Raw genomic sequence first — 72089 nt, forward strand, 5'->3', positions numbered from 1 at the left:
GAAGCAGTGTTGTCAGGCAGTGAGGGTCAGATTAAAGACTTGCTGCTACTATTAGTTCCACAAAGGTTCTTTTCAGGACTGGTATCAGTGGTACGGTAATAGGCTTGTACACGTATAACATTCTTTCTTCCAAATATAGAAAGGATATTATACTTGACTGCTGCCCTTCTGCTGCAGTCTGCTAAACATTCACAACTCACTTGTTCCACAAAAGTTCTTATAAGGACTGGTAACTTGGTCTAGGGTGCTACAGTACATAGGGTTCAGTGCGCCAGTGCGGTACAGTCTGCTGTTCTGTAAGGACCTCTATCGGTCCACAATACATAGGTTTGAGGTGCACCACTGCTGACTGCTGCCCTATACTGCAGCAGTCCTTCATTGGTATAGGGACTGACGTACAGTCTCCTAATCACTAACACACAACCTGCTTGGTCCACAAAAGTTCTTATAAGGACTGGTAACTTGGTCTAGGGTGCTACAGTACATAGGGTTCAGTGCGCCAGTGCGGTACAGTCTGCTGTTCTGTAAGGACCTCTATCGGTCCACAATACATAGGTTTGAGGTGCACCACTGCTGACTGCTGCCCTATACTGCAGCAGTCCTTCATTGGTATAGGGACTGACGTACAGTCTGCTAATCACTAACACACAACCTGCTTGGTCCACAAAAGTTCTTATAAGGACTGGTAACTTGGTCTAGGGTGCTACAGTACATAGGGTTCAGTGCGCCAGTGCGGTACAGTCTGCTGTTCTGTAAGGACCTCTATCGGTCCACAATACATAGGTTTGAGGTGCACCACTGCTGACTGCTGCCCTATACTGCAGCAGTCCTTCATTGGTATAGGGACTGACGTACAGTCTGCTAATCACTAACACACAACCTGCTTGGTCCACAAAAGTTCTTATAAGGACTGGTAACTTGGTCTAGGGTGCTACAGTACATAGGGTTCAGTGCGCCAGTGCGGTACAGTCTGCTGTTCTGTAAGGACCACTATCGGTCCACAATACATAGGTTTGAGGTGCACCACTGCTGACTGCTGCCCTATACTGTAGCAGTCCTTCATTGGTATAGGGACTGACGTACAGTCTGCTAATCACTAACACACAACCTGCTTGGTCCACAAAAGTTCTTATAAGGACTGGTAACTTGGTCTAGGGTGCTACAGTACATAGGGTTCAGTGCGCCAGTGCGGTACAGTCTGCTGTTCTGTAAGGACCGCTATCGGTCCACAATACATAGGTTTGAGGTGCACCACTGCTGACTGCTGCCCTATACTGCAGCAGTCCTTCATTGGTATAGGGACTGACGTACAGTCTGCTAATCACTAACACACAACCTGCTTGGTCCACAAAAGTTCTTATAAGGACTGGTAACTTGGTCTAGGGTGCTACAGTACATAGGGTTCAGTGTGCCAGTGCGGTACAGTCTGCTGTTCTGTAAGGACCGCTATCGGTCCACAATACATAGGTTTGAGGTGCACCACTGCTGACTGCTGCCCTATACTGCAGCAGTCCTTCATTGGTATAGGGACTGACGTACAGTCTGCTAATCACTAACACACAACCTGCTTGGTCCACAAAAGTTCTTATAAGGACTGGTAACTTGGTCTAGGGTGCTACAGTACATAGGGTTCAGTGCACCAGTGCGGTACAGTCTGCTATTCTATAAGGACTGTTATCGGTCCACAATACATAGGGTTGAGGTGCACCACTGCTGACCGCTGCCCTATACTGCAGCAGTCCTTCAGCGGTATAGGGACTGACGTACAGTCTGCTAATCAGTCACACACAACCTACTTGGTCCACAAAGGTCCTTATAAGGACTGGTAACTTGGTGAAGGGTGCTACAGTACATAGGGTTGAGTGAGGCACAGTCTGCTGTTCTGTAAGGACTGGTAACGGTCCACAATAGATAGGGTTGAGGTGCACCACTGCTGACCGCTGCCCTATACTGCAGCAGTCCTTCATCGGTATAGGGAATAAGAGTTTTGTCACAGGGTCATTTAAATGACAGGCAGAGGAAGAGGCAGGCCCTTCCGCAGGGGTGGTAGGGGTAGGGCAGGAGCAACAGGCTTGAGCCAAAGTGGGAAGTTGCAGAAGGTGCGTTCAATTACTTTAAAGGATGCACCAGACTTGGTTGAGTGGCTCGCTCAGCCTTACTCTTCTGCACCCTCCTCATCCTCTCGATCTGCACCCTCTTCTTCACTCTCTGCTATGTGCACCCCCAAAGACACTACCACCAACAACACCACCACCACCACCACCACATACCTTCCGCTTGAGTCACTGGAATTATTTTCCGATCCATATCAAGAGGACATTTCTGATGCGCAGCCACTCTTGGTATTGGATCAGGAAGAGGAGGCAGCAACAACCGCTACTCAGCAGTCTGACGACAGTACCCAGATCAGCCCAAGGAGGAGGTTGGTCCCCGGTGTTGCTGCCTACTCCGAGATCTCTACTTATAGCGGTGGGGAAGGTGACGTTGATGATGACGTGTCTAGTGATGTCACGTGGGTGCCCACAAGAGAGGAAGAGGAGGGGAGTTCAGAGGGAGATATGGACCAGCAGATAGGGAGGAGAAGCAGGAATAACTTACATTGCACAGGAGGGACAAAGCAGACTGCAAATGTATCAGGAGCGAGTCATCGACCATGTACGGTCACATCTGGCGCTCCCAGGACACCGGCACATGGCTCCGCAGTGTGGGCTTTTTTTAACGTGTCCGCTGCTGACAATAGCGTTGCCATCTGCAATCTTTGCAGTCAACGCATTAGTCGCGGTAAGCCCAACACTCACCTAGGGACGACCGCCTTAAGAAGGCACATGAGCAGCCATCACCGAGCCCAGTGGGAGCAACGGAACACTCAAAGCCACACTGCAGGCTCTCACCGTCCAGCCTCGTCTTCTCCTTCTCCTCTCTCCTCACAATTGTCCTCCACTCCACCTTCCATCACGCCAAGCTCACGTTTTTCTGCAAAAAGGCAGGCTTCCATGGGCCTAATGTTTGAGCGTAAAAGAATGATGACGCCGGATAACCCTCTTGCCCAACGGTTGACGGCTGGCTTGTCAGAACTCATAGCCCGCCAACTACTGCCATATAAACTGGTGGACTCGGAGGCCTTTCGCAAATTTGTGGCCATTGGAACACCACAATGGAAGGTCCCAGGAAGGAAGTATTTCTCGGAGAAGGGCATCCCAGAGCTATATGGCCATGTTCAGCGGCAAGTGAATGTATCTCTGGCACACAGTGTCGGTGCCAAGATACATCTGACCATAGACACGTGGTCTAGCAAACACGGGCAGGGAAGGTATATCAGTTTTACTGCCCACTGGGTGAACCTTCTGACGGCCGTCAAGCATGTAACCCGTGGCACCCGTGTAGATTTGGTTTTACCGCCACGGATTGCATGCAGGCCTGACTCTTCTTCTCCTCCTCCTCCTACTCCATCCTCCTCCCTCTCCTCCTCAGCTGGCTCCTCCTTTTCCGCTGCTAGCGTCTCTTCCGCTGCACCGCCCAAGCTCCCCAGAACCTATTCCACATGCCAGGTGAGACGTTGCCATGCCGTGCTGCGTCTGTTGTGCCTGGAAGCCAAGAGCCACACTGGCCCGGCACTCCTTTCAGCTTTGCGTTCACAGGCAGATCAGTGGCTAACACCGCTCAATTTGACAGTTGGTAAAGTGGTGTGTGACAACGGTGCCAATCTGCTTAGCGCATTGAAACAGGGCAAAATCACGCACGTGCCATGCATGGCACACGTCTTAAACTTGGTCGTGCAGCGATTCCTTGTCAAATACCCTGGGGTCCAGGACATCTTGCGGCAGGCAAGGAAAATCTCGGCCCATTTCAGAAGATCTTACACGGCCATGGCTCGCCTTGCTGACATTCAGCGGCGACACCATCTGCCGGTCAGACGTCTTATTTGCGATTGCCCGACGCGATGGAACTCAACCTTCTATATGCTTGATAGGCTGCTCCAGCAGAAACGTGCAGTTAACGTCTACCTGTATGAACTCTGCGAAAGAAACGGTTCTGGGGAGCTGGGGTTTTTTTGACCGCGCCAGTGGCTGCTCATGCGCGATGCATGCAGACTTCTGCGGCCATTTGAGGAGATCACCAAACCGGTCAGTCGCAGCCATGGCGCCATCAGTGACATGGTACCTTATGCCTTCTTTCTGGAGCGTGCATTGCGCCGTGTCATTGATCAGGCTGTGGAGGAGCAGGAGCGGGAAGATGAGGAAGTCGCAATGCTGGATGAATTCCCAGGGGGGGCTACTCTATCTGAGACAAGTCAACAACAGGAGTCTGAAGAGGAGTCAGAGGAGGATGGTGCCGGGGCGGATGAGGAGGAGCAAGAAGAGCGTGCTTTAAACCTTTCTGGGATCCCTGTTGTGCGTGGATGGGGAGAGGAGAATGAAGAGGACGACATTATCCTGGATGATGAGCAGGAGCCAGGCCACCACACCGCTTCCACTTTAGTGCAAATGGGGGCCTTCATGCTCCAGTGTTTTAATAGGGACCCCCGTATAAAAAGCATAAGGGTCAAGGACCAGTACTGGGTGGCAACGTACTTAGACCCCCGGTACAAACACAAAATGGCGGAAATGTTACCGCCGTCGCAGAGGGCTGTCAGAATGCAGCACTTCCAGGCCTTGCTTCGAGAAATGCTGCATTCTGCTTTTGCGTGCGCTGGCAGAGGAGCAATTCCCACTCCCAGAGAAGGATTTGCGGGTACCAATCCAACAGCGCCTGAAAGAAGAGGCCGGTTTGAAGATGTGTTGGTGACTTCGGATATGAGGTCATTCTTTCAGCTGACCCATCGACAGGTGTCATCCGGATCCAGCATCAGGGAACGCCTAGACCGTCAGGTGTCCGACTACATCGGGTTAACGGCCGATGTGGACGCTCTGAGGAGTGATGAACCCCTGGACTACTGGGTGGGCAGGCTTGACCTCTGGCCAGAGCTTGCCCAATTTGCAATCGAACTGTTGGCTTGCCCCTCATCCAGTGTCCTGTCCGAAAGGACGTTCAGCGCAGCAGGGGGGATCGTGACCGATAAGCGTACTCGCCTAGCTCACGACAGTGTTAACTACCTCACATTTCTAAAAATGAATGAGGCATGGATCTCGGAGGAATTCAAAACATGTGACCAGTAGACCATGTAAATGTCTATAAACTATTTTTTTTAATCAAGCACAGAGACCTTCTTTCTTCTTCATTTGGCTCACTTCCTTGTCCCAAAAAAGCACACAGTACTATATGCCCCTACCCTCCTCTTTGAAGAGGTTGAGCGGTGTCATATTTCTACTGGGTCTGCTTATGAGGGGATCACACCATCCCTGTGCTGTGCTGACTTCCTCCTGGGGGTTCTTATTATGAGGGGCTCCCACCATCCCTGTGCTGTGCTGACTTCCTCCTGGGGGTTCTTATTATGAGGGGCTCCCACCATCCCTGTGCTGTGCTGACTTCCTCCTGGGGCTGCTTACGGTGCTGCTGTCAGTGCTGCATATCACGGTGCTGGTGTGAGTGCTTAATGTCACGCTTCTGATGTCAGTGCTGTATGTCACGGTGCTGCTGTCAGTGATGTATATCACGGTGCTGATGTCAGTGCTGTATGTCACGCTTCTGATGTCAGTGCTGTATGTCACGGTGCTGCTGTCAGTGCTGTATATCACGGTGCTGCTGTCAGTGCTGTATATGATGGTGCTGATGTCAGTGCTGTATGTCACGCTTCTGATGTCAGTGCTCTCTATCACGGTGTTGCTGTCCATGCTGTATGTCACGGTACTGGTGTCAATGCTTTATGTCACGCTGCTGATGTCAGTGCCCTCTATCACAGTGCTGTTGTCAGATGCCTCTATCACGGTGCATGTGTCATTGCTGTATGTGACGCTGCTGGTGATCATCTCCTGCACCCTCTTCTCTGCCTACCCTGGTCCCTGACCTTCCCTCTCCTCCATTGCCTTCATGCGTGCCACAGTCCTGAATTGTCAGAACAATTTCCCATATAAAAAAAGAATGCTTGTAGTTATCAATCCCAAATTCACCTCATACATGTATTATGACATTGGCCATGTGGTGGGACTATGATTTCCCTGCTAATAATTACCTAGTGGCCGCAAATTCGCCCTAAAGGTTTGAAACGTTCGCCTCCCATTGAAGTCAATGGAGCCCGCGGCGAACGTTCGGTTTCGCGAACGTTCAGCCCCGTTCGCGGTAAGCGTTCGCGAAACGTCCCGTCGGAAGTTCGTCCATCACTAACGAGGAGACACGGCTCTCCGTCATCTGCTGCTTCAAGGGCGTCATCCCAAATCTTGAGGAGAGCTGTTTCTGTTCCATGACCCGGGCGGAAGCCTGATTGCAGCGGGTCCAGGAGTTTGTGAGTACCCATCCCCACATGTCAGGGTGCTAGGTGTTATCCTGGACTCTGAACTCTCCTTTCAGCCCCACATCCAATCACTTTCCAAAGCTTGCCGCCTCAACCTCCGCAACATCTCTAAACTACGTCCCTTTCTAACCAATGAAACCACAAAGCTCCTGATTCACTCCCTGGTTATCTCTCGCTTTGACTACTGCAACTCCCTCCTCATTGGTTCATCTTTAAATAGACTATCCCCCCTTCAGTCCATCATGAATGCTGCTGCCAGACTTATACACCTTACAAACCGCACAGTGTCTGCTACCCCTCTCTACCAATCCCTCCATTGGCTGCCACTTGCTCAACAAATTAAAGTCAAAATACTAACACTTACTTACAAAGCCTTCCACAACTCTGCCCCCAGCTACATCACTAGCCTAGTCTCAAAATACCAACCTAATCGCCCTCTTCATTCCTCCCAAGACCTCCTGCTCTCTAGCTCCCTCATCATCTCCTCCCATATCCGCCTACAGGACTTCTCCCGAGCCTCACCCATCCCCTGGAACTCATTACCCCAATCTGTCAGACTGTCTCCAAATTTATCCACTTTTAGGCGATCCCTGAAAACTTTCCTCTTCAGAGAAGCCTATCTCGCCTCCATCTAACAACTTCACTATTGTCTCCATTAGCTCATCCCCCACAGCTATTACCCTTTTGTATAACTTGACCCTCCCTCCTAGATTGTAAGCGCTAACAAGCAGGGCCCTCTGATTCCCCTTGTCTTGAATTTTATTGTATTGTAATGTCTACCCCAATGTTGTAAAGCGCTGCGTAAACTGTCGCTATATAAATCCTGTATAATAATAATAATAATGACTTACTGTTTAAAACTCCTAAACCACAAATATTCCAAACGACCAAGGTTATTACTAAATTCTCTTCGCAACACGAAGAGCTGAGGTGCATCTTGGATGCACATTGGCCATTATTAAAAGATGATCCAATTCTGAGCAAATATGTCATAATCAGCCAGAAATCGTATTTAGACGAGCTCAATCCCTGAGGGACAAATTAGTAAAGAGTCACTATACTCCTTTTGATCATGACAGATCCCATTTACCATCTGGAACCTCCCCATGCAGGGCTTGTGCTTTTTGCCCCTGGGTATCTACGAATTCAAGAACAATACTCTCCAATGGAGAGACCTATTGCCCCAAATTTGCTCTACACAAGGTCTCATTTATCTTATGGCATGCCCGTGTGGTTCATTCTATGTGGGGAAGACGGCCAGGCATTAAGACAAAGAATCAACGACCACATTTATTATTCAGGCAATGGTAAGATGCTTACCCCTGTGAGTCGACATTTAGATTTATACCATCGGTTTGACCTTTCTGTGGTGTCCTTCACTGTCCTGGCCATCATCCTCAAGAACCCGAGAGGTGGGGAATGGGACAAATTTATTCTTCAAAGAGAAACTTTATGGATAAAACGTCTCAATGCAACACGATCACCAGGTCTTAATGAAACTCAATCCTATAGACCATTTCTATAAGTTTCTCCTCCCCTTTTTTTTTTGGCCCCTCCACCTCATTAGGCTCCACCCATTCTTTTATGTATGCTATAATATTTCTAGAAAAAATTTGTTTGATAAGTCCCTGATGCTTCCCTGACATGGTACTCTGTTAGCCCCTGTACACACGGTCGGAGATTTCGACAACCAAATCCGTCGGATTTTGTCCATCGGATTTTGCCCTTCGGATCTTGTTTGAAACTGTTGCATACACACGGTCGGACTAAGTTGTCGAAAAATCTGATCATTCAGAACGTGATGACGTAATTTCGTTACGATGGGACTATGTTCAAGCTAGTAGCCAATAGCTTTGATGTAGGAATTTGATCTGAGCATGCGTGGCACTTGGTCCGATCAAAATTCTCTACACATAATCGGAGTATGTCCGATCGAACCAGTTGGTCGGAAAATATTTCCAACAAGTTGGAAAATTGAGTCTGACGGATATTCCGACGGAATCAGTCTGATGCATACCACACACAGTCGGATTATCCGACAACACGGTCCGATAGGACACATTCCGACAGATTCTCTGACCGTGTGTACGGGGGCTTATTTTGTTTTTGTATCTTTGTGTATTGCCATTATTCACATTTTTTTGTGAGTCTTATATTAAAAGTTAAAAGAGAACTTTTTCTTTTCCCTTTTTTTCTCTTTTGTTTGTTTTTTTATATACATTATTTCTTTTTGCTCTTTTTGTTCATGCCCATGGTTTGCCGCCGTCTGTGTGATCCCTTGCGGGTATGGTTGATGGGGGGGATGGGGTGCACATTTTCCCTGACACCCGGTGGTCTTTTGGGGCATTGGGCGGGTGGATGCGGCCGTGTAGCGCCGCACATCCGTTCTTTCCTCTGAACGCATATGCGGCAATTGACGGGGATCCGGGGTCACTTGTTTTGGCCCCGCAGTTAGTCCCTGCCTCTGCTCCTCACGTGATGCCTTGTGGGCACAGTTATGTGACGCTGCCCCTCGGCACATGTGCAGTAGCCTTCGGCCGGGCTGGTGTCATGTGACTCCTCTCAGAGAGGCACACCCACAGCAGGAGTCTGCTATTTAAACCCCAAGCTGTGCTATCCATGTGCCATAGGTATAGCTCTGTCATTGATGCAGCAGCATTCAGTTATGGTGGAGGTGTTCACTCTCCTTCAGGAGGTAATTATGGCTGAACTTTGAACAGCATTTTCTCTCTAGATCTGCTGATTCTACTTTGGAATTACTTTAGAGTTGGGGCTGTCTGAAGCCTACATAGATTATTTTTATTTTATGTTTATCTTTTTCTCTTTATTTTAGATTGCAATTTAGCCGGTGATACTTTGGTCTGGCCATTTGATCTAAGTATCCAGTATATACTATCTTTTGCAATATTCAGCGATACGTTTGGTACTTTATCTGTGGTTAAAGACGCACTCAATTGTGAAGGGTATATACAAAGTGACTCTAAGCCATAAACATTTCCACAGCATCTTTTGTTTGCTTACCAGCAAGCTGAAAAATGTTTATACTTAGAGCTTTTCAAATCCTATGGTAAGATTATTTTTATTTTTTGAAAAAAAACATTGGTGGGGACTGTTTCCCATATATTGCCACAATTATTCATATATTGTACCTTTTTTTTGGGGACATGGATGATAATATATGCATTCCCACCCCCCCTTTATATTAATTACGGGCTGTATGGATGTATTAATTATGAGCAGCTGCTCTTTTTTTTTTCCCCTCCTCCCCTTTTTTTTCTCTATATCAGCTTGGTAACTAAATGGGCAATGCATGCCTTATGTTATTTTTGGTGCGACTTGCACCACATTGGTTTGTTCATATGCCTGCAGACTCCCATCTCCCTGCCTTGCTCTTGGGTACCCGGAGGTCTGTTGGGATCTGTGTTTCTACCCCTCTGCTCCTTCATCCCCTCTCGTGTTTGGGTAGTTATGGTTTGGCAACCCATGGGCATCAGCATGCGTTTATGCATTTTAACACCATAGCTGGTGTTTTTCTATCTTGTTTTTTTGTGTTTTTATTGATTACTTATGTATTTAAAAAATTGTTTTAATTGTTTACTGATTTGTATATGTATATATTTTGTAGCACAAATCGCTCCTGATGAAGCGCTAAACTAGCGTGGAACATGTCGAGCTATCTTGCTAACTAAAAATACGGACCCACATACCTGACACTACTCTCTGGGACTCTGAATATTTTTCTACTACTGGAGACCAAACCAATGGCTTTGTATTGTTAACTATTGTATTATATACTTTATTGGAGAATATCAGTGGTCAGGCAATATGGGTCAAGCAACACTATGTTTTATTCAAATAATTGCTGTACCTATGTGACTGTTTTATGTGTATGACATTTTTGATAATTAAATAATAAAATATTTCTAATACTTTTTAGATTGAATACTCATGTGTCGTATAAAGTTCACCCAATATTAGTCTTTTTTCCTTATGTAATGACGTTCAGCCGCAACCTAGGGTGGGGACAGACTGCCACTTCCCTTTGCCGCTCCTGATGCCACATGTAGAACTCAGGATGCAGTACCATAAGGCTGTAGGGAGAGATGTTCTTTAATTTATGAAAAACATGCCATTATTGGCTGTTAAATAATATTTATATACACCAATTTAGAGCAAACATGTGGGCAGGGGGGGCGTGGCCTGCGGTGCAATGGAGTAGGACGTTTGCAGTGTGAGCTCCGCTCGTCTATACTCCTGATCCTACCATCCTGCACCACCCTTCCTCCATATATCATCTGGATGACCCTGCCTTATCCCTCGCTCTAGCCCTGAAGCCATCTGTCCGTTTTGGATGCCACACGGAGCTGCACCGGTAAGCTCTGCATGCCTGGGGACTGCCTTTAGGAAAGACCGCGGCTTCGGCCTAGCCGCCGGAACGGCGGCCATCTTGCTCCACCCGGCGGCAGTTTTCTGGGCCTCCTCAGTTCTCCGAGCCACTCCGGAATCGCTATATAATACCCCCGGCTACCGGACTGCCCTCAGCCGCGGGTGTGGTGACCGATCTCCTGATAGCGACCGGGGAGGTAGTCAGCGGCGCTGGCCTGAGTCCCAAGCTGGCGGCCATCTTGCTCCACCCGCGGCAGCCCATATAGGCCTCAGTGCCAATTTACAGTGCTATAACCCCCTGCCTGTGGCTGCCAATTCGCCCCCTTGCCACCCATGAAGTGCCTCTCTACCCTGCAGCAGCCGGTTGGATAGACTGTGGGACCGGCCTGGGCCCTGGAGCAGTGGCCATTTTGCTACACCCACTGCAGCCCCTTTTCTAAATACTTTGTGGCCACCTGCTCGCCCTGTGCCCGTTTCTCCCCTGCTGCAGCCGCTGCTTCCTGCAAGCCCTAAACCCCCATCTACTAGCCTTGCCTGCGGCTCTTTGTGACTGACACGAGAGGGGAGGGTGAACGGCTGGCCTAATACATAGCGGCCATTTTGGAACACCCCGGGCTATACTGGACCATGTCCCCACCTAAAAAGTCCAACGAAGCCGCTGACAAACTTGCCAGGTACCGCCGCCATGAAGAGGAGCACCGGGCCAAGGATGGCGCTGGTGCTCCCCCTGACGCAGACCACTCTACGTCGGACAATAGCCAAGTTCTGGACGCTATAGCCCTATGTCAGAGCATGCTCACCTCCAAAATTGAGGAGGTCAAAATTGATGTGTCCCTCATCCGGCAAGATCTCTCTACCCTCCGGGACCGTGTGGCGGAGACAGAGACCCGCATCAGTAGAGCTGAAGACATCATACACCCCCTACAACACACTAGTGATGAGGTACGCTGTCAGCTACAACAGCTTAGCGCGAAACAGGATGACATGGAAAATCGTCTCCGAAGATGTAATCTCCGATTTATCGGTCTCCCTGAGACAGCTGAAGGTAATGATCCAGCGGGTTTCCTCGAAAATCTCCTGACCTCCACCTTCGGCAGAGAGGCATTTTCGGTGATGTTCGCAGTGGAGAGAGCTCATTGAATTCCGGCCCGTCCCCCTCCCCAGGGGGCCCCACTGCGTACCCTGATTGCGAAATTTCTTAACTTCAGGGACCGTGACAAAATCCTCCGCCTGACTAGAGAGAGGGGTAATATCCCCCATACCAATACCCATGTGGCAGTATTCCCGGACTTTTCCAGCGAGGTGCAACGGCAGAGGTCCAGGATGTCAATCGACGCCTCCAGGTTCTACACCTTAAATATGCAATGCTGTATCCTGCGAAGCTTCGCGTGGAACACGAGGGCCGAACCCACTTTTTTGATGACCCTGAATTGGCATCCACCTGGATTGACCAGAGAGAACACCGAGCCTGAACATGTTGCCCTACCTGCAAGCTGTGGATCTTTTTCTTCCCTTCTTCAGCTCCCATGGGTGCCCGCGATCTCTCCTGCTGCTACTTTGGCGATTAAGCCGTTGCTCTGTGCACATTGTCAATAACTGCCCTTGCAGGGTCAGCGGATAAACTCGGGAAGATTTTCTTTCCACCTCGTACTGGATCTCACAGCATGACTATCCTTTCCTCGTTGGCCTGAGATCCCTGCCTTCCCTGTACCTCAGGAGCGCCTGGGGTGGACTGAGGACTACCCGTCATCCAGGACTGTCCTACTGTACTTTATTCATCATCCATGTGGCGGGCGGAGCTCCCCCCTGCCCAGCCATGATGGTATCACACCTTCGTGGCCCCTACTCCCCGTGCACCTTCCAGAGAAGAAGTCGCCCCCCTAGGACTTTTAGGATTTTTGTGCACTTTTCCCTCCCCCATTTGTCTGATTTTTTTTTTCTCCCCCTTTGTTTTTCTCTTTGTTACCTTGGGTATCTATGCTCCTCTGCAATTAAGTTCCATGCCTCCAATGTGTTTTAACCAGTGGATGTCCCCTGTTGGTACCCAGTTATGGGATATGATGTCCAAGCCGTGTTGGGGTGGCGCTGGACTGGGTGGGGGGTGGGATGTTGTGGTTTTTATTGTTATTTTTCTTACACCACTATGTTTGCTAATGTTTGTTTATGCTGCAGGTACTGTGTTAAAGTCATACATGCATTATTGGAATTGGCTGCTATTGTGTTTTGTGCGCGCTGAATTGGCCATGACTGCTCTGCTGATTCTAGCCCGCCTATGGTTTATTGTTTACGCCCTGCACCCACCATGAGCTCTCTAAAGTTCCTTACGTGGAATGTCAGAGGCATGCGGAATAAGATAAAACGCACTGCCGCCCTGACATTCCTTAAGTCCCAGCGAGCTGACATTATCGCGCTTGTTGAGACCCATGTTACTGGCCATCTCCAGTCCTCTCTTAAAAAACTGTGGATAGGTTGGGCGTACCATGCTACCCACACCTCATACTCCAGGGGGGTTTCGGTCCTTATTGCTAAAAGGGTGCCGTTTGATCTAGTGCTGCTCCAGATGGACCAGCAGGGCAGATATGTATTCCTACATGCCACCATTAGTGGAGCCCCTATTTTGATAATAGCCTGCTATGTCCCCCCTCCTTATAACTCAGTTGTACTCAAGGAGGGCCTTGCATTCATGGCACACTACCCCTCGGTGCCGGCAGTGTGGATGGGGGACTTTAATATGACCCTCATTCCTGCTCTGGACCGAATGGGCACACCGGACTTCCCCGGTGACCCACCTGCCCATACCAGACTACATCGTATATTGACCGACTTTGCTCTTGTAGATACATGGCGTCACAAGCATCCGCATGCTAAAGCATACTCGTGCTTTTCAGCCAGCCATAACGCAATGTCCCGAATTGACTTTGTTCTCATCTCACAGACTCTGACACCCAGACTGGAAGATGTGGGCTTTGCTCCAAGAATTCTCTCGGATCACTCCCCCTACTGGATTACGATGCGGCTCCTGAAGGCCTCTTCCTCTCCTACTTGGCGGCTGAACCCATTTTGGCTAACCCCCCCTGCAGGAGCAAGAAGACATCCCTACGGAATTGCAACACTATTTTACAGTCAACGGGGATTCCGCTGCCTACGATATAGTCTGGGACACTTTTAAGCTCTACGCCCGCTCCCTGCTCACCACGCGTATTAACAGACTTAAGCGGTCGTCAAAACTTGTTATCCAACAGGCTACAGATCACCTACAAAGACTTGAGGAGGAGTTTCATCGAGACCCCTCGCCTGCCGCGGCTACTAACCTTAAGCTCCAGCTACGACAGGTCTCCCAACTGCACACGGAGCAGGCCAAGCAGCGCATCTTTTTCTGTAGGCAAAGGATATTTGAATATGGAGAAAGATCGGGCAAACTACTTGCTTACCTCGCCCACCTAGATTCCCATCCCCCAGTAGTGGTCTCACTGATAGACACCCAGAGGAATGGTATTACGGATCCACAACGGGTGGTGGAGGAATTTGCGAGATTTTATCGAGCACTTTACGCCTCTCGGGTCACTCATACTCCCCAGGACACCAGAGACTACCTAGCGAGAGTTACATTTCCCAAACTGACAGACGCCCAACGTGACCTGTTAGAGGCCCCTATTACTGAGGAGGATATTTCTGAGGCTATCTCCTCTCTAGCCACTTCTAAAGCACCAGGACTGGACGGTCTACCGCTTGAATTTTATGCCACCTACTCTGAAATTTTGACCCCTAAACTTCACGACTTATATAAATCCATATTTGACACGGGAATCCTACCCCCCTCCATGAGAGAAGCACAAATAGTAGTGATTCCCAAGCCAGGGAAGGACCCAAACTACCCGGAATCGTATAGACCTATCTCCCTACTACAGGTCGACATTAAAATACTGGCCAAGATTCTTGCATCCCGCCTTAATCAGGTCATCCTCTCACTGATCCACCCTGACCAGACTGGCTTTATGCCAGGAAAAAACACTGCCATGAATATCCGCCGCTTACTCATGAATATCCAGGGATCCCATGATGAAGTCGGCTCGCGGGTCGTGGTGGCCTTGGATGCTGCCAAGGCCTTCGACTCCGTGGAATGGAACTACTTGTGGGAATGCCTCTCGGGATTCGGACTTGGCCCCAACTTTATTCGCTGGGTCCAACTCCTGTATCAATCCCCGAGGGCCAAGGTGCTTGTGAACGGCTGGCTCTCTGATCAGTTCCCGCTGGAGAGAGGGACTCGACAAGGTTGTCCCCTTTCTCCCATACTGTATACGTTGGCTGTGGAACCGCTAGCTATTATGGTTCACGCAGACACCAGAATTTGTGGCCTTAGGATAGGAGATCTGGAAGAAAAGATCGGGATGTATGCTGACGATACACTCCTATACTTAGCCGACTCGGGTCCCTCTCTCCTTGCAGCCCTTCACACTATAGACTGTATTGGTAGTCATTCGGGTCTGAGCATCAACTGGTCCAAATCCCAGATCCTTCCGCTTGATCATTTCCCCCCTGTACCCACGTCCCCTCCTCCTAAATCTCCCTAGGGTTTCCGTGATCAAGTATTTAGGAGTGCAGGTCACTAGATCGCTGACAGACTATATACCCCTGAACATTGAACCCCTTTACACCCTGATCAAGAACAAGACACAAACCTGGGCCAGACTGCCTCTGGGTGTTATGGGACGCATCAATCTGGTCAAAATGATACTCCTGCCCAAGATACTTTATTTGGTGTGGCATGCACCCCTGTATATACCACAAACATTTTTCAAGACGATTGAATCAATTCTTAACTCATTTATATGGGGCCACAGCAGACACAATTTGTCTTGGAGACTTCTGAAGAACCCAGTGACACTGAGAGGGGCTGCACTTCCAGATTTCCAGGATTATTATCTTGCCTCCCAATTGTCCCCTTTTCTATCACTTTGACAAGAGCGAGCTACCAAGATACCAGACATTACTTTGTAAACGCCCTGACGACCCAGCCCACACCCCACTTCAGTCGGTCCTTAGGGCCCCACTGTCCACACGTCCCCCTCATCACAAGGTAGACATGCTGACGCACCACCGGAGGATATGGCGGACGGCCCTTAACAAACTTGGGACCCCACAGGTTCATTCTTACACGCCTCTCTGGTTCAACACTCATTTGCCCGAACTGCTGTCCGTTCCGGACCCCGCAGCCTGGACACGCTATGGGATCCTGTACGTGCACCAAATTATGACTAACACTGGGATTAAATCCTTTCAGTCGCTAAAGGAAGAATTCACACTCCCTAACCACCTTTTCTTCAGATATTTACAGCTCCGACATGCGCTACAGACTCAATTTGCCGGCTCCAACCCCACTCTGACAGTCCCTCCCATAGTGGATATAGTCACAGGTGCTGAGCCAACCAAGTTGATCTCCGCTCTCTACTCCACCATCCGTCTCCCAGGTACCGGGGCTTTGGCTTATGCCGCCAAGGCCAGATGGGAGCTGGATGTGGGAGTGATTGAGTATGAGGAGTGGGATGAAGTCTTGGGGGACGTGAAGAGAGTCTCCCCCAGGCTCTCGGACCGCCTCACACAGCTATACATTATACATAGGACATACCTGACCCCCCCAGAAAATAGCACGGTTCAAACCCGCGTATAATCCAGGCTGCCGTCTATGCGACCACACTCCAGGCTCCTTCTATCACCTCATATGGTCCTGTCCGGTTATCCAAACATACTGGATACAGGTAATTCGCTTTCTCCATGACCAAATGGGCTCTCCTGCTAGCCTTGACCCGAAGATGTGCCTGCTTGGTCTATTACCAGAATTAGAAACTGACAAGTCCCTTCGCACCTTCCTACATGAAACACTGTTCCTGGCGAGAAAAGTGATTGCTCGTGGCTGGATGCAGGCCCTCCCCCCCACGGTCTAGTGCTGGAAAAAAGAGGTTAACGATACCCTCCCATATAAGAAATTGGTCTATACACATAGAGGATGTCCACTTAAATACGAGCGGATCTGGGGTAGGTGGTTGGGGGATGGGGAGACGTGTACTTGATATGCTGTTATATTGATCCCTTGCCCCCCTCCCCCCTCTGCTTTTCCCCTTCTGTAATTCCTCCACCTCACGGACCTACTTTTATTATGTCCCCTCCCCCTCCCCCTTTTCTTTCTCCTTTTGCCTGCTCCCCCTCCCCCAGTTGACACAAATTAGCTCTAATAATGCATCTACCCATGATGGGTGTCGGACCCCTATACAGCGCAGCTAACCCAATGCTCTCATGTATGCAACACTGCCTTGGCCAGATTGGCCCACATTATTTGATGTATCGTATGTATGCCTGCTATGTATGTTATCTTCTGTTTCTTTCCTTTTTATTTTCTCAATAAAGTTTGCTTTTCGATTAAAAAAACAAACATGTGGGCAGACCAAATTAGGCAAATTAGGCAGTCGCCTAAGGCCTTGCACTCAGAGGGGTTTTGCAGCCACCTAATTTGCCTGTGATCAATCATCAGGATGGTATTCCCTGCTGTCACCTTTCTGGTGAAGTGGTGCTGATCACCTGTGTGCTAGATTCATGCATCTTTCTGCAGCCATTTTTCTTGCTTACATTTTTTTCTCATTTTGGGGATGTGAGTGGGGTATCACGTCTAAATTTTTCCAAAGGCATCACAAAGCCTAGAGCCGCCTCTGGAGGAGACTTTGGAAAGACAAAGATTTACATATTCTTAACAAGCAGATAAAAATCTTTAAAACAAACCTTTTTTCTATCCTCTGTAGCTGCAGATACTGTGGCGCAGTTCATTTAAAAGAGAAGCAATGAAATTGTCCAAGTTGGGTCTTAGAGCAGCTATGACTTCCTTTGATTACCTTTTCCAGTGCACCTACTTTGTGATTACATTCAGTGGCGGCTGGTGAAGCTTTAGGATGGGGGGGCGCCAGACCCCATCCTTCCTTTTTGACCCATCCCACTTCTCATAAACCCCACCCCTTATGTAATCCATCCACTCCATATATTCCACTGGCTTCCACCCATATACAGCCCCAGCATCACAGGACAGAGTATATAGCTCAGCCTCACAGATCAGGGTATATAGCTCAGGGTATACAGCTCAGCCTCACAGATCAGGGTATATTGCTCAGAGTACAGAGCTAAGGGTATACAGCTCAGCCTCACAGATCAGGGTATACAGCTCAACAGCGCAGATCAGGGTATACAGATCAGGGTATACAGATCAGGGTATACAGATCAGGGCATCCGGGCTGACGTCTGTATGACGAAACGCGTAGGGTGTGGCCAGGCAACGTACACCTTCAGTGCAGACGGCGAGGCAGCCGAACGGGTTTTCCAAACGTACACAAGTTTTAACTTACTAAATGTGAGTAATTGTATTGCGATTTAAATAAATTAAGGTTTAACATACTACACCATGGATAGTCCTCTTTTCCATCACATGTAAACGAGGCACAACACACCTACGGAGGAACGAGGGACCCCCCCCCCAGCATCACAGCAGAGGCAGCCCAAGAAGCGACACAGTGGCTTATACTGTGAAGGCTGATCCACCCCGGATGGGGTCATACCTCTGGTGAGAGCAAAATTCATAAACGTTCACCGGGCACTGTGAACTGAAAACGAAGTCACTCCCTCCACTCCTCTCCTATACACAGAAGACTTTTTTCACCATCTGTTCTCATTTTATTTAATTGTATTTTTAATATTTATTTTTATATTCACCGTCTTTTATTTTATTTCATAGTGAGTTTTTTTTTCACTTTTTGGACTCAATTTTTGAATTTTTGCATTGTTACACAGCTGTTATATATATTTTTCTGAAAGGCTCCATGGCAGCATACGTGTGGGTAGCCCCGCCTCCACGATTACCCAATAGGACCCAACTCCCATAAATCTTTTCTCCCGGCTACTATCAGTGTTCCTTTTTTGTCCTCCCCAGTAGGACCAGATGGTTTCTTTCCTGGAAACAAAACTTCACGACGATCGATTGGCTGATTGACTGACTGAGAATTTTTCCTCCGATAGGCCCTGACTGTTAAGCAGGGTATGGAGTGTATTTGCAGAGTAGCGCTGAAGAAAGGATTTCCTACCTGAGTGCGCACGGTCTGTGTCCCGTTGCTATGGGTGACCATTATCTGCTTGAAGGTACAGCGTGTGTGTTCCAGTCCGTTCGGCCAGGTGATCGTTGGTGGAGTGGTGAGCCTTTTGTCTATCCATGGCAGCATTGTATTTGTGTGTATTTCTCTTGTTTGTCTAGCGGTCTCCTCCATGCCGTTTGCGTTCGCTTCCGCGTTCCAGCAAATCTCTCTCCTACTTCCGGGTTATGCAGGCGTTCTGCGCATGTGCGAACCCGGTGTGAGACCGAGGCTTGGTTCCCGCGCATGCGCACGAGCGCCTCGTGTCTGACATCGGTGATGACATCACGGGCGCCAAATTTAAAAGGCTTTGGAAGCTGTCAGAACCCTGGGAATGTTTGCAGTGGTCGCAGCGACTTCCCGGGGCTGTCAGTGCGGCGGTTTAAGGTAAGAGCATGTCCCTTAGGCTGGGGAAATGCTTATTTAAAAAAAAAAAATGTATTTTTATTTTTCTCTTTGGTTGCAGTGTTTCTTAAACTGTGGGTTTATTTTTGAATATGGACGCCTTACTGCCTCCTAGTGGCCAGCCTGCTCATGTTAGGTAGGTTGCTAGTATTCATGTTTTTTTTTTTATATAATGGAGAGAGTTTTTGGCATAGGTAGGATTGACTGTGTATCTTTTTCTCTCTCTGTCTATTTTATCTTTACAGCCCTTCTGGGTCTGATCCACAGCCTAACACCTCTAGACGCAGTGGATCATCAAGATCACACCGCCATAAATCCTCCTCAAGATCTAGCCAGCATAGGTCAAGGTCTGAACAGCGTGATAAGAATTATTCTCACCCCCCTGCTGCTCACTCCAGCAAGCGTACGGAAAAATCATCATGCTGGGGGTGCAGGTTGCCTGTTCCGTCAGACAAATCCTTATGCGATCATTGCTTCTCCAAAGCTGCAGATGAAAGGGATGGTGCAGACCAGCGTTTGGAGTCAATAGTAAGACGGGTTGTGAAGGAGTCTCTGCAGGAGAGGGATGCTCTACAGCTGTGTGAATCCCCGTCAGAATTATTGGCTCCTCCAACTGGAGAGAACCTATTGCAGGAGACATGGGAATCCTCTCAGCCAAGTCGCCTATCTGCTCCCATCTCAGACAGTGAATCTGACTATGAGGATCCTGGTTTAGGATTTGACTATGGACTGGTGCCTTCATTGGTCAAAGCAGTGAGAGAGGCTCTGAAGTGGGAAGACCCTGTTACTTCCCCACCAAAGCAGAGAAAGTTCTTTAAACAGCTCAATAAGGAGCGACATTTTTTTCCTTTCCTTTCAGAGTTGGGTGACATTATTACCGAGGAATGGAGCAAGATGGATAAAAAGGGTTCCATGCAGTCAAAAATCCTGAAGTTATACCCTTTTAAAGAAGAGGATGTGAAGCACCTGGAGTCAGCACCACTAGTGGATGCAGCGCTCATGCGTTTGGTGAGATATGTAACCCTACCCTTAGAGGATACGGTATCTTTTAAAGATCCTTTGGAAAGGCGGATCGATTCGGACCTTAAAAGGATATACCTGACTTCTGGAATGGCTTGCAAACCAGTGCTTGCAATGGCAGCGGTATCCAAGGCCATAGAATCCTGGGCTGATTCTGTAGAGGAGTTCCTGAGGGGTATTTCTATTGAAACAGCCAAAAACTCCCCTATTCAAGAAATCAGGATGGCATCTGCCTTTTTGGGGGAGGCATCTATTGATGTTATCCGCCTGATATCTCGGGATATGTTAGCAGCAGTCTCAGCACGCCGTGCGTTATGGCTCCGTCCATGGCTGGCGGATCCAGCATCCAAACAGGCCTGGTGCCGTATTCCTTTTGAGGGCTCATCTTTGTTTGGTAACAAGCTGGATACTGCCATATCCTGGGCTACAGGTGGGAAATCTGGGTTTCTTCCCCAGGACAGACGTCTTCAAAATCAAAGGCGTCCATTTCCTAGAAGACAAGGTCCTGATCGTGCCAGGGAGGCACGGAGCTATAGACCTGGTCGGGAATTCTCAAGGTCATGGAGATCCAGGCAGTCTTCTTTCAAAAATACCTCAAAAGGGGGTTCGTCCGGCAAGCAGGATTCCGCGAAATCCTTTTGAAATTGGGCCCGCTCAAACTTGTCAGGTGGGGGCTCGTCTTCTCCACTTCAGGCATGTTTGGGCGGCCTCAATTCGGGATTTTTGGACAGTAAAAACAGTTTCCTCAGGTCACAAGTGGGGTTTTATCAGCACCCCAAGGCTAAGATTTATTCCCACAAATCTTCCAGAATCAAAAGAGAAGAAACAAGTCCTATTGACCTACGTGAACTCTTTACTGGATCAAGGCGCAGCCGTTCCCGTTCCAGAAGAAGAACCTGGAGAGGGCATGTATTCCCCTTTGTTTCTGGTTCAAAAGAAAAACGGCACATGGAGGCCGGTAATAGATTTAACCCATCTCAATTCCTTCATTCGCAAAGAGAAGTTCAAGATGGAATCTCTGCTTACCATCCAGCAGTCAGTGTATCTGGGGGACTGGATGATATCAGTCGACTTGAAGGACGCTTACTTCCATGTTCCCGTGGCAAAGGAGTTTCAACAATACCTCCGCTTTGCAGTAGGCAATCAACATCTTCAATTCACATGTCTTCCCTTTGGGTTAACAACGTCCCCACAGGTCTTCTCCAAAGTTCTTTTGGCAGTTGTGTCCTTTCTCAGAGTCAAAGGTGTTCGTCTCCACCACTATCTCGACGACCTTCTTCTGCTATCCCAGAACAGAGATCAGCTCTTGGAGCACAAAGACCTAGTCATCTCCACTCTACAGGAGTTCGGGTGGCTTCTGAACTTAGAAAAGAGTCACCTAGATCCAACTCAGTCTCTTGTTTTCCTAGGGGCACAGTTCAACACAGTGGAAGGTACTATCGCCCTTCCAGAAGAGAAGGTTGGAGTCATACGAGACAGGATTCATGCAGCCCTTGCAGCATCCCATCTCTCGGCTCTCCAATGTCTGAAGGTGATTGGCACAATGTCAGCCACCATTCCCATGGTAAAGTGGGCCCAGTGGCACACCCGTCCCTTTCAGAAGGGGTTTCTACAACAGTGGGACTTATCCAGCCAGACACAGCGCATTTTCCTCACCCCAGCCATGAGGACGTCTCTTCTTTGGTGGCTGCAGGGGAAGAACCTGCGCAACCACCATTCGATCATTCCCATCTCATGGGTCACGGTAACTTCAGATGCCAGCAACCGAGGATGGGGTGCTCACTGTCTTTCGGAGGTCGCGCAGGGCAGGTGGACATTTCCATCACAAAGAGTCGTCTCCAATGTTCTGGAACTAAGAGCGGCCTTCCAGGCGCTTCGGTCATTTCATCATCTGACAGCGAATGCCTCGGTAATGCTAAGGTTGGACAACACAACCGCGGTGGCTTACGTAAAGAAGCAGGGGGGAACTCGCAGCTGGTCCCTGTTACAGGAGATGGAGCCGATAATGAATTGGGCTCAGAAGAATTTGTCCAACCTTTCTGCAGTCTACATCCCAGGGGTACAGAATGTTCAGGCGGACTTCCTATCGCGTGTCGAGTTGGACAACAACGAGTGGTCCCTACACGGGGAAGTATTCGATTGGCTCCTGACCTTAGGATTGTCCCTGGAAGTCGACCTGTTCACTTCCCCGTGCAATCGGAAGCTTCCGAAATATTACTCAAGGTTCAGGGATCCTCAGGCATTTGGGATAGATGCCCTCACAGAACACTGGAAGTTTCAGACAGCTTACGCCTTCCCTCCAGTTCCGGTGATCCTGCAGTTCCTTCGGAGGCTCAGGACAGAGAAGGTGGAGATTCTCGCAGTGATTCCTTTCTGGCCCAACAGACCTTGGTTCCCTCTACTGCTGCTCCTCAGTTATCAAGAGCCAGTTCCCCTGCCTCTCAGGTTGGATTTGCTATCTCAAGGCACAAGGTTACATCCATGCCCATCATGTCTGAACCTCAAGGTATGGTTTTTGAGAGGGAAAGGCTAGAAGCTCTTGGTTGTCCGGAAGAGGTCATTCCAACCCTTCTCAATTCCAGACGCGGGAGTACTAATAGGGTGTATGACTGCATATGGTCCAAGTTTTCAGCCCATATGTCCTCCAGAGAAAATTCTTGCAGTTCTCCAACAATACAAGACATACTAAGCTTTCTCCAAACAGGCCTTGATTTACCTCTAGCTATCAGTTCATTGAGAGTCCAAGTGTCGGCTATTTCAGCCTTTACGGGTATTGCCTGGGCAAACCATGCACTGGTTCGACAATTCTTCAAGGGAGCTACCAGGCTCAGACCCCAAAGAAAACCAAGGTTTCCTAAATGGGACCTCCCTTTAGTGCTGGATTTTCTCTCAAACCTTGGAAAGGATTATACGGAGCCTCTGTCCATAAGGGATCTCACTCTCAAGACCATCTTCTTGGTAGCTATAACCTCAGCCAAGAGAGTTTCTGAGATTAGGAATCTAGGTTCGGAGAAACCTTTTCTGACTTTCTTTCCAGACAGGGCAGTATTGATTCCCATGTTGGGATCGAATCCCAAAGTAACCTCGGTCTTCCATGAGAATCAGGAAATTGTGCTTCCCACTTTCAAAAACTCAGAGAGTCAGGATGTTCATCCTCTGGACGTAGGACACACGCTTAAACAATATTTGGAAATCACAGCTCCTTTTAGACAAACAAAATTTCTTTTTGTTCTCCCTCATGGCAAGAATAAAGGATTGCGAGCTTCGGCTAGATCTATCTCTACCTGGATTGTTCAGATCATTCAGAGGGCATACAGAGCAAAGGGCTTGGCTCCTCCTGAGGCATTAACGGCTCATTCAACACGGAGTATTTCAACATCGTGGGCAGCTTCTCGCCATGTGGCGCCTGAAGTTATTTGCAGAGCGGCCTCTTGGTCTTCCATTAATACCTTTGTTTCTCATTACTGTGTAGAGCCAGCGGCTCTGTCTTCTGTTAATTTTGGTTTGCAAGTTTTGTCGGTTGACAATGCAAAATAAACTTTTGTTCTTTGCTCGACATTTTGCCCACCCGGGTGTGTTTGGCGAGTTATTTCCCACACGTATGCTGCCATGGAGCCTTTCAGGAAAACGGAAAATTTATATCAAATACTTACCGTAATTTTCCTTTCCTGATAGGCTCCATGGCAGCAGGAGTTCCCTCCCAAATGTCTGGAGTTGGCTAGTTACGGAACACTGATAGTAGCCGGGAGCAAAGATTTATGGGAGTTGGGTCCTATTGGGTAATTGTGGAGGCGGTCCTACCCACACGTATGCTGCCATGGAGCCTATCAGGAAAGGAAAATTACAGTAAGTATTTGATATAAATTTTCCGTTTTCTCCACTCACACTTTTTTCTTTTTTTTTCCACTTGTTTCCACAATTTCTTATTTTTATTTCATTTTATTTTTTCATTTTTTTGCTTTTCCCATCTTTTTGGGCTGAATCCTCATTTTATGAAATTTGCCCTGTCTTTGTAGACAAAGTCACTGGGTTTTATCACGGTCATAGCCACTGGCACTTTAGTATTTGCATTTTCTCATAGATATACGTTTGTATTTAATATTTAATATTGATTGTAAAATGGTATTCTAGCAACACATCATTTATACATCTATTTATTTATTTTTATTTATTTATTTTATTGTGGATTTTATATCCTTACTTTAAATTACCAGCACGCTGGAAAATTTATATATATTTTTGTATTCACTATTTAATACTTGATCTTTGCTATTAGCCTTCACTCACCCAATTTATTTTATTTCATTCCATTTCGGATCCTATATCCCCACTTTAAATTATTAGCCAGCAAGCTGGAAAATTTATACATTTTTATTCATTTCATTTTAAATTGGTTTAAAAAGGTATAGTGCCAAATCTATTTCCTTTTTCCTATCTGTCTTATCGTTCCACCCATTGGATGGAAACTAAATAGAGGCTGCTCTTACCTACATTATATATTATACATCACATTATATACACTTTCTGTACAACAAACTCCATAGCGCAACCTACCTTCTTGCTTTCATGGTTAAAAATACCCCATACCTTTAGGTAAAGTAATACTTTGAGTGAGTCAGAAAAATAATCCAAAGAATGAGAAAAGAACAGGGGAAAAGATGGAGAATTAGGGAGAGAGAAGGAGTTTAAAAATGTAGTGAAAATGAGGGGAGTTAAGAAGATTAAAACCCCACTCCAGGATAAAACTAACTTTTTGCCACAACTCACTTTTATTTGAATATTGGTATCATTTTATTATAATGTGTTGCTATGGTAATGTACTAGGCTGGTGCACACTTTTTTTGTTACAATTCCAGTTTTATGGTTTAAGGATCTCCCCTATCTAAAGAGGGCAGAGTTCTTCATGGACTTCTCCTTTCTCCTTTGAGAAACACAATTTAAGACTGTTTGGATGGACTTCAATAGACTTAAGGCTTTTAGACACCTCTAGCACTGATGCTTTTTCATTTTATATATATATATATATATATATATACACACACACACACACACATACACACACATTATGTTGGACAGTTTCTAGAGACAGTCCAACACATCCACATCCCTGATGAATATAAAAGAGATTGGAAATTGGAGAGAGCACACCACTCCCTCATAACGTGGTGGGATTTTTAAGGATGTGTATGGAACTATCACCAAGGTAAGCACAACATAGAAATAGTATTCATAAAAATTATTAAATTTATTACAAAGTTCATCAGTTTAAAAGTTTACAATAATGACATTTGGTCACAGAAGTAGACCAATAATCAATACAGTAAGAAAATTTGGTCACAGAAGTAGACCAATAATCAATAGACTAATAACATTTGGTCATAACAATTCAACCATAATTGATACTCAATAAACCAGATGCTTGCATGTGCAAAAAGCCGATGCGTTTCACAGACTTCTTATCTGCTTCTTCAAGGCAGCTCGGCATGCATCAAACTTGTAGTATTGATATCTCAATGAACGCAGCCCCAGAGAGGGCCGACATAACACACCCTACAGTAGTGAGGCGGTGAAGCCAGATTAACCCGTCTGGTCTGATGGATGTTGGACCGTATAAAAAGTTTGATATGAAATGGGCCAGCAATCGTCTCCAAGTAGCCAGACAGGAAAAAAAACCCACAGAAAGACCAGAAAAATAGGGTGCACATGCACATGCACCTTGGTCTACACACGCTCCTCGATCCATCGCCGCGGTATGCGTCTCACTAAGTAGGGATCCTGAGTGGAAAGTAGGGATCCTGAGTGGATTGAAGATCAAACAGTAATTTATAAATCAAGATAAAGGGATGGTAAGTGTCCAGTTATCTTTACATATTCTTTCAAATACCGTAAGGATGCCTTTTGGTCTCAAGGAGGATAAAGATTTAAGGAAGAGAGTAGATCTCCATATATCCATAGGGAACAACATACCTTGTGGAGCAAATTTATAACAACTTACATTCCACCTATCCCCCAAATTCTGAAGAACATGATTTCATCACCTGATGCAAACCAGATATAGCCAACAAAGTCTAAAAAAACAGGAAACATAGATGGGACAGTAGGTATAATGTTCCAGTATAAAGACCTCTATGTGCAGAGGTAAGCCATGGAGCATGGGCCAGGTTGGGTTGACCTAAGTTGACCCAGATTTTGTCTTTTATTTTATGATGCCAGTTGAGAATCCTGACCAGGGCCATTGCTTGATAATATATTTATGTATATATCTGGAAAGCCCCAGCCTCCCATTGTCCTGGTCCTCCTGAGAATGGAATAGGCTATTTGTGTTTTTTATTCACCATAATATAATCACTGATAATTTTCTGAATACAGATGAAAAGGGCGCTTGGTGATTTTGTAGGAACTATATACAAGTAGTAGATGACAGTAGGACAATCATTTTGATTACATTTATTCTTTCAAATCTCTCTTGAGTGAGGCAGTTAATTGTCATAATTTTCCATACAAAGGGGAAGTAGTATTAGAGCTCTTGTATCATGAGTCATGGGACTGAGAGTGGCAGAATTTCAGATTTATTATAATAAGCCCTCATGCACACGGACGTTTTAAAAAACTGGCTGCAAAGCTAGCTCCGATGCCTGGAAAAATCGTCATTAAAAAACGTGATTTTTACCGCGTTTTGCATTGGCGTTTTTGCGCGTTTTTTAGCGTTAGCGTTAAGTAGCGTTTTTTAAGAAACACATCTCTTGGCTATAGCACTCAGAAAACAAAGAAAATATGTTGCACGTTTTTGCGCGTTTATGCGCGTTTATGCGCGTTTTTGCGCGTTTTTGCACGATTCGCGTTTTTACAGCTCTAGCTCCAAGAAACTGAACCCACTGGTCCTGGGTTTTTTTTACAGCTTAAAAACGCCTATGCCATTTGCAGCTCAAAAACGCCTAGGTGGGCATGAAGCCATAGACTAACATGGACAGGCCTTTTTAAGCTGCAAAAAAAGCGGCTGTAAAAACGTCCGTGTGCATGAGGCCTTAATCTTGAAATCTGATAGTTGACCAAATCTATTGAGTTCTGCCATGATGTTAGGAGAGGTCATAATACTGAGCTTTCAGTTTAAATAAACAAAATATATTCCATGTGCATCAAAACAAAAAGGTGTGCAAAATGTTACAGTTTGTTTTCTTTATAAAACAGCCATCCTCCACTGAGGCAAATCAGCTGGATTCATGAGCTTTATGCCCTGTACACAAGGTCGGACTTTCCGACGGAAAATCGGACTGTGTTGTCGGAAATTCCGATCGTGTGTGGGCTCCATCTGACTTTTTCCGTCGGAATTTCCGACACATAAAGTTTGAGATCTTGATCTTAAATTTTCCAACAACTTTGTGCAACCGTGTGTATGCAAGACAAGTTTGGGCCAAAATCCATTGAAAGAAAATCAGACGGATTTTGTCATCGGAATGTCCGACCATGTGTACAGGGCATAACTGATTACAGAGCTCTGGCTCAGCACGGGGAATGCCAGACCCCTGCAGAGACAGCACTGCTTCCATACAAAGAAGGGTCCTTTTCTGCAGCATGCTGGAAGGAGAAAGACATTTCTACTCAATCTGTGGTTCCCTTTAAAAGCAAGACTTTTCACACATTTAGAATTTATTTAGGTAATTTCAACTGAAAGTTCAATTGGGCTTTAAAATAATTCTGTTAACTTCTTCCTTAGTATACGTCTAATTTCTTGATTTCTTAGGCTATAAATAACTGGATTGCACATTGGTGTTAAAACTGAGTAAACCACAGCCAGTATGCGGTCATAGTTTACAATGTGAGTTTTGATCGGTCTAACGTACATAAAGCATGCACTACCAAAGAAAAGAAAGACCACTGTTAGATGAGCTCCACATGTAGAGAATGCTTTTTTTCTACCTTCTGCTGTTTTTATTTTTAACACAGATGATATTATTTTAATATAGGATAGAATAATGCAGGTAAAAGCAAAGAAGAGAAGAATGGAATTTATGGTAAAGTTAACTGTAACGTTGAGTGAAAAATCTGAGCATGCCAAGTTCATTACTGGATTAAAGTCACAGAAGATATGTTCAACTCTGTTTGAGCCACAGAATATAAGATGAGACAATAAGATAATTTGTGTTAAAGGTCCTAGGAAACCAATAACCCAACAGCAAGCTGCCAGCTCGAAACAAGATATGATAGTCATTATGGAAGGGTACCTTAAAGGGTTGCATATGGCCATATATCGGTCATAGGCCATTGCTGTTAAAAGATAGGTTTCTGTGGCACCTAAGACATGAAAAAAATACATTTGCAACAAACAGCCAACATAAGGGATTATCTTAACATTCAGCAAAATTGACAACATTTTCGGTATTGTAACAGTGGTGTACCAGATTTCCAAGAAGGAAAGTTCAGCAACAAACAGATAGAGAGGAACATGAAGCTGGTTATTAGTACAGATGAGGGTAATTATTGTGATATTTCCACTGAGGGTGAATATGTAGGCAAGACATAGGAAAAAAAATAACAAGACCTCATATCCACCAAGATCAGGAAAGCCTACAATAATAAACTGGGTAACAAGAGACTGATTGGAAAACTCCATGTGTCCTAGTTAAGTAAATTACAAATACTGTCTGCTTGATGGTGAATTTAAAACGATGTTCTGAAAAGAAAACAAAAACAAATAGTTATTTAGGTTACACCAAGGAAGTGGGAATTTTTTTCTTAAAATTTTGCTGTTTTGTTAATATTACCCTGTAATTTTGCCTTATGACACTGCAAGTTGAAGGCCCATGATAAGTGAAAAGTTTTGGGAAAAACCTGACCAATTATTGTATCATTTAGATTAGACCCCTTTCACACTGGGGTGGTTTTCGGGCGCTTTAGCGCTGGAAATAGCCTCTGCTAAGTGCCTGAAAACCACCTCCCTTTAATTCCAGCATGACTTTTCACATTCGGGCGGTGCGCTTTGTGGGACCTTCCGAAAAATCCTGCAAGCAGGATCTTTTGGGCGGGTTGGGAGCTCTCTATTTAGCGCTCCCAAAACGCACTGCCCATTAGAATAAATGGGCAGCTCTTTCAAAGCGCCTGAAAAGCCATTTGAAGGTGTGGCAAAACAGGAGTTTTTAACCTTTTTTTGGGGTTAAAATCGCCCCGCTAGATGCCAAAAGCGCCGCTTAAATGAGCGGCGCTTTCCTGCTGACGGCCGAAGCTTTCAGTGTGAAAGCAACCTTAGCCCTGTCTCTCTCCATTGCTTTAAGACAATGTTTGCAACACTATTGTCTCATCCTGAATACATTTCAGGCAGCGCTTGCTTAACCATAAACGTATTATTTATACTAAAATAACTATAGTGAGTACTGTGAGTACCACTATAATGGTGATGTCAAATTAATATTTCAATAATATTTTTCATATGTAAAAAAGTGGCGTGCAAAAAAAGTCTCTGTGCAATATTAAGTGCTTTGTATTTTGTTCCCAGGGTATCCCCTGTGTATCCACCTCATGCAATGGTGTGTTCACTCAGCACTCACCAAATTTTGATGGCTCCCTTACTGTATAGCAAGGAAAGTCAACTGGGCTTGTAGGTCTTTTTGGGGGACCTATCCCATTCTCTCTGATGTCCTCTGATGACTTCCGCAGGTCCAGACTCCTTCCTGTTGTGATCCTAAAGTTTTGTTGCAGAACGTTATTATGCAGGTGAAAAATAAATGGAGAGATAGCCTCTCAAAGTATAAAATCCTTCTGTGTTTATTCGTATAAACATTACAGCAGTTGTAGTATAAAAAAACGATAAAAAGCGCCATACTGTATATAGTTGAAAAAATGTGTATAGAGAAATGGATGCTACCTACTTCCTTGTGTGCATTCCCCTCTCTGGGCTGGAAGTGAGGCACAGGAGCATCCGCATATTGTCTCATCCTACCTCATTGAGACACCTTCGGCTGGAAAAAGCTTCTCACTCCCTGCCAGTTTAAATGAATGATTTTGTTTATTGAGAAACTTTTTCATTACATTTAGGGTAAACTGACAATGTAGTGATACACTCACCATGTCCTCATTTTGCCTTCTCTTACCTTAAAGTGATTGTAAAGTCTTGTTTTTTTTTTCCTATAAAAATAATAAACATGTTATACTTACCTGCTCTGTTTTGGATTTGCACAGAGCAGCCCAGATCCTCCTCTTCTCAGGTCCCTCTTCTGTGATTCTGGCCCATCCCTCCTGTTAAGTGCCCCCACAGCAAGCAGCAACATCCCCTCTCTCTCCTGATTGGCTAGCTGACTATTGACAGCAGCGACAGCCAATGGCTGTGTCTCAGCCAATCCAGGGGGAAAATCTTGGACAGCTGAGACACTCGTGGACATTACTGGACAGAGAGGGACATCAGATAAGTGTTAGGGGGGCTGTTGCACACAGAAGCCTTTTTTTATCTTAATGCATAGAATGCATTAAGATAAAAAAAAAACTTCTGACTCTACAATCCTTTTAAGTGTAATCAATTAGTTTTCTTTAGTATACAGCTCATTGATAAAAAAAATCATAAAATCTTTCTGCAAAGTTTACATTAATCTGCTGAAAGCTGAAATCTAATAACTTAGCTGTTATGGTTAAATATTCTTATTCCCACATATAAGAGCAGGACCAACACCAGCAGAGGCACCTAGAACATGTGTGCAAATTAGACCACTGCTTTTATTTTGATTGTAAGGCCGCGTACACACGCGGGGACTGTTCGCTCAACTTTGTCCGCTGAACAGTGTTTCAGCGGACAGTCCGCTCGTGTGTGGGCTTTCAGCGGACAGTTTCAGCGAACAGTCTGCTGAACAAGGTTTTTCGGAACTTCCGAAAAACTGTCCGCTGAAACCTTGTTTCAGCGAACAGTCCCCTCATGTGTAGGCTTGTTCGTCAAACAAAGTTCCGCGCATGCTCAGAAAGAATTTATACGCCGAAGGTTGCATTGCAGTGTATAGGACGTCGTTTTCTAGTCCCGTCGTACGTGCCGTTCACGTCATCGCGCACGGTTTCAGCAAACTGTTCGTTCGTCGTGCGTGGCCATGTCCGTCCATGCTAATTTTGAGCGGACTGTCCGCTGAAACTGTTTGACGAACAAAGTTGAGCGAACAGTCCCCGCGTGTGTACGTGGCCTAAGAGCTGGTATTTGCTAGTTGACTAATCTGAGTGCTGGGGAGTTTGCTTCCTTTGTGTGCTAAGGGTAACTGAACAGTACTTTTTTACTGTTATTATTTTCCTTTTGCTTTTATGCATACCACACTTTTTCGATTCAGTGTTTCTACTGTTCAGTTAAGGGTAACTGTAGCTTTGGTCTTTAACTATGGATCAAGGAGGCGATTTTCTGGGACCCAACTAAAAGTATGTCTCAAGACTGGACACAAAATTCTGGTGTGAAATATTCAGAGAGAATGGTTGTGCATTAGCCTAGAGCAGTGATGGCGAACCTTGGCACCCCAGATGTTTTGGAACTACATTTCCCATGATTCTCATGCACTCTGCAGTGTAGTTGAGCATCATGGAAAATGTAGTTCCAAAACATCTGGGGTGCCAAGGTTCGCCATCACTGGCCTAGAGTAAAGAGGGGTCTCTTCTTTCCAGGCCATCTCCCACTAACTCCCCATTACCTTGCCCATTTGCCATCTCCCACTAACTTGCCATTACCTTGCCCATTTTACTATGTGTAACTAAAATATATGTAAGTATAATCCCAATCCTTTTTTTTAGAAGACAGTGGTCCTTCTTAGGAAGAAAGGCACCCCAAACAGAGAACATTTTACACTTAAAAAGGTATTATTAACAATGAAATTTGTATGTGCCCTGTAAGCCCTTTGAGCACCTCTCATTGGTGAAAATCCATTGTTTGGTGTTTAGAGAGAGAGAGAGTTAAAGAAGGAGATTGGAAGACTGTTCAACTGTCCATTTGTTTAGGTTGCAGCTGGTGAAATTTGCTGATGTTCAAAGTAATATTGAGCTTATTCTACATCAGGTTAATTTGCCTGAACAGTTACACAAGCTTCCAAATAATTACAAAAAAATACATGTTTTGCCATGACTGTGCTTGTTTTATAGAATGATGTATTGAGGAAAATAAGTTCCTATCACGATCTCACCTCTATTGAGCTAAATAGCAAAAAAAGTTAACCTTTATTTCAAATGACTAAGCAACAACCTGTAGAGTGAGGCTCCGAATTACTAGATACCATTTGAATAGTAGTCCATAAAGTTTGCTGGTCTGACAGGTTAACTTTGAAACAAAATCTGCCTATGTGCTGCAAGCATAGTATTATATATAATATAACAAGCAATTACCACAGAAATTATATATTACTTAAAAAAAATACAGCATAAAGCCGAATACACACGAACAGAAATTCTGCCAGCAAAAACCAGATGTGAGCTTTTGGTCAGAGATTTCAACCATGTGTATGCTCCATCAGACTGTTGCTGGCAGAATTTCAGCCAGCAAAAGATTGAGAGCAGGTTCTCTATTTTTCGGTCGGAAAAAAATCCGATCGGAAATCCCGATCATCTGTACAAATTCCGACACGCAAAATTCCTACGCATGCTTGGAAACAATTTGACACACGCTTGGAAGCATTGAACTTAATTTTTTCGGCTCATCGTAGTGTTGTATGTCACCACGTTCTTGACTAAGAACATCATGGGCCTGGTGCTGAGGATTTTGATGGGGCCTTTTATAAACAATAAATAAATAAAAATGCAAACTATTTTTTGTTATAACAAATTAAATTAAAGAGAGAGAGGGATGAAGAGAGAGAAAGAAAGGGGATGAAAGAGGTGTGAGGGGTAAGGGAGGGAGGATGAGAGAGAAAGGGGGGATGGGAGAAAGAGGGAATGACATCAACGCAGTCTGGCCAAGGCAAATGACGGAAGGCACAGAACCCAGAAGGAAGACCGGGTGAAGATGGAAGTGCCCGGGCCCCGCCGGACTGATCACAGCACAGCACTGGAGGTCTGACAGGTAAGTGTACCCTAATGTGCTAATACGCTGGGCACACTTGTACATTATGGCATAACCTCCCCAAGGGCCTCTAAAAAGTAGTAATGTTAGAAAAGTTTACTACCGCTTTACTATCACCGGAGCCTCTCATGGGGCCCCTACTGACCCTGTGGCCCTTGGGCAGTACCTAAGTACATGGTTGTCAACATTTCAAATATATTTTAGGGACGCTTTTTTTACAAGTGCTATATTTAGAGTAGCTGACATCCCCCGTGTTCCTCTATACATCACAATAGTAATTACAAAATAAAATAAGTACTAATAATGGGGCAGAACAAATATGAGGACTGTGAAGATTTCCTTTAGTTGAACTGACAAAAGTGCCCATTCTAGAGCTGGTAACATTGAGGAACATATCATTTTAACATATAATTTTAACATATAATTTTAAAGAACAGTTTTTGTGGGTAAGAGGCATAGGGGAGGAGTGTGGATGGTATAAAAGTGTGAAGGTGAGGGAGAGGAGTGTGGAGGGTCTAACAGTGGGCACTATGTATGAGAGGAGTGCAGAGGGTATGGCAGAAGGCACTATGTACAGGAGAGGAGTGGGAAGGTTAAGACAGTGGGCAGTATGCACAGCAGAGGAGTGTAGAGGGTATGAAATTGGGTACTATGTATAAGAGAAGAGTGTGGAGGGTATGACAGTGGGCACTATGTACAGGAGAGGAGTATGGAGGGTATGAAAGTTAGTAGTATGTACAGGAGTGGAGGGTATGACAGTGGGCACTATGTATAGGAGAGAAGTGTTGGAGGTATGGCAGTGGGCACTATGTATAGGAGAGAAGTGTTGGAGGTATGACAGTGGGCACTATGTATAGGAGAGGAGTGTGGAGGGTATGACAGTGAGTAGTATGTACAGGAGAGGAGTATGGAGGGTATGGCGGTGGGCACTATGTATAGGAGAGGAGTATGGAGGGTATGTCGGTGGGCACTGTATAGGAGAGGAGTGTGAAGGGTACAACAGTGGACACTATGTACAGGAGAGAAGTGTATGACAGTGGGCACTATGTATATGAGAGGAGTATGGAGGGTATGATAGTGAGTAGTATGTACAGGAGAGGAGTGTGGAGGGTATGACAGTGGGCACTATGTATAGGAGAGAAGTGTTGGAGGTATGGCAGTGGGCACTATGTATAGGAGAGAAGTGTTGGAGGTATGACAGTGGGCACTATGTATAGGAGAGGAGTGTGGAGGGTATGACAGTGAGTAGTATGTACAGGAGAGGAGTATGGAGGGTATAGCGGTGGGCACTATGTATAGGAGAGGAGTATGGAGGGTATGGCGGTGGGCACTATGTATAGGAGAGGAGTATGGAGGGTATGTCGGTGGGCACTGTATAGGAGAGGAGTGTGAAGGGTACGACAGTGGACACTATGTACAGGAGAGAAGTGTATGACAGTGGGCACTATGTACAGGTGAGGAGAGTGTAGGATATGACAGCGGGCGTTATGTATGGGAGAGAAGTGTGGAGAGTATGACAGTGGGCACTATGTACAGGAGAGAAGTGTGGAGAGTATGACAGTGTGCACTATATATAGGAGAGGAGGATGAAGTAATCTGGAAGGAAAAATGTAAAGGTTTGTGGAAGGATGTTTAGGGACTGCGTAGTGGTTAAGCGGGCCATACATGGATTGAAATTACACCAATTAAGCAGAGACCAGCCATAGTCGATCTATGTATGGGCTAGCTGGTTTTACACAAGTCAACCTATTAACCGACTTGAGTACAACCAGCCTGTCAGGTTTTCCCCAAAACAATCAGTGCTGCCAGCTATAGTTAGCAACACTAATCATTGCATTCACTGGCACACAATAACATTGCGGGAGTGATTGCCCCATTCACAGGTCAGCAGGTGAGAGGGTGTGTGGGGACAGGCTGGGGAGAGATACTAGTCAGTCCCTGGGTAGGCACTGGTTAGTATTGGAGCCAGATACACACAGGTTACATACGCCAAGATCATTAGAGCGAGACCAATAATTCTAGCACTAGACCTCCTCTGTAACTCTAAACATGTAACCTGTAAAAAAACGTAAAGCATCGCGATAACTTTAGTGTTTTTTTTTATGAATGAAACAGTTTCTTTCCAACATAAAAAGTTGCAAATACCACCATTTTATTCCATAGGGTGTCTGCTAAAACAATATATAATGCTTGAGGGTTCTGAGTAATTTTCTAGCATAAAAAAATTATGATTTTTACATGTAGGAGAGAAGTCTCAGAATGGGCCTGGTTGCCAAGTGGTTAATTATCATAAGTAATATACAAATAATTATTATAAGCTCTGTGAGTTCATCCTCTCCGTCTGCAGCAGAGTGTTCCAGCTTGTATCTATACTGCCGCTCTGTATGTAGCTTCTGACAGGCTGCGCAAGGAGACCTGTATCTCCGGAACCATATATGATAGCAGCCCCATATTTTAACCAGTGCTGGAGTGGGTCTTTAGCTACCTACCCACCAAATATGGGGTCTCTGACACTCCTGATCGCCGAGCTACAATCCTCGAAGTCGATCTTTATTTTTATTTTTTATTTATTTATTTTTTGGGCAAATGGGCCTATCTTGAGAAAGGGGTCTGGAGCTGCAGCTCCAATAGCCCCTATGTTAATCCGGCCCTGACTGTGTGTATGCAATCCAAGCTTAAGTGGAATTCCTTTGGAAAAAGCATCCATGTTTTTTCCAATGGAAAATCCCCTCTCGTGTGTACAGAGCATACGTTTTAATGAAGTTGAAATACATCTGAAATCTGTAAGATGTGAAAAAAACTAAAAAGAGGTATTAAAAATCTGGCCAAATTAAAAGAAAAAGATATATATGTATGATATATTGGAAAGTATAATTTAAATTAAAATAAAATGCACTAGTAATTATATGGTGTGCTGAAAAGTCATAAAGACATATTTTGCCACCATTATGTATTAAAGATATTTTCAAAGATAAGAAGGATACAATTTTTAATTTATTAGGATTATGTCTTATTTTGAATGTAGTTCTTTTCTGTAACAAATCATATTAACTCTTACCATTATTGATGATCCAACTCAATGTAACCTTCAGTGTAATTGTACCATCACACAATAGAAAACTAAATTGAAGGCAGGGTAATAATTTTGTTCTTCAATACTTATAGTTAATATTAAAATAAAGAATTTCAATTGTTAAAAATGGAACAAAAACATTTAACAAATGGAAAAGACAGGTAATTTGAAAGTTTACAAACATAAAAGACTGGACCTTTAGTAAATGGCTATGCACAAATGCATATTCCCATTTCAAAAATAATTTCATAAATAATATTTCTTTTAGATGACCTTCAGTGATCTTGATAGCAAACACAGAAAGAAAGTAATACACGTTCATATGAATATATACACACACTGTATATCAGTAAGAATATTCACATGGGATACACAATTACTTGCAACAAGTTAATGAACAAAACCATTTAATTAATGGTACACCATGTGAAGCCATTTCCCAAGATACCCCATGTAGTCTAAATATATCTCAATACATAATTGCAATACACAATAAAAGTATGTTAGAAATGGCAAGTGAAAACTAAGTAGTCAAAAAGTTTCGAATAGAGTAGAGAAGGATTAGAACACCTGTCAGATTCCCCTCTCTATTTGTCCTCTTTACCATTATCACTGAAACTGAAAGTAAAAGAAAATCATACATTTTGGGTTATCCCCAGAACAGGAATGGTGGAAATATCTTCCAATGGGGACACAAATTCTGGTGACCCTGGTGACAACCAGAGTTTTATTCATATTAGAGGGAGTTTCAGTTTCAGATGGCAAAAATAAACTTTACAGGGGTTATAACTTCCCCTTCTCTATCCAAAATGAAAAAAGTTTGCCTTTAATTTTGCTTTAAATCAATATAGAACAGATCAAAAACACATGTAACTTATGAGAGCTATACTGTCTGCTACCATGTGCACACAACACACAGATGTAAAACCTATACGCAAAGTATTTTTTATTGTTTGTTCTTCTGTTAGCAAAAAAAAACAAACAATAAAACCATCCTTCTACCGGTTGGAATACGCCTATAAAAGATTCATGAATAATAACACTGCATGAAATGTGCAAAAAGTTTAAAAAATATGACAAATCATTGATACAGTAAGTAAAAATTCCTACAGAAGTCATGTTTCTTCGTGCAAACCTCATTTCAAAACTTAAAAGTGCAATCCCCAAAGAGCCTGCTACCCACCACTAAATGGTAAGCTAAACTCCCCAAATCAAAAAGACCTGTTATTACACTGGGCCGTAACAAACAGAGATTTCTATGGCAGCCATCAGATCCCTCAGCATTATCTAGGACTCATATCCAGATCCAGGGGAAGAGCACAGATTGTAAAAAAAAGTACAAATACCAAACCAGATCCAATAGTATGATGCCATTCATCCCAGGGCTGGTGCAATGATTTTTGAAACCTCATTTTGCCACCCCCATTGGCCCCCATTGGCTCCGACCCTGATTCCACCCCCTTTGCCCTGCCCATGTATAAGGTGGAGGTGGTGGATGTATAAGGTGGAGGTGGTGGATGGTGGAGATTTGTGCGGTGCCTCTCCGCCTATGTTTTCATCCATGGATTGCAGGCCCGCACCTGTGCCTCTGGACCCGGCCTGAAGACAAATAGTAGCGGCACCAGCTTGCTTCCTCACGCCAGCCATGGTCCGCAGATATATGGACAGGTTAGGGCAGTATACAGACAAGCTAGGGTAGTATATGGACAGGCTAGGGTAGTATATGGACACCTTTATTAAAAATCTAACACCAAAAACATACTCACAATTATGCCAATATGCAACCAATAAATAAAACAATCACTCAAATTAGATGGCTTATACTTTTTGGGGGATGCACACGCTCTGTGCTTTGGGGTGCGTAGACAGCACCGGAAGTGCATCATCACCCAAGAGAAAGCCGTTCACTGGAAATGCATCACATTCAAATTACTGTGACCCGATACACTCCTTCAGGACCGTCTACTACCCCTGGCAGGAACTCAAACATATACTTATCACTTTCGCCACTTCTTTGTGATCTACGGTCACTGCTTTCTTTACAAACATTCAAATAACCCAATGTGTTGCACTGGTACAAAATAAAATAAAACTAATATATATATAAGAGAAGACAAATGTATAAAATACCTTCTTCAGCTCTGTGCATACAAAAGTAGCATGGGGAAGCTCATGTCCATAATGGAGATGGTATGGACACTGCCCCAAATGAACCACTAGGGCTCAAAATGTATCTGGTCCAGAAATATTTGGACAGAATAAAAGGTGAATAAGGCACCTGGGCCAGATGGCATACACCCACGGGACACAAAAGAATTGAGCTCTGTCATTTTAAAGACATTTTTTCTCATTTTTAGGCACTCTTTAATGACTGGGATAGTACCACCAGGTTCGCATAAGGCCAATGTGGTGGCTATATTTAAAAGGGGGTTAATTTTCCAAATAAAGACATGTTAGTTTAATTTCTACAGTTGGGAAGATACTGGAGAGTTTAATTAAAGACCACAGATTAGTTTTTGCTAGAAAAAATACAATTTTAAAAAATAGCCAGTATGGACTCATGAAAGACAGAAGTTGTCAAACAAATCTGATTTCTTTTTATGAGGAGGTAATCAAAATCTTAGACAAAGGAGTGGCTGTGGACATTGCATACTTGGATTTTGCAAAAGCGTTTGACCCAGTTCCCCACACACGGTAAATGTGTAAGGTATATTGCCTTGAAAAAGTATTCATACCCCTTGAAATTTTCCACATTTTGTAATGTTACAACCAAAAATGTAAATGTATTTTGTTAGGATTTTATATTGTAGACCAACACAAAGTGGCACATAATTGTAAAGTGAAAGGAAAATGATAAATGGTTTTCAGAATTTTTTACAAATAAATATCTGAAAAGTGTGGAGTGCATTTGTATTCAGTCCCCTTTACTCTAATAGCCCTAACTAAAATCTAGTTGATCCAATTGCCTTCAGAAGTCACATAATTAGTAAATAGAGTCCACCTTTGTATAATTTAATCTCAGTATAAATACAGCGGTTCTGTGAAGCCCCCAGAGGTCTGTTAGAGAACCCTAATGAACAAACAGCACACGGGACATCTATTATTTGTGCACGCCAAAAATCTGGCCTTTATGGAAGAGTGGCAAGAAGAAAGCCATTGTTGAAAGAAAGCCATAAGAAGTCCCATTTGTAGTCCGTGAGAAGCCATGTGGAGGACAGCAAACATGCGGAAGAAGGTGCTCTGGTCAGATAAGACCAAAATTTAACTTTTTGGCCTAAAAGCAAAACGCTATCTGTGGCGGAAAACTAACATTGCACATCACCCTGAACACAGTATCCCCACCATGCAACATGGCGGCCGCAGCATCATGTTGTGGGAATGCTTTTCTTCAGCAGGGACAGGGAAGCTGGTTAGAGTTGAAGATGGATTGAGCCAAATACAGGCAATCTTAGAAGAAAACCTATTAGAGTCTGAAAAAGACTTGAGACTGGCACGGTGGGTCACCTTCCAGCAGGAGAATGACTCTAAACTTACAGTCAGAGCTACAATTGAATGGTTTAGATCAATGCATATTCATGTGTTAGAATGGCCCAGTCAATGTCCAGACTTAAATCTAATTGAGAATCTGTGGCAAGGCATGAAAATTGCTGTTCACAGGCACTTTCCCTCCAATCTGACAAAGCTTGAGCTATTTTGCAAAAAAAAATGGGCAAAAATGTTACTCTCTAGATGTGTAAAGCTGGTAGAGACACATCCCCAAAAAACTTGCAGCTGTAAAAGAGTATTGACTGGGGGGGGGGGGGGGGGGTTGAATACAAATGCACCCCACACTTTTCAGATATTTATTTGAAAAAAAAATTGAAAACCATTTATCATTTTCTGTCCTCTTTACAATAATGTGCTACTTTCTGTACACATAAAAGCCTAATAAAATAAATTTACGTTTTTGGTTGTAACATGACAAAATGTGGAAAATTTCAAGGGGTATGAATACTTTTTCAAGACACTGAATGAATAGAACACTGGCTATAAGACCGTAATCAGAGAGTAGTGGATAAAGCAGAGCTCCACACAAGAGTGGAGCTCCACTTGTTTGCTTCCTCGCCCCCTCCACTGCCATATTTGGCACCTTTCGTTTTTGACAGGTACACGTCCCCACTTCCAGGAGACCTCGCCGCGGTGACATCATCCCGAAGTTCGGCCCCACTCCTCCTTCCACCGCCCATGCGCAGTCGGGAACTGGCTGGCTGTGAAGTGGCAAGGCTTCACTGCCAGTTTCCCTTAGATGGAATGGTGGCGGCAGCACCCAAGGGCCGATTAGAAAATCGGCTGGGGTGCCGACATTGTAGGATCCCTGGAAAGGTAAGTGTCCCGATATAAAAAGTCAGCAGATACAGTATTTGTATATACACTTTTAATTTTTGGAGGGGGGACTGGAGCTCCGCTTGAATCATACTCTTAATGGTCTAAAGTTGTTAGTGGTGTACCCCAAGGTTTAGCTTGGGGACCCTTACTTTTTAATATATTCATGTATGATATATGGTCTGGGATTAAAAGTACCATTTCAGTCTATGTAGATGAGACCAACCTATGCAGTGGAATAACATCCTTACAATAGTTCTCCAACTTACAAGCTGACCTCAGTGCAATGTTTATTTGGGCAAATGTGTGGCAAATGAGGTTTAATGTTGATAAATGTAAAGTTATGCACTTGGGGGCTAAAAGTATGCAAAATGTCATACATACTAGGGGGAGAACAACTGATGGAATCCATGGTGGAGAAGGATCTAGGTGTTCTGGTAGATCATAAGCCCAAAGTGGTTTCAAAGCCTTAAAGTAGAGCTATAGGCAAAACTTTTTTTTTAGTTTTGGACAGCGCAAGGGACGGTTATAACCCCTGTCAGATTTTTTCTCACCATCTGTGTCCCATTGCAGAGATTTACCTTGCACGTTCTGTCCCATAGCCAAACAGGAAGTGAGTGGAAATCACTGCAAATTAACAGAAATCCTTGGGAACACCTAGGTCACCAAAACGATTGTCCCCATTGAAACATTTCCCCTCTATTACTTTTCTGGGGACAACCCAAATTTGGGGTTTTCTTTTACTTAAATTTTCAACGATAATGGTAAATAGGACAAAAGAGAGACTGAATCTCTTTAACAGGGGCACAGGTGTTTTAACCCATCTCCATTCTATACAAAACACCCAAAAAAATGTTGCTTTTAGTTATTGTTTTTACCTTAATGCACAGCTTTCCGTTATGGCACCCGATCAAGAGGAGGGGTCTGGCACGCCGGTGGGGGACTGCAGAAGAGGGGAGTCTTGGCTGCCCTGTGCAAAACCATTGCACAGAGCAGGTAAGTATAGACATGTTTGTTATTTTTAGTTATTTTTTTTAAAGCAAGGTTTACAACCACTTTAATAATAGCATGCAATGCCAAGCTGTGGTTTCCAAAGCAAGCAAAATCCTTTGTATTAAAAGACGTATGGACTGGAGAGAGAGTACCATCATTTCTGCCTCTGTACACATCATTAGTAAGACCTCATCTGGAATTTGCAGTTCAGTTTTGGGCACTAGATCACAAAAAAGATATCGGGGAACTGGAGACAGTGCAGAGAAGGGCAACAAAACTGATCAAGGGCACTGAGGAGTTCAGCTATGAGCAAAGATTTTTTACAAATAAACATCTGAAAAGTGTGGCGTGCATTTGTATTAAGTCCCCTTTACTCTGACGCCCCTAACTAAAATCTAGAGGCACGAATTGCCTTCAGAAGTCACCTAATTTATAAATAGGCACAACACTAACTACATTGGTTTGTAAAAGAGTTTATAAATGTATTATTTACAGAAACATATGCAACATTGACTATCCGCAATTGTGCCTTGAAGCATACAACACACCACCTATGTATCATAGAGATTAGAATACTTAGTAGTGAGAAACCCAAAAGGATTTGATGTAATATCGTAAATTTAGGAGGGGTGGTGTGTGGTGGCTCGGCTCAGCTCTACATGTTACACTTACTCAAAAACATACGTTCTTTCGCAAGGCATAAATACTCCCCATGGAAAACTTCTTGTATTGTAGGAATTTGTTTAAGTTCCTGAAATTTATGGTAAGGCTATACTTCCCTGAAGGCTTGGGTACCACAAAAATGTGGGAGTAGAAGCCTTGGTATCGCTGTTTTATTGGTAATGGAAGCACCACCCATTGTTCCACCAATTCCTGAATGCCTTCTAATAGGGCCTTATTTTTTTAATGCATCCTTGGGAGGATGTGTTAGTATAATCATAGACGGAGGCTTTGAGAACTCTAGGCAGTAGCCTTCTCTGATCAAATTGATAATGTATGGACTGTCTGAAATTGTCTCCCACTGGGAGATAAAATGAGACAGCCTGCCCCCACCTTGATTCTGGCGTCACTTGGACTCTTTGGTACTTTGTCCTGAAGAGTGAAAGAACAAATTACCTTTTTGCCTACCTCTACCAAACCCCCACCTTCTGTTGGGTTCTTTCTTGGATTTTTGTTGACTTTGTCCTGAGGGGCCTCGAAAAAAAAAAAATCTGTACCTTTCCTGTCTGGGTTTAACAGGAAATTTCTTCCCTTTTTCTGAGGACCTGGTCAAAACCTTATCCAAGCCTGGCCCAAACAGCAAAGACCCTTCAAAGGGGTCTTTGAAGTAAGATCGCCTTCCTAAGCTTTAACCCATATGGCCCTCCTGGCTGAGTTAATCAGGGCACCTTTTTGGCTGAGGCCTTCACTGAATCCACTTTCAGGAAAGCTACAGCTACTTGGGTAGAGGTTCACCTTTCAGCAGGACAATGACCCTAAATATACAGCCAGAGCTACAATGGAATGGTCTAGATCAAAGCATATCAATGTGTTAGAATGGCCTAGTGAACGTCCAGACCTAAATCCAATTGAATATCTATAGCAAGATTTGAAAATTGCTGCTCACAGACACTCTCCATCAATCTTACAGAGCTTGAGCTATTTTGCAAAGGAGAATGAGCAAACTATCTAGATATGCAAAGCTGGTAGAGACATACCCAAAAAGACTTGCAGCTGTTATTACAGCAAAAGGTGTTTCTACAAAGTATTGACTCGGGGGGGCTGAATACAAATGCATGCTACACTAGTCAGATAAATATTTGTAAAAAATGTTGAAAACCATTTATCATTTTCCTTCCACTTTGTGTTGGTCTGTGACATAAAATCTCAATATAAAGGGTCACAGGGATTAACTCCATGATGTGCCACATCCCTTAATATATACAGAAACAGACATTCCCCTGGGGGAGGGACTTTAAAAGGTACTTAACACAAGTAATATGTAAATAGATAAAAGAATGATTTTATTAAACACATATAGATTAAAAATATTTTCATTTGGCAAAGGTGACTTAATACAATCACCAAGCCACCTGCACCAGGATCCTAGGCCGTCTCTTCTGCTGCTGTGCTCCTGTGCCACCTGTCCATACTACCAGGCGCCGCAAACCAGACATGTAAGGGAGACCTTCCCCTACTATATTGGGCTCATCGGTCAGGTACATGGAAGTCTGACAATCTGCCTCTGACTGACCCCCCCCCCCCCCTCCCCATCACCACTGCCTCTGACTGAAACCCCCACCACCACCATCACTGCTGCCTCTGTCTGAACCCCCCCCCCTCCACTACCCCTGCCTCTGACTGAACCCTACCACCACCATCACCACTGCCTCTTACTGAACCCCCCCAACCACCACCATCACTGCTGCCCCTGACTGAACCCCCCCCCACCACCACCGCTGCCTCTGACTGAACCTCCCCACCACCACTGCCTCTTCTGACTGAATCCCCCACCACCACATCTGCCTCTGACTGAACTCCCCTCTCCATCACCACTGCCTCTGACTGAATCCCACCACCATCATCACTGCTGCCTCTGTCTGAACCCCCCCACCACCATCACTGCTGCCTCTGTCTGAAACCCCCAACACCATCACTGCTGCCTCTGTCTGAACTCCCCCCACCACCATCATCATTACCACTGTCTGAACTCCCCCCCACCACCACCATCACCATTGCCTCTGACTGAACCCCCCCACCACCACATCGCCTCTGACTGAACCCCCCCACCACTACCATCACCATTGCCTCTGGCTGAACCCCCCCACCACCACCATCATTGCTGCCTCTGACTGAACCCCCCTCCCACCACCACCATCACTGCTGCCTCTGAATGAACCCCCCACCACCACCATCACTGCTGCCTCTGACTGAACCCCCCCACCACCACCGCTGCCTCAGACTGAGCCATCCCACCACCGCTGCCTCCTCTGACTGAACCCCCCACCACTACCACAGCTGCATTGGACAGAACCCACCACCACTGTTGCATGTAAATCTAACTCCCTGATACATATCATTTTAGCTTTAATTGCCATGATATAAAAAATGGATGTGGGGACCTTTTGGTGGGCATGACTTTTTTGGGGAGGGAGGGGCAACATTTAATTTTTGGGCTCAGGCAGCACAATATCTTGGGCCGAACCTGGGTCAATGGATCCATAAACGCAGGCACCTCTTAATTATACTCACAGGACTTCACCTTTCAGGCCTCAGTGATTTCTGGTTCCCTCCTTTAAAACGATGGCTTCTTTATTTACTACATAATCCATGATACTTACAATGAGGTTAGAGCAAGCATGAACTCCTTAGGTCAGGTCTTTCTTTTATTTCAACATGGAATGATTATATGCACACCTTTAAAGTGGCTACATTTGACATATCCCTTAATCCTGATGAAGGAGCTGTAATTAACTCTGAAACGTGTTGGGTGGAGAATATCACTTTGTGTCATCTCTTCATCTACCAGTTTGTGTATTGATAATCTCTCTTGCTATGTACATTCCATGAAAATATTTTTCTTTCAAAAAAAATTTTTATTTGTTTCAAAGGAAAAATAAAATCCATACATTAGATTGCGACAACATGTCGTCACACATATATATGAAGAACATGGTGAACAGGTCAAAAAGAATCGGCAAACAGTGTAATCCGGAGTAGATACATTGTGAAATGTAAGGCTTCTGTATTATTAAAAACAAATGAAGAAGACAGTGAAAGGAGCTTACTGCGTCTGGTATGGATTGACATGACGGTTGGGAGTGATATAAGAAAAGTAAATGGTATGCCACCTAGAACCTCTGACACCCCAAATGGGATCACGCTGTGTCGGGGGCAATAGGCGCTCGCAAATTAAAAATATAAAAGGAGAAATGTGAAAGGGAGTTGTCAATCAGATACCAGAGAATTCCTGTTTTACCTGCCGGACAGCCCCTGGGCCGATCTGAGGGACCTCTGTAGGAAGAGGGAGCTCAGGGCAGATTGCATCAAACTCTTTATGTTAACCAACCACCAATGCCTAGGAGTTATTTATACAGACTTTTATACCTTTCCGGACTAGCTTAAGTCCATAGTATGGAAACCAAGAGAACATATGCGAACAAGAGGAAAGAAAAGGGAAAGAGAAAGACAAGGAAAGAAAAGAGAGATAGAGGTGGGAGGGGATGAAGAGAGCATCACTACTTGCGTCAGGTTAAATAAGGGAAGTTCATACATATGGGAAGTTGGTCAGACCCATCATTCGGGCCCAGGGCTCCCAGGTGGCTATGAACCTATCAGATGTGTCCTCCAGCATACTAGCGAGCCTCTCCTGAGACATGATCCAGGAAATTTTTTGCTTAACTATTGTGAAGGAAACCCCTGGTTTCTTCCAATTCCTGGCTATGGAGATTTTGGCTCCCAGCAGAACAAATTGGGTTAGCCTGCTGGAGGACTTAGAGAGATGGGGAATCGGATCATTAAGGAGAGCCACCGTGGGAGATCTGGGGACTTTGGCATCAATCAATCTTTCAATCAGGTTAAAAACTTTCTTCCAGAAGGGGCAGATTCTTGGGCATTCCCACCAAATGTGTGACATTGTCCCCGCAAGCATGCAGCCCTGGAAACAGAGGGGACTAGCTGTTGGGAACATGTGTGCAACTCTGACCGGCGTGTAATACCATCTGGTTAGTACTTTTCTTCCTGCTTCCATAAGGTTTGTGTTGAGGAGACCCCGAAAGGATCTAGCCCCTATTGAGTGCCATTTATCCAATGACCATTTTAAAGAGAAGTCATTTTCCCAGGCGACCATATAGGGCGCCTTTGTTTTGGGAGTGGTGAGAGACGTGTAGACCAAGGAGATCCCCCCTTTCTGGTCCATGGCTTGACCGCACCAAAGTTCGTAATCTGTAAAGAGCGGGGGGTTTGATTCCCCTTTGTATAGGGAGTGTAGAAAATGTTGAATCTGATGGAACTGAAAAATTTCGGTCGTAGGGAGGCTTAGTTTCTTGATACAAAATTGTAGGGTGATAGGTCATGTGGCTGTGAAAAAGTGTCCTATCCTGTAAAGACCCTTATCCACCCACCATTTGAAGGCAAGTACATTGCATCCTGGAGGGAAGCGAGGATTATTGAAAATATGAGTTAAGGTTTAATTGCTGAGACCAAGGAGGTAAAGTAGCGCAGGGAATCCCATAGTTTAAATGAGTGAGAGAGAGTTGGGGATAAGATAGCGGGTCTATTTTTCTGGGGGGCCCATAGTAAAAAGTCTAGAGTAAAAGTGGGTGTAGCCTGATTCTCAATATGGATCCAGTCCGGCTTCTCATATTTTGAGTAAATTACGGATAACTGTGTTAGCCTAGCTGCTTGGTAATAACGGAATAGATGTGGGAGGCCTAAACCGCCCCTCTTCCTATGGGCAAAGAGTGTATTGCGGGTTAGTCTATAACCTTTCTTACCCCAAATGAATTTAAGAATGGCAGGGATCTAAACAAATAAAGTAATCTGGGTAATAGAGTCATTTTGATAGCGTGTATCCTGCCTAGCCATGATATGGGAAGATGGGACCAATTCTGTAAGTCTGCTTCTAGTTTACGATACATCGGGGGATAATTAAAACTGTATAAAGTCTCTACCTTATCTGTGAGGTTTATGCCTAGGTATCTGACGGAGGATTCGCTCCATTGGAAATTGAAGTTCTGCTTTAAAAGTGCAACAGTAGAGGGAGTTAGAGAGACGCTGAGAGCCTGGGATTTACTGTAGTTTACTTGAAGACCCGATATCTTCTTGGAGAAGGAATCTAGCGTGGCGTTGAGATTGGGCAAGGAGGTTATGGGAGAAGTGATGTAAAGCATGATATCGTCCGCAAATAGGGCACACTTGTGAACACGAGATCCGCATACCACCCCTTTAATGTCTTGGTTTTGTCTGATAGCTATCGCAGGGGTCTCAATTGCCATTGCAAAAATCAGAGGGGACAAAGGGCATCCTTGCCTAGTTCCTTGTCTTATATCGATTGATTTGGAGTAGAAGCCCTGAATAAGGATTCTCGCTGTAGGGGTTGAGTATAGGGCCTGTATTAGGCCAATAAAGTGTTGCCCAAAGCCCCATTTGCGGAGGATAGCAAAAATATAAGGCCAGGAGACCGAGTCAAAGGCCTTTTGTAGATCAAGCGAAAGAAGCATACCCGATTGTTGTGGTCCACCTCCCCAGTTTGTTTGGAGAATGGACATAATATTTATGGTTCTCCTTATCTGATCTGGACCTTGTCTACCAGGAATGAAGCCCACCTGATCCTTGTGTACATACGCATTGATGAATTCTGCCAACCGGGAGGCGAGGATTTTGGTTAGTATTTTAATGTCACAGTTAATTAAAGAGATTGGGCGGTAATTGCCAACCTCTTCTGGATTTTTATCAGGTTTTGGGATGGCAGTTATAAGAGCTGCGTTTAGTTGGGGATCAAGTGGGTTTCCCTTCGAGGCATAGTTGAAGAATTTAGAGAGGTAGGGTGCTAAGGTTTGGATAGGCCATCCGGGCCGGGGGCCGAGCCTGGTTTTAAGGTTTTAACTGCCGCTAAAACTTCTGCCATTGTAAAAGGGGCTTCTAGGCTATCTCTATGGTCCGAGGATAGTTGTGGGATGGGGAGGTCGTTTAGAAAAGCGTCTATAGAGTGAAAAGCAGGGGCTGGGGATGGTGAGTAGAGTTTATTGTAAAATTCTGCAAATTCTCCCAGTATCTTCGTAGGGTTAGCTGTGGGACCTAGTCCAGGGATTAAAATCTTCGGTAGAGCCTGCGATTTGATCCTGGGAGATAGTTTTATGGCCAGCAGAGAGTCCATCTTATCACCTTGTGTGTAGAATCTATTTTGCGACCATCTCATTTGCTTTTCGGCTTTAGCTGTCAGAGCCAGGTTCAGTTTGAGCCTGGTCTTGTCAAGTTGAGGGAGTAAATTAAGGGTCGGGTCTAGTTTATGCCTGGTTTTCAGGGACACGTAGTCGTTCTCAAGTTTTTTAATTGCTGCCTCTCTCTCCTTTTTGATGGCTGATGATAATCTGATGAGTTCCCCCCTGATAAAGGCTTTATGAGCTGCCCAAAGTGTTTCCGCTGATACATCGTTTCCGTCGTTAAATTGAAAGTATTCCTTTAAGGATTCAGATAGCAGAGAGACTCGGACAGGATCCGAGAGAATGGACTCATTCAGTCTCCATTGCCTCTGGCCCGATCTATTATGTTGCGAACGGATGGCCATGACAACTAAGTGTGAGTGATCCGAAAGGGAGGAGTCAATAATTTTTGATTGAATTATGGCAGGGATGACTGAAGATTTCACTAACAGGTGGTCAATTCTGGCGTAAGAGTTGTGGGGGTGTGAGAAGTGAGTATAGTCTCGTTTGGTGGGGTTTAGTTCTCTCCAGACATCTGCCCATCCCTGTTCGTGTATTCATTTCGCTAGTTTAAGGCTCTCATTAGAGGGGCGGGTATGTTGAGAACCTGGGGGCCTAGTTTTGTCTAACCCCTGATCAAAGGCCACATTGGAGTCTCCCCCTAATATAACTGTTCCCTCTAGGAGGGGGGTGAGATGGAGGATGAGTCTTCTGAAAAAGGCTGTTTGACCCTTGTTAGGGGAATAGTAGGAAATAAATGAGTATATGTGGCCATCTAAAGTGCCTTTCACTAACAGATATCTGCCGTCAGGATCTTTGGTTTCGGATATTAATTGAAAATTGCAGGATTTAGCAAACACTATTGCTACCCCCTTGGTCTTGTTAGCTGCATTCGCTAGGTGGAATTTGTTGTAGTGGGAGTGTAAGAAAGAGGGGTTGTACGTGCTTGGAAAATGGGTTTCTTGAATCAAAAGGACGTCTAATTTGGACGATTTATAAGAGTTAAAAATGTTCTTGCGTTTAAGGGGAGAGTTTATACCTTGCACATTGTGTGAAGCTACCCTCCAGGTATGTTGTGCGTGATCAGCCATGGACCTCATAGTGGGAGGAGCTGCCTATGAACACATCACTCACCCTCCCAAGGTGCCAAACAAGGAGCCGTAGCCAGGGAGATTGAGTTCGTTGGTGGAAAGTGAGAACCATTGTGATGTTGCCAAACTCCTGCAAGTCTGAAAAAGAGAATACAAGTGAGTGACGCTCTGTAAAGGGTGGGGGAAAAGAAATAGTAGAATAGGAGAAGCAAGAAGAAAAGGAAGAGGAAATATCCCCCCTCTGGTGTACAGAAGAGCAGGGGGGGAGGTAGAAGAGCAACGAACATCTCACAAACCAGTTTGAGATGTGTAGAAAAAGAGATAATGCCAACCCTGGGGTTGTTCTTCCGACCTCACCGACCACAGAGGTGGTCGAGAAGGTAGGATGAGGCGCATGTGGCTCACGCCGCGCCCCAGCACTTCTTAACCCGCTGGAAAAAAAAAACAAGTGACAAAATAACCAAGCGCTTGCCAACAGGTGTATACAAAAAAAAAAAAACACACGTTAAGTGCCACCCAAGAGGCTTAAAGCCTCAAATACTATAGTCCAGTGCACCACAGTAGCATAGAGAAAAAAAAAAGGGGGGTTTATGGGGAACAAAAGTGACATCAGTGCCCCCATTAAGAGAGGGCTGGTGGACCTTTCAGGCCTCCAGGTTCAAGGAAAGTTTTCTTCTAGGATTGGAATCCTCTCTGAAAAACAGCTTGGGAAGTCTTGGATGGATCAGGGGGGGCTGTGATTGGCTGATCTTCGGGATTTGGTTTTGCTCCAGAGAGGATTGGGGGATCCAGTAGGTGGAGGGCGTTTGTTGGAAGTGGAGGCTGGAGCCGCAGTCTCCATTTCCATTTCTTGGGCAATGATATTCAATTTCAGAAGTAATTTTTCACCGGCGTTGAATGTGGAGAAGGAGTATGACCGGTCCTTGAGTGAAAAACGAACCGCAAATGGGAAGGCCCATTTATATTTGATGTCCTTTTGGGCCATGGCCGTCAGGAGCGGCTTCAGGGCTCTTCTCTTTTGAATGGTAGCTGGGGAAATGTCTGCAAATATTTGCACCGGGTGCCCTTGGCATGAGATCTGCGGTAGGGTTCTGGCTTGTTTCATCACCTCCTGCTTTACAGCGTAGTATAGCGGTTTAGCAATGACGTCCCTGGGGGACCCATCCTTCCTGGGGGGTCCCATAGCTCTGTGGACCCTATCTAGTTCCAGTCGGGCTGTTGGAATGTTGGGGACTAGAGCTCGGATCAAGTCTTGTGTTGCTGTGGCAACATCTGTGATGGATTCTGGTAGGCCTCTAATTCTAAAGTTCAGTCTCCTGGACCTGTTTTCCAGGTCGTCAATGCATGAGAATGCTGTCTCTAGTTGATCTTGCAGAGTTTGAATAAGCCCGGTGTTTTGATGTGAGATGGCTACAGTTTGCTCAATTTTGTCTTCCATAGCATCCATCCTGGATCCTATGTTTTGCAAATCAGCCCTGATTTCGCCCGTGATGGCCGCAGCGTTAGCTGCTAGACCCCTATCTAGGAGTGATGAGAACTTGAGGAATAGTTCTTCCATGGATGACTGAGTCATATGTGTAACAGGGTCCTGAGGGCCGGGTGTGGGTAAAGCAGGGGGGCCCGCCGGGGAGAGGGCCTGATCACCAAAAGCTTGATTGAGTAACGATTCCGTAGATGTGGGTGAGGGAGTCCCCATGCTGTGGGGTCCTGATGAGAAGTGGAGGATAGCCGGAGCAATGACTGATCTGTGGTCTGGGGTCAGCTCTAGATGTTGTGGAGGGGGCTGAGTGGCGGTGACCGCCGCGGTGGCCATCTTGTGACCCCCTGATGGAGTGGTGGAGTTAAACTCCCCGTGTAAGTTCCTCCTGGCCCCCGTTTTAAGCATACAGGGGGCGCTTATTGTGGAGAGGATTGAGGTGTACCTTTGGATGCAGTTTATGAGTCCTTCGGTGCGGTGAGAACTTCTCAGCACGAGTACACTTGTGCTTACAGTCCGGCGGCCATCTTGGTACACCCCGCGGAAATGGGATTCGGCCTCCACGAGGCCTACGCTCGTTCCGGATCAACGAATCGGTCTCCGGGTGATCCCCAATGGATGAGGGGTCCGGTGCACAGCGCATGAGAGCGGTAGCTTGGCTGGGTGGCACGCTAGCAGTGCTGGAGAGGCGGCGTGGCGCGGAGCTCCCGGCTTACGTGGCCATCTTGGAAACCTCGCGCATGCGCACTTCCATGAAAATATTTTTAATCTATACGTGTTTAATAAAATCATTCTTTTATCTATTTACATATTACTTGTGTTCAATGTCTTTAAAGTCCCACCCCAGGGGAATGTCTGTTTCTAAAATCCCAATAAAATACATTTACATTTTTGGTTTTAACATGACAAAATGTGAAAAATGTCAAGGGGTATGAATACTTTTTCAAGGCACTGTATTCTATGGGCATCAGAAAAATATGCCAATGGAGACTCAGACATATCAATAATAAATTTTCTAGTGGAAAAGGACAGTTTGGGACCTCAGTCAAGAACTGCTTGCTGCCTGTGTCCTGGCAAGGTAGCTTACCCCTTTCTTCCTGACGATGTGACTGGTGTCAGAAAAAATGGGGGGAAAAAAAGGTTAATCTGGAGTTAAAGAGGGATTTCACTGGAAACAAAAATATTAAAAGCCAGCAGCTATAAATATTGCAGCTGCTGACTTTTAATAAATGGACACTCACCTGTCCCAGGGTCCAGCGATGTCGGCAGCCGAGGCCGATCGATCGCTCGGCTCTCAACTGCTGCCGCCGCCATTCTCAGTGAGGGAATCAGGAAGTGAAGTGTTGCGGCTTCACTTCCCAGTTCCCTACTGCGCATCAGCAAGGAATGGTCCCCGCTGTCTCTGAGACCCGTGTGTGTCCCAGCAGACAGTGCGCCGGGACAGGAAGAGGCATATACTCCCGTGGGAGTCTATGCCCGGAAGTGGGTGCAAATGCCTGTCTTAGACAGGTATCTGCACCCCCCTCCCCCCGAAAGGTGCCAACTGTGACACCGGAGGGGGGGAGGGTTCCGATGAGTGGAAGTTCAACTTTAGGGTGGAACCCAGCTTTAAGCTGTAAATTCTAAAGCAGTTTTAAAGTGTTACTAAACCCAGGACTCTGCATTCACTATATCTGGTCTCCCACAGTACACAAAACGTGGAAATTATGTTGGTAAATATAAACTGCTAAAAACCTTTTCTTATCAGCAGTGTATAGCAGTCTTGTGACTTCTATCAGTATCTAGCTAAAGCTTGTATTTTATTCTGCTCTGTCTGCCTGATGAGGTTGCGGGGACCCCTCCCCACCCCCCCTGTCTGGACCCTGGCCCTGTGCTGATCACATGCACCCTCCTAGAAAAAAAACTTTCAACCAAACTGAGCATGTGTAGACTCCAAAGGCTCTCTCATATCCAGAGATAGATTGGGGGCAGGAGAAAGAGGGGAGGATCAGAGAAGATAGAATCAAACAGCCCTTTTGCACAATGCAGAGGATTAACCCCTTAAATTCCACAGTGAGTATAGCACGCATGCTTTACTGCAGGGGTGCCCACCACTGGCCCTCCGATGTGGCACGGCATGTCTTCCTCTGAGATGGCAGGTTGGCAAGCCCAGATCGCGGGTTCCCGACCTACCATCTTCGAGCATTAGTGCAAAGAACAGAGCTGCCGCTAGAGGAAACAGAGCCGATGCTTCCTGTATAGCGTCGGCTCCTTTACAGGCGGAGTGATACCAAATGTACTCCGCCGGTGACAGGAAGCATCGGCTCTGCTCTCTACTGCAGCTGCATGCTTCTGTCACAATTATGCTCGGCGATGGCGGGTCGGGACACAGGAACCCACGAACTGGTACAGCAGCCACCAGTATCAGTACCAGCCACCAGTATCAATATCAGTACCAGTACAAACCAGCAGTACCAGTACCAACATTACCAGTACCAACCAGCAGTACCAGCCAACAGTACCAGTACCAACCAGCAGTACCAGTCATCAGTACCAGTACCCGCCAGAAGTACCTGCCAGCAGTACCAGTACCCACCATCCCTACCAGTCATGAGTACCAGCCAGCAGTATAAACCAGCAGTACCAGCCAGAAGTACCCTCCAGCAGTACAAACCAGCAGTACCACTACCAGCCATCAGTACCCGCCAGCAGTATCAGTACCAGCCAGCAGTATCAGTACCAGCCAGTAGTACCAGTACCCGCCAGCAGTATCAGTACCAGCCAGCAGTACCAGTACCCGCCAGCAGTACCCAACAGCAGTACCAGCCAGCTGCAGGAATCCTGAGGAAGAAGTGAATATTGAGGTCAGTTGAGGTGTAGGTAAACCGCTGTGCATCAGTGTGAAAGCAGCCTTAGGCCCCTTTCACATGATCGGTCCAATCGGGTCCGCTTGTCTGTTTTTCAGGTGGACTCAAATGGACTCTCCATTCACCTCTATAGAGCGGCAGATGTAAACGGAATCATATCCATTTACACCCACCTAGCTGCAATCTGATCTCCTTAAAAAAAAGACAGAAGGGGATCTGTCCCCTTCTGTCTGAGCGGATTGGTGGGCCCTTAGGGTAGAGCGGGTTGCATCCGTGTCTGCTCTACGCATGCAGAGTGGACACAGACCTACAAACCCCCCTTTACGCTCATTGTGGCCTGTGACCAGTTACCAAGTCAATAAAGTGGCCCTTGCTCCTCAAAAGGTTGGGCGCCCCTGCTTTACTGTATATACAGATTGATTTTACTGTTGTGGATTTAGTAACACTTTAACCACTTCCCGACTGGCGCACGCCGATGTACGTCGGTAGAATGGCACGGCCAGGCAAATGGGCGTACCTGTATGTCCCTTTAAATTTGCCGCCCTGTGGGGGCGTGGCCGGCGCGTGACTAAGATGGCCAGTTGAGCTCTGAGCTCTCTGCATCCACGGCGACTATCAGCTACTTTCCTCATACCCCAGCCATTATCAGACCCATACAGCGCAGCGCCAACACCCGCACTACCTCGGGAACATGTCGCTGAAACAAAAGGAGCCCAGACTGCCCCGTAAGCTGACGGCCTTCATGTACCAGCCGTCCGCACGGCGCGGCCAAGATGGCGCTGCGGCGGACGAGAGAAGCACACAGGCAAAGTCTGCAAGCCCTCCCCGCAGAAGTGAGGGTCGCGCCGCATCGGAGGCTGCACTGGTAAGTGCCTGTACATCGGGGGACTCCTCACACTCCTCTCGGGACTCCAACCACCCACAGTCCTGCAAAAAGCAAAATGAGGCTGGATGCCTCAGAGGGAATCCGGGAGGGAGACAGCACAGGGGAGGTGCCCTATGGATTCCCCTCACAGAGCTCTCAGCCAGACGCCATTGCTTCCTTCCCCACTGTAGGTCAGGCTGTCATGGACACAACACTCAAGGACATGCTAATGTCTCTCCACAGTTCCCTACAATCTGACCTGCTTTCAGTCATGCAGGGCTTTGGCAATAGAATGACAGTAATGGATGACAGGGTCACTCATCTGGAAACTAATGTGGATGCTATGACTGCCACCATAAATGACATAATTGACTCGCAAGAAGCCCAGGCCCAAGAAACAAAGTGGCAGACTGACAAATTATCAAATTTGGAGGACAGGGCTAGACGTAATAATTTTTAAATCTGAGGGGTGCCAGTATCGGTGCAAAATGCTGATCTTCCTGCCTTTGCAAAGGGCTTACTCAAATCAGTGCTCCTGGAAGCAAAGAATATGGGATTACATGTGGACCGTAGCCACAGATTACCAAAACCTGCATTTCTGCCAGATTCAACTCCCAGAGACGTCATCCTCAGGGTACATTTTTTTCATATCAAAGAGCAGTTCATGCAAAAAGTCAGAGCTCTGCAAATGCTGCCTGAACCCTATAACCACCTCCAATTTTTCGCTGACCTATCTCAGCACACCCTGAGCAGACGTAGACAACTCAATAATATCACCAAAACCTTACGCAATAACCAGATACAATATCAATGGATTGCTCCTGCCAAACTCTCCATCAGCCATGCTGGCTCCAAACATGTGATCTCTTCAGTCTCACAAGGTCTGCGTCTGTTACAAGACTGGGTTATTGTCCCTTCCAATAATGAGGTACTGCCTATGGACCAGAGCAACACTGGCACCATGCTGACCCAACCTCTCCCCCCGAGAGGCCACAGAAATGTCCTACCTATTTGAAGGGCTGGGGTACATTCTTTCCCTTGGCTGTGTAGATGTGACTCCTGCTCACACTCGGTCGTGTTAAGACTTATACCCCCATCCAGGGTTCTCTTCTCTAGACACAGTTGTGTCGTTCTTATACCCTGAGAACAGTTTTTTTGGTTCCAGTTTCGCCTATTTCACTCCCTACATTGTTTTTTGTTTTTTTTTTACCTATTGGCTCAGTAACCAGTACTTGGAGGCACCCCGGTCTTCTCAGCTGATTGCACACTTGGATCACACAGCACTTGGCGTGCTATCGCTTGAAGGCACCGATCTACCTAAAACTCTTTCCCTCCCCCTTTTTTTTTTTCTTTCTTCCTACAGGTACCCAAGATTTCCTACTGGATTTCTGCCCGCAGTCCGTCTTTGACACCCTCGACAGTTCTCCGCACATCACTTCGAGGACATCCTCTCCCCGGAAACACCTACCAACACGGATCCTCTCAGATTCTGAAGACAACTGATCTCTTTCCAATCTTCAACGTAAGCAAAGGTACCTCAACCCACCACAGCTGTCCCTCACGTACACACCATGACTATAACAATTGTTAAAATCAATACTAAAGGTCTAAACCATCCTGCTAAAAGAGCCTCTCTCTGGGCTTTGGCTAAACAAACTAAATGCGACATCCTCTGTGTGCAAGAGACGCACTTCTTGGCCAACAACCCTCCTTCCTGCACCAATAGAAACTTTAATACGGTAATCACAGCCAGCGCAGCTCAGAAAAAAAAAGGTGTGCTAATAGCTGTTCACAACTCTTTGACCTTTCGCCAAGACCATTGCCTTTTGGATCCAGGAGGCCGTTACATCATCTTAAAATGCCATATCAATGACTCCCCCTACCCCTGACCCAGCACTAGACTCATCTTCCCGCACTGCAAGACGACGCCCGGAATTAAATTCACTCCTGCATGAATTGGGACTATGATGTCTGGAGATGCACCCACACAGATGAAAAGGACTTTACATTTTTCTCTCCAAGTCACAATTCTTACTCGCGTATTGACCTCTTCCTCACAGACCCATGGACTCTACAGAAAGTCTCTGCCTCTACTATTCATTTGACCTCTTGGTCTGACCATTCCCCTGTCAGCCTAACCATTGAAGATTCCATCAGACGTGCTCCAACCTACTTATGAAGGCTGAATACCAGGTTACTGCAATCCCCACCATACGCACAACTATTACAGGATAATCTAATTTCTTTCTTTGAACAAAATGCAGACTCAGTTACTGACCCACAGGTTCTATGGTCTGCACATGAAGCGTATATGCGCGGACTCTTTATTCATTTGGGAGCTAGAGATAAGAGGCTAAGGAGGCAGCGAATGAACACATTATTGGCAGACATTCAATCCACTGATCTCCTCAATAAGCAAACTCCTACAAAAGAACTTAAATCGAAACTCATTGCCCTCAGATTAGATCTCAGAGCCCTGTTGTTGGAAACCCACGACAAATACCAAAAACGATTAAAAATTAGATTCTATGCTGAGAGCAATAAACCAGGTAAACTACTCTCCCGCCAGATTAAAGGTTACTCCTCTAAATCCCAAATTCCCTACATTTACCATCCAATTACTAATGCCAAACTGACTGACCCTCAAGCCATTGCTGACGCCTTTAGCACCTATTATGACACTCTTTATAATTTGAAAGACGACCCACACCAACCTCAACCTACGCCCCAACAAATTAAAACGTTTTTAGACTCAACTTGCCTACCCAGCTTAACCCCCCTTCAATTAGAGGAACTCAACTCACCTTTCACGACGGCTGAAATTACGTGTGCCATTCAATCCTTGCCCAACAATAAAGCACCTGGACCTGTTGGTTTTGTAGGAGAATACTTCAAACAATTTCATCAGATCCTCACTAAACACATTACTCCAATGTTCAATTCTGCTGCCTCCTCGGCCTCTTTCCCGCAAGAAATGCTGAAAGCTTTAATTATAACGATACCAAAGCCAGGGAAGGAGCCCACATAAATACAAAATTTCCGCCCTATCTCCCTACTAAACCATGACATAAAACTCTATGCTAAGGTGATAGCTAATAGATTCTCTGACTTACTGCCACAATTGATACACCCTGACCAATCTGGATTTCTAAAAGGCCGCCAGACATCTGATGCGACCCAACGAATGATTAATATCATCCATCACACAGTGGCCAATCGAATGCCTTCTCTGCTTCTATCTTTGGAAGCAGAGAAGGCATTCGATAGGGTTCACTGGCAATATTTAAAACAAACTTTGGAAAAATTTGGCTTCCAAGGCCATATCTTGATGGCAATCTTGGCCTTGTACTCCACCCCATCAGTACAAGTCTATTGTTCTTCCATGTTATCCACTGAATTTAATATAACTAATGGCACGCGACAAGGCTGCCCCCTTTCACCCCTAATCTTTGATTTGTTAATCGAACCCCTTGCGGCTAAAGTAAGATCACAAGCATCTATTTCGGGTGTGACTATGGGCGGAAAAGAACACAAAATCAGCCTCTTTGCTGATGATGTGATCTTTTCTCTAACCAACCCTTCCTCTACCTTGGCTTCGGTACAAAACTTACTTAACCACTTTCAGACCGGACCATTTTGCTGGTAAATGACCAGAGGTCTTTTTACAATTTGGCACTGCGCTGCTTTAACTGGTAATTGTGCGGTCATGCAATGTTGTACCCAAACGAAATTTGCGTCCTTTTTTTCCCACAAATAGAGCTTTCTTTTAAAGGTATTTGACTGACTCTGCGATTTTTATTTTTTGCGATATAAACGTAAAAAGACCGCAAATTTTGAAAAAAAAAGATATTTTCTACTTTTTGTTATTAGAAAAATCCAATAAACTCAATTTTAGTCATACATTTAGGCCAAAATATATTCAGCCACATGTCTTTGGTAAAAAAAAAGTCAATAACTGCATATTTATTGGTTTGCGCAAAAGTTGTCACATCTACAAACTAAGGTACATTTTCTGGAATTTACGCAGCTTTTAGTTTATGACTGCCTATCTCATTTCTTGAGGTGCTAAAATGGCAGGGCAGTACAAACCCCCCCAAATGACCCCATTTTGGAAAGTAGACACCCTAAGGAAATTGGTAAGAGGCATGTTGAGCCCATTGAATATTTTATTTTTTTGCCGCAAGCGATTGAATAATGACAAAAAAAAAATATTTTTTTTTTTTACACAAAGTTGTCACTAAATGATATATTGCTCACACATGCCATGGTTATATGTGGAATTGTACCCCAAAATACATTCTGCTGCTTCTCCTGAGTACGGGGATACCACATGTGGTCGACTTTTTGGAAGCCTAGCCGCGTACGGGGCCCCGAAAGCCAAGCACCGCCTTCAGGATTTCTAAGGGCATACATATGTCATTTTACTCCTCACTACCTATCACAGTTTTGAAGGCCATAAAATGCCAAGATGGCACAAAACCCCCACAAATGACCCCATTTTAGAAAGTAGACACCCCAAGCTATTTGCTGAGAGGCATGTTGAGTCCATGGAATATTTTATATTTTGCCACAAGTTGCGGGAAAATTACAAACTTTATTAATTTTTCACAAAGTTGTCACTAAATGATATATTGCTCACACATGCTATGGGCATATGTGAAATTACACCCAAAAATAAATTCTGCTGCTTCTCCTGAGTACGGAGATACCACATGTGTGGGACTTTTTGGGAGCCTAGCCGCGTACGGGGCCCCGAAAACCAAGCACCGCCTTCAGGCTTTCTAAGGGCGTAGATTTTTCATTTCACTCCTCACTACCTATTACAGTTTTGAAGGCCATAAAATGCCAAGATGGCACAAAACCCCCCCCAAATGACCCCATTTTAGAAAGTAGACACCCCAAGCTATTTGCTGAGAGGCATGTTGAGTCCATGGAATATTTTATATTTTGCCACAAGTTGCGGGAAAATTACAAACTTTTATTTATTTATTTATTTTTTCACAAAGTTGTCACTAAATGATATATTGCTCACGCATGCCATGGGCATATGTGAAATGACACCCCAAAATAAATTCTGCTGCTTCTCCTGAGTACGGGGATACCACATGTGTGGGATTTTTTGGGAGCCTAGCTGCGTACGGGGCCCCGAAAGCCAAGAACCGCCTTCAGGCTTTCTAAGGGCGTAAATTTTTGATTTCATGCCTCACTACCTATTACAGTTTTGAATGCCATAAAATGCCAAGATGGCACAAAACCCCCCCCAAATGACCCCATTTTAGAAAGTAGACACCCCAAGCTATTTGCTGAGAGGCATGTTGAGTCCATGGAATATTTTATATTTTGCCACAAGTTGCGGGAAAATTACAAACTTTTATTTTTTTTATTTTTTTTTTCACAAAGTTGTCACTAAATGATATATTGCTCACACATGCCAGGGGCATATGTGAAATGGCACCCCAAAATAAATTCTGCTGCTTCTCCTGAGTACGGGGATACCACATGTGTGGGACTTTTTGGGAGCCTAGTCGCGTACGGAGCCCCGAAAACGAAGAACCACCTTCAGGATTTCTAAGGGTGTAAATTTTTGATTTCACACCTCACTACCTATCACAGTTTTGAAGGCCATAAAATGCCAAAATAGCACAAAACCCCCCAAAATGACCCCATTTTGGAAAGTAGACACCCCAAGCTATTTGCCGAGAGGCATGGTGAGTATTTTGCAGCTCTCATTTGTTTTTGAAAATGAAGAAAAAAAAAATAATGTATATTTTTTTTCTTTTTTTCAATTTTCAAAACTTTGTGACAAAAATGAAGGTCTGCAAAATACTCACCATACCTCTCGGCAAATAGCTTGGGGTGTCTCCTTTCCAAAATGGGGTCACTTGGGGGGGATTTTGTGCTATCTGGGCATTCCATGGCCTCCGAAACTGTGATAGGCAGTGAGGAATGAAATCAAAAATTTACACCCTTAGAAATCCTGAAAGTGGTGCTTGGATTTTGGGGTGCCGTACGCGGTTAGGCTCCCAAAAGGTCTCACACTTGTGGTATCCCCGTACTCAGGAGAAGCAACAGAATGTATTTTGGGGTGTAATTTTACATATAACCATGGCATGTTTGAGCAATATATCATTTAATGACAACTTTGTGCAAAAAAAAAAAAATAATAATAATAATGTCTTTTTTCCACAACTTTTGTCAAAATATTAAATATTCCATGGACTCGACATGCCTCTCAGAAAATAGCTTGGGGTGTCTACTTTCTAAAATGGGGTCGTTTGGGGGGGGGGGGTTTTGAACTGTCCTGGCATTTTATACACAACATTTAGAAGCTTATGTCACACATCACCCACTCTTCTAACCACTTGAAGAAAAAGCCCTTTCTGACACTTGTTTACATGAAAAAATATTTTTTTTTTGCAAGAAAATTACTTTGAACCCCCAAACATGAAGTGTTTTTTTAAAGCAAAAGCCCTACCGATTAAAATGGTGGGTGTTTCATTTTTTTTTTTCACACGGTATTTGCGCAGCGATTTTTCAAACGCATTTTTTGGGGAAAAAACACACTTTTTTTTATTTTAATGCACTAAAAATCACTATATTGCCCAAATGTTTGATGAAATAAAAAATATGATCTTAGGCCGAGTACATGGATACCAAACACGACATGCTTTAAAATTGCGCAGAAACGTGCAGCGGCGACAAACTATGTACATTTTTAAAAGCCTTTAAATGCCTTTACAGGTGACCACTTTAGATTTACAGAGGAGGTCTACTGCTAAAATTAGTACCCTCGATCTGACCTTCGTGGGGATACCTCACATACATGGTGCAATTGCTGTTTACATATGACACCAGACCAACGCTTGCGTTCGACGTTGCGCCTTAGCAGGGGGGGACAGGGGTGTTTTTTTTTTTTGTTTTTTTTTATTATTTATTTTGCTTTTTTATTTTATTTTTTATCCAATTCTATTTTTATTTTCAATTTATTATAAAGTATTACACATAATTAAACAATTTCAAACATATATATATATATATATATATATATATATATATATATATATATATATATATATATATATATATTACTTACATACATAATAATCACATTTATTTTATTTCCTCTTCCCTCCCTCCCTCCCAAAAAAAAAAAAAAAAAAGGGGGGACAGAAAGGAGGAAAGGGGAAAAATGTATATCTGACTTCTCCCCCTCCTCCACTTCTCACTCCTCCGCAAGTCCCTCCCTCCCCCTTCTTCCCTCCTAATTCCTCAGTCTTTTACCAATTTCCTATGCTGATTCCAAGGAGTCCAGACCAAGAGACACCTTTCATATGTATCTAATTCTTGTGCTAGAAGTATCTCCATTCTCTCTATGTTATCCATTTCTAAAGCCCATTCATTTATCGTAGGAGACTGGGATGATCGCCAATGCCGCGGTATCACAGTTCTTGCCACAGTCAACCAGTATCCTAAAAGATTCTTTTTAACGTTTTTATATGTTCTTGGTAACATAGAGAGAAGGGTGACTTGTGGTGTATTTGGAATTACCTCCCCAGTGACTGTTGTATATAATTGCATAAGCTTTTCCCAAAATCTAAAAATTAGGGGGCATTCCCACCAGATGTGGAGCAATGTGCCCTTGTCTCTATGGCACCGCCAACATATATCTGATTTTTCTGGGTATATACGATGGAGTGTCACTGGGCTCCAATACCATCTTGAGAGCAATTTATAATTTGTCTCTTGTGCTTTAATCGACGGTGATAAACAGTGAGAGAAGTTAAATGCATTCTCCCATTCCCCAACCTCAATTTGAGCGTTGATCTCATTAACCCATTTATTTATATATTCTGGGGGCTCCGGATGATTTTTAATAATAAACATCTTATACAGTACTGATATAACATGTTTTGGTTTCTGATCTTGTGTCAGGAGAGTTTCAAGTTCTGTTAAATCTCTACCCAGAGACTTACTTGAATGAATTGTACACCAAAATGACCGCAACTGCCAAAACTGCAACATTTGCATAGGTGATGGTCGCTGTGTAGAGAATAGATTTAATAAAGACGGAATTGTCCCCTGGCTTAGAATATTGCTCAGTCTATAATGAGATTCCTTATTCCATATAAGAAAACTTGTCCTATCTAATGCCGGTTGAAATAAAGGATTGCCAAATAAAGGTGTCATAGGTCCTTTATAAGAGGAGAGTTCCAATTTTATAGCTGTTTTGCCCCATATATTCAACACATGAGATGTGAGGGAAGGCATAGACTCTTTCAACTCTTGATTTAAATTGCTACCAGACAGATCTAACCATGGTAACACCTTTAAATCTAATTGATTTAACCCTTGTTCTATTTTTACCCATTGTTTGGTTTCCGAGCAATAAAACCAGTCCACCAGTCTAGTCAAAACAGCCGAAACATAATAATAATATAGATCAGGTGCACCCGCACCTCCTTTCGTTTTTGGTAATGATAATAATTTCTTTTGTAATCTTGGTTTTTTTATGTCCCCAAATAAATTTTGTAAAAGCCGATTGCAGAGTGGAGAAAAATGATCGAGGGACACTAATTGGGATAGTTTGAAAAAAATACAAAAACCGCGGTATTATATCCATTTTCAGTATATTAATCCTCCCAAACCATGAATATTGCTTAACATTATATTTTTTTAGATCTTGTAGGGTACGTTGCAGAAGAGGAACATAGTTCATTGAGTATAAATGATTTGAGTCCGGGGTGATTTTAACACCTAAATATTTTACAGCTGCAGAGCAAATCCTAAACATAAAATTGGCTCTCAACCTTGCAACCTGTTCGGGTACGAGCGACACATTAAGGATTTCTGATTTTGATACATTTACTTTAAAATTGCTCAGTTTCCCAAACCGCTGGAATTAAGCTAACACAGAGGGAATTGCAATGTGTGGATTAGTGATATAAAGTAATAAATCATCAGCAAACAAAGCCATTTTTATTTCCCTCTGTTTTATCTGTATACCAGAAATAGAAGAGTTCCGTCTAATAGCCGTCGCTAAATATTCCATTACTATAACATAGAGTAAAGGGGATAACGGGCATCCCTGATGGGTACCATTTTGTATATTAAAACTTGTTGTCAATGAACCATTAATTTTTATTCTGGCTACCGGTTTAGTATATAGTGCCATGATCTTATGGAATATATTTGACCCCAATCCTATTTGCATTAAAGAGTGTTTAAGGAAGGGCCATCCCACCCGATCAAATGCCTTTTCTGCATCAACTGAAAGAAGGCATACTGGAATTTTAGCCCTTTGTGCATAGTTCATCAACAAAAAAGTTTTAATCGTGTTATCGCGTGCTTCTCTACTTTGAACGAATCCTACCTGATCCGTATGTATTAAGCTTGGAAGAAGTGGTTGAAGACGGAGTGCAATCAGTTTAGCATATATCTTTAAATCTATCCCAATCAACGATATAGGTCGATAACTAGAGCAAAGTGTTAAATCCTTTTCTGGTTTGGGAATCAAAGTGATATGAGATTCCAAAGTCTGTATTGGAAATTGGTTCATAGAAGAAATAGAATTAAACACTTGAAGCATAAACGGGGCTATATGCTCTTTAAACGTCTTATAGAATTTTGATGTAAACCCGTCAGGACCTGGGCTCTTATTTGTTGGAGTATTGGCAATTACTTCTAGTAGTTCCTCAAGCGAAAATGGAGAATCCAAAGATTCCCCAGTAACACTATCTATTGTCGGAATAGCGTTTTCCCGCACATATTCCCCAATAATATTGTCTCCAGCTCCCTTATCCTCCAATAATGGTGATGGGGTCAGATTATAGAGGCCTGAGAAATATTCCCTAAAAGTTTGTTGAAGCTCACGTGGATCCGATGTCAGTTCTCCTGATGATTTTTTTATACTTGGTATAAAAGTCTGTGATTGACGTGGGTGTAACATATCAGCCAACATTTTCCCACACTTATTCTCAAATCTATATCTTCCCACTACACGTCTTTGTCGGTATGAGCTCTGGGATGATTTGAATAATTGTAACAAAAATATCCTTGTAGAGAAAATATTGGCTGATATATCTGGAGAACAATGGGCTTTATGTCGAGTTTCCAAAGAATGAAGTTTTAATAACGTATTTTCGATAATTTTAGATTTTTCTTTTTTAAGACGAGAACCATGTTGAATAAATACCCCTCGTATTACTGCCTTTAAGGCCTCCCATTTCAAGGGTAAAGCAGTTTCATCCTGTTCATGGTCGGAGATAAAATTATCAATCGCCTCTGCAATTGCTTTATGACAGTTTTGATCTTGCATAAGTGTGTCATTCAAACGCCACGACCAATTAGTACCCTGAATCTGGGGGGGGTGCTATTGTTAAAAATACTGGTGAATGGTCGGACCAAATGAATGAACCGATATCTATAGACGGGTTCCATTCCAATATCTTAGGACCAGTTAAAAAAAAATCTATTCTGCTATATGTTTTATGTGCTAAAGAAAAATATGTATAGTTAAGATCTTTAGGGTTAAGGGTCCGCCAGAGATCCATCAACCTATGTTCATAAAGTTTGTTTTTAAGTGCCCTCAAACGAGAGTATGAAATATTTGATCGTTGAGCTGACGTGTCTAGTGAAGGGTCCAAAGCTAGGTTAAAATCTCCTCCCACGATAACCGTACCTTCTGCAAAATCCGCCAAGAGGCCAAGATAACTCACGATTGTCTTAGTTTGATCATAATTTGGAATATAAAAGTTTGCAATTGTGAAGATTTTATCCCACAATCTGATTTTAAGAAACAGATATCTTCCATTTAAATCAGCTCTATATTCCAAATTCTGAACCGGTAAGTGCTTGTGGAAAGCAATAGAGACCCCTCTTGATTTTGAGCTCGACATAGTGCTATGGAACCATTGTGAATAGTGTTTACGAGAACACACTGGAATATTATCACTTTTATTTTATTTTTAAACTGTTCCTTTCATTTATATATATTTTTTTATGATTTTTATTGTTATCTCAGGGAATGTAAATATCCCCTATGATTGCAAAAGGTAGTGACAGGTACTCTTTTTTTGAAAAAATTAGGGTCTATCAGACCCTAGATCTCTCCTCTGTCCTCAAAGCATCTGACCACACCAAGATCGGTGTGATAAAATGCTTTCCCAATTTCCCAATGGCGCTGTTTACATCCTGCAAAATCTAAGTCATGAAATGCTCGTAGCTTCCGGTGTCTTAGGCCATAGAGATGATTGGAGCCATTCTGGTCTCTGATCAGCTCTATGGTCAGCTGGCGGAACCACCAGCTGCATTCTCAGGTTCCCTGTCGGGACAGGAGAGCCTGAGAAAACCATGGAAGATGGTGTGGGGGGGGGGACATTCCCTCCCACTGCTTGTAAAAGTAGTCTAGAGGCTAATTAGCCGCTAGGATTGCTTTTATATAAAAGCCGACCGCTGGCTGAAAAGAATGATACCAAGATGATACCTAAACCTGCAGGCATCATTCTGGTATAAGCACTCAAAGTCCAGCAACTAGGGATGAGCCGAACACCCCCCGGTTCGGTTCGCACCAGAACTTTCGAATGGACCCCGAGTTCGTTACGAACGTTAGAACCCCATTGAAGTCTATGGGACTCGAACGTTCGAAATGGAAAGTGCTAATTTTAACGGCTGATATGCAAGATACTGTCCTAAAAAAGGTTTGGGGACCTGACTCCTGCCTCAGGGGACATGGGTCAATGCAAAAAACAGTTTTAAAAACGGCCGTTTTGGTGGGAGCACTGATTTTAATGACGATTAAAGTGAAAAAAAAAAAGTGAAATATTCCTTTAAATATGGTGCCTGGGGGGTGTCTGTAGTATGCCTGTGAAGTGCCACGTGTTTCCCGTGTTTAGAACAGTCCCTGCACAAAATGACATTATTTAAAACTGCTTGCGGTTTTAATGTTATATCTGGTTCCTGCAATATGGTTGAAAATCATTCAGAAAAATGGCATGGGTAGCCCTCCCTGCCCATTACCAGCCTATTTGGGTCTTGTACGCATATTAAGGGGAACCCCGTACCCATATTAAAAAAGGAAATGCGTGTGGCCCCCAGGCCCTATATACTCAGAACAGCAGTATACAGGCGGTGCAAACAAGACAGGGACTGTGTAGGTTTGTTGTGTTAAGTTGAATCTATTTGTAATTTTCAACTGGTACATTTTTAAAGTGTAGCTCCAGTCAAAAAAAACTATTTTTAAGCTTTTTGGAAAACATAGGGAAGGGTTATCACCCCTGTATAATTTGTTTTGTCGTCCATCTTTTTTTATCTCACTTGCTGTTGTCTCCTTCCGTTTGCAAGTAGGAGATGTTTGTAAGTTGGATGTTTGAAAGTAGGGGCCTGCCCTATATGCTCTGCAGAAATGGCGGAACAAGGTGTTGGTTTTGCCACAACATTGTAAGCCCTCAAAGTGACTCTTGGTGGGCGCTGGAGCGCCCTGCTGTGAACGATTATATCAAGAATTGTAATTACAAGCCATTGTTGAACAGTGGTAGAAAAATTGACCTTTGGTGGTTGTGGTGCTGGTGCCACAACACTATAAGTCCTCACCGTTACTCTGGGTGGGCACAGGAAGGGGCCCTCCTGTGAAATATTATATCAAGAATTGTAATTACATGTCCCTGTTAAACAGGGGCAGAAAAATTGGGCCTTAGGCACTGGTGCCATCACACTGCAACCTCTCCCATATACTCTAGTTTTATTGCAGGAATTAGCCCTGCTGCAAAGCATTGCATCAAAAATTGTACTTAAACGCCCCTGTTAAACAGGGGCAGAAAAATTGGGCCTTAGGCACTGGTGCCATCACACTGCAACCTCTGCCATATACTCTAGTTTTATTGCAGGAATTAGCCCTGCTGCAAAGCATTGCATCAAAAATTGTACTTAAACGCCCCTGTTAAACAGGGGCAGAAAAATTGGGTCTTAGGCACTGGTGCCATCACACTGCAACCTCTGCCATATACTCTAGTTTTATTGCAGGAATTAGCCCTGCTGCAAAGCATTGCATCAAAAATTGTACTTAAACGCCCCTGTTAAACAGGGGCAGAAAAATTGGGCCTTAGGCACTGGTGCCATCACACTGCAACCTCTGCCATATACTCTAGTTTTATTGCAGGAATTAGCCCTGCTGCAAAGCATTGCATCAAAAATTGTAATTAAACGCCCCTGTTAAACAGGGGCAGAAAAATTGGGCTGCTGGCATTACCCAGAACCAAAAATGTTCTTCCAACATATCAGCGGAGGAGGAAGAGGATAGACAATCAACATAACAGGACAGTCACTCAGCATCAGCATAGGCAGTCTTGAAGGGATGTGGTATTTCAAAAAAAATTATTCGGTTACATCAGCTTCAGGTGCTTGGTAGCTGTGGGTGATCCAAGACTGATTCATCTTGATGAAGGTCAGTCGATCAACTGATTCGGTGGACAGGCGCACCCTGTGATCGTTAACAAAGCCACCAGCAGCACTGAAGGTGCGTTCCGAAAGAACGCTGGATGCAGGACAGGCCAGTAGCTCAATTGCATACTGTGCAAGCTCTGGCCAGTGATCCATCCTCAAGACCCAGTAAGCCAGAGGATTTTCAGTGGGAAAGGTGTCCAAGTCTGACCTTGCCCCTAGGTATTCCTGCACCATGTAAATTAGACGCTGGCGATGGGTGCTGGAACCAATCATACCTTGGGGCTGCGGACTAAAAAATTGTCTGAAAGCATCAGTCAGACGGCCACCTTCTCCGCCGCTCCTTCTGACTGATGCCTCAGCAACACGTTGTCCAGGACCAGGAGTTTGTGACCTCCCAGTCTCTGGGAACGCGTTGCACAGAGCTTTCTGCAAGGCCTCCCGGAGATGTCTCATCCTCTGCTCCCTCTGCGATGGCAAGATAAGGTCGGCAACCTTACCCTTGTACCGTGGATCAAGGAGAGTGGCCAGCCAGTAATGGTCCCTCTCCTTGATCCGAAGAATACGAGGATCCTCCCGCAGGCTTTGCAGGATCAGGGAGGCCATGCAGCGTAGGTTAGCTGAGGCATTCGGTCCGGAGTCCTCTGGGTCACTAAGGACAACATGATCCGCAGCTACCTCCTCCCAGCCACGTACAAGTCCACGTGTTTCTTGGGACTGTAAATCATCCCTATAAGACTGCTGCTGCTGATGCTGAGTGCCAGCCTCCACCTCCATGCTGACACAATCATCCTCCTCCTCCTCTTCCTCCTCCTCACCCTCTTCCTGTGTGATGGGTGGCACAGCAGGAACACTGTCTGGATAAAGGGGGCCTTGAGAGGCAAGGAAGTCCTCCTCTTCCTGCCTCTGTTCTGCCTCAAGTGCCCTGTCCATTATTCCACGCAGCGTATGCTCCAAGAGGTGGACAAGAGGTACAGTGTCACTGATGCATGCACTGTCACTGCTCACCATCCTTGTGGCCTCCTCAAACGGTGACAGGACAGTGCATGCATCCCTGATCATGCCCCACTGGCGTGGTGAGAAAAAACCAAGCTCCCCTGACCCTGTCCTGGTGCCGTAGTCGCACAGGTACTCATTGATGGCCCTCTGCTGCGTGTGCAGCCGCTGCAGCATGGCCAATGTTGAGTTCCATCTGGTGGGCATGTCACATATAAGGCGGTTCTTGGGCAGGTTCAACTCCTTTTGGAGCTCAGCCAGCCGAGCACAGGCATTAAATGATCGGCGGAAATGCACACAGACTTTCCTGGCCTGCTTCAGGACATCCTGTAAGCCGGGGTACCTGCCCAAGAACCGCTGCACCACCAGGTTAAGGACGTGAGCTACACAGGGCACATGGGTCAGTTGTCCCTGTCAGAGGGCGGAGAGGAGGTTGGTGCCATTGTCGCAAACCACCATTCCTGGCTTAAGCTGGCGTGGCGTCAACCACCTCTCGGCCTGCCCCTGCAGAGCTGACAAAACATCTGCCCCAGTGTGGCTCCTGTCCCCCAAACAAACCAGCGCAAGCACGGCATGGCATCGTTTTGCCTGCGTACTTGCGTAGCCCCTGCAACGCCTACGGAGCACCGCTGGTTCTGAGGACAGAGCACTGGAAGAGGCCATGGAGGAAGAAGAAGAGGAGGGGGTGGAGGAGAGAGGTGTGTCACAACCAATAGTAGCATTTTGGAGGCGTGGTGGCGGAACAACCTCCAACACTACTGCACCTTGTCCTGCATCCTTCCCAGCAGCCAGAAGAGTGACCCAATGGGCCGTGAAAGACAGGTAACGTCCCTGTCCATGCCTGCTGGACCATGAGTCAGCGGTAATATGCACCTTACCGCTGACCGCCCTGTCCAGCGAGGCAAGGACATTGCCTTCCACATGCCGGTAGAGAGCCGGAATCACCTTCCATGAGAAAAAGTGGCGTTTGGGGACCTGCCACTGAGGAACCGCACATTGTACAAACTCACGGAAGGGGGCCGAGTCTACCAACTGAAAAGGCAGCAGTTGAAGTGCTAGCAATTTAGCCAAGCTAGCATTCAACCGCTGGGCATGTGGATGGCTGGGAGTAAACTTCTTCCGCCGGTCCAGCAGCTGGGGCAGGGACATTTGCCTGCTATAATCGGATGTGGATGTACCACTAGCAGAGTTCCCGGAAGCACTTGGCTGTGACACACCTAATTCTACACCTTCATTCTTCTCAGAGCAGGTTTCAGAGAGGACTGAAGGTCTAGTGGGGTTGGAGATGCCAGCTGATGAGGAGCAAGGAGAGGTCCGCTTTGTTCTTTGGTGTGGGTCTTTGAGGTACGCTTGCCAACGAGCTGCATGGCAGGTCAACATATGTCTGGTCAAGCATGTGGTGCCCAAGCGGCTGATGTTTTGGCCACGTGAGATACGCTTGAGACATATGTTGCAAATAGCAGCGGTGCGATCTGATGCACTCGTCTCAAAAAAGGCCCACACCAAAGAACTTTTAGAATAACGCGCAGAGGAAGCGCTCTGCGCAGGCGGAGCTCTGCGGTGTGATTCAGTCGGTGTGCTGCCCCTAAGCTGGCCCCCGGAGGGCATCCTGCCTCGTTGGACATGTTCCTCCTCCTCCTCCTCCTCCTCCCTCCTTCCAGGCACCCACGTGGAGTCAGTGCCCTCATCATCCCCTCCCTCTTCATCGCTGTAGCAAACCTGGCAGTATGCTGCAGCTTGTGGAACATGACTGCCAGATTGCTGTCCTTCTTGAGCACCCCCTCTCTCTGCGCTCACGCTACTGCCTTCCTCTAGCTGAGTGTCATCATCAGAGCCCACCAAACACTGGGCATCCTCCTGGAGCATGTACCCAACACTGTGCTCAAAGAGTTCAGGAGACTCCTCAGGAGGACGTGGTGGGTCTAGGGAAGGAGTCACTGATGATGACATTGAGAGGAGGGAAGACGATGCGTTGGCAGCTGCTTTGCTACTACCCTGAGACTGGGTGAGAGAGGATGAGGAGGATGAAGAGGGCTTGGTCATCCACTCTACCAAGTCGTTGGCATGTTGCGGTTCAACATGTCCAGCTGCAGAAAAGAAGGACAAGCATGTCCCATGGCCACGTGCTGATGACAATGCACCGCGTCCACGACCAGCACTGTTGTCTCTAGACACAGAGCCTGCTTGCCCTCTTTTATCGGCTCGCGCCTGTCTGCCTCTCCTTGCTGGCCTTCCAGACATGGTAATGGCCTGAAGGGAGTTGGGTAAAACAGTAGTTGGGTAGTTTATATTGTGCTGGAGGCACACAACACCCACTAACTCCTGCAGATGCCTTTTTTATAGAACAGCAGAGATAAAGGGGTATATACAGATGTATACTGTGCTGTGCTGGAAGCACACACAACTTCCAATAACTCCTGCAGATGGCAATTGGGCTCAAATAGAGAACAGCTATGTAGGTGGATTATAGCGGTATATACTGGGTACAGAGCACGCAGACAGCACGCACTATCTCCTGCAAATACTGACTGCAAGCTCTATTATTAAAGATGGACCACTAGCTATATAGGTGAGGTGAATATCACGGTGTATACTGTGGTCAGGGCACGCAGACAATAACCAGAAAACAGCAGAGTTAAAGGGGTATATACAGATGTATACTGTGCTGTGCTGGAAGCACACACAA

General features: G+C 45.0%; 1 protein-coding gene across 1 annotated transcript; it reads right to left on the reverse strand.

The window, feature by feature from the left end:
* Positions 1-27392: 27392 nt before the first annotated feature.
* On the reverse strand, positions 27393-36739 carry LOC143943285 (olfactory receptor 6N2-like). The gene is made up of 2 exons (XM_077464933.1): positions 36423-36739; positions 27393-29032 (listed from the first exon to the last, which is right to left on the reverse strand). Exon 2 carries the CDS (start codon positions 28970-28972, stop codon positions 28046-28048), a length of 927 nt encoding a protein of 308 aa, XP_077321059.1. The 5' UTR covers positions 28973-29032; positions 36423-36739; the 3' UTR covers positions 27393-28045.
* Positions 36740-72089: the final 35350 nt, after the last annotated feature.

This window comes from Lithobates pipiens, unplaced genomic scaffold, assembly GCF_037356315.1.
Source record: "Lithobates pipiens isolate NorthernLeopardFrog02 unplaced genomic scaffold, aLitPip1_a1.2 Scaffold_30, whole genome shotgun sequence".
NCBI lineage: Eukaryota > Metazoa > Chordata > Amphibia > Anura > Ranidae > Lithobates > Lithobates pipiens.

What these genes read in the sequence shown, in the direction of transcription:
- LOC143943285 (XM_077464933.1), bottom strand. Translation starts at nt 28,972, where the DNA reads ATGGAGTTTTCCAATCAGTCTCTTGTTACCCAGTTTATTATTGTAGGC.